The 71,614-nt window shown below is 49.1% G+C and overlaps 3 pseudogenes; 1 reads left to right on the top strand and 2 right to left on the bottom strand.

Annotated features, from left to right (window-relative positions):
• Window positions 1-117: 117 nt before the first annotated feature.
• Window positions 118-1,204, bottom strand: LOC118662503 (annotated as a pseudogene).
• Window positions 1,205-36,944: 35,740 nt separating this feature from the next.
• LOC118662504 lies at window positions 36,945-37,824 on the bottom strand (annotated as a pseudogene).
• Window positions 37,825-46,207: 8,383 nt separating this feature from the next.
• On the top strand, window positions 46,208-47,283 carry LOC118663123 (annotated as a pseudogene).
• Window positions 47,284-71,614: the final 24,331 nt, after the last annotated feature.

Genomic DNA, 71,614 nt, shown 5'->3' on the forward strand with positions numbered 1-71,614 from the left:
TTTCCATTTCCAGTAGGGTTTCATTGTGAGGTTTATTGTATCAAGCCAGTATAAAGTCTTACAATTTAGTCATTCTGAATTCCAAGTCATTTAAGGTGAAAATGGAAATGTGAATCTTCATAAATTAATTTCTTCTTCTCTTACATCTAAGTCTTTATCCTTTACATCATCACCTCCTGCTTGTTGATTTTTTCTAAGTTGACAGGTGGGTACTTGTCCTGTTCTAGGTACACACTTAGCTGACAGTGATCTCTGAAGGGGCCACTTTGAATTCGTTCTTGCAATATCTAAACTAGATGACTTATCTGGTGGATACAGAGATTTCAGAAAACCTCTAAGTCATCTTCTCCAATCAAGCTTTTGTATATTTTGGTAGGCAGCAGTGTAGGCCTCTAAAGGTTTGCCATGAAATAACATTTCAGTAGTGATACATTCTGAAAATAGAGCCTTTATAGTCTTTATTTTTTTCTTTTCAGAATTGTCAGTAGTTTCCTCCAGATGACAAGTTGTTCGGGTAGCACCCCAGGTAGCTCTCTGTAGTATGGTTTCTGCCTGTGAAATAACAGGCAGTCAGATGGGCTTCGCTGACATGTTCTTTCTGAATTAACTATTTGGCTTCTTGATTCCTGGCTGTTAATGTTGCTTTGAGTTCATCTTCCTTCATTTTTACAGTGGTTCCATAAACTTTCTTTTTTATTTTATTTTTTTAAAGTTTATTGATTTTAGACAGACAAAGAGGAGAGGAGGGAGGGAAGGGAGAGAGAAACATCGATTTGTCGTTCCATTTATTTATGCATTCATTGTGTGATTCTTGCATATGCCCTGACCAGAGATAGAACCCACAACCTCGTTGTATGGAGATGACACTCTAACCCACTGAGTGACCCAACCAGGGCCATAGCTTTCAATGGTTCAACTACTTTGGCTTCAGGTCTTTCACCTGCTGCTTGTCGGTAATCCTGAAGTTTGGCAAACTCATCAGCAAAGCTTTTCAGGCCCTGCTTTAAGTTTGGGGTCTCTGTAGGGGCATACACATTTTTTTTTCATTCACGAGGAGGTCTGCTTTGTCTTGCACTCTGGGAGTTTTCTGCACATAAATAGCAAATACTTGGCACAGCTCTCCAAAATGCTTCTCCACATTTGTGACAGCATGTTGCAGGTGTCTGGTTTGAGCATCTCAGCTTTCCAAGCTGCACCTCGACATTTTGCCTCCTATGCCACTGGGGCCCAACAACGGGGCTCTGATGGGCTGGGGCATGCAGTGGGGCAGGAGTCGCTGCTGGAGCCTGAGAGCTCGCCCCCAGTTCCTTTTATATGTACTGATTTAGAATCCAAACACGGTGATTCTTGGGGAGACCAGGTGATTCCTGGGGGGAGAACTAGGAAGAAGACAAAGTCCAGGCCTGCATGGCACTTACATTCCAGTGGGAGTTTTCAGCTTGGCACAGCCAGGATTCAAACTCGGGCTTGTCAGGCTTAGAAGGAGTTGCATCCATCCTGAACTCTGATGAACTGAGCTACTTCATAGCCACCAGGTGCCAACACCAGAGTTCCCAGAACAGCAGATGGGAAAACATGACAAATACACAGGAAACAGTAGAGGTTAATAAGACATTCCCTGCTTGTTACCCATGTGATCTAAGGCAGGTATTTAACCTGTGATCTTAGCTTTCTCAGGCTCTATAAATGGGACCCATTATAATGGGTCCACTACATGGCGTTCATGAAGATTAGCAATAGTAATAATGCTCTCCATTTATTGAACATGCATTATGTCTATGCATTATACTCAATACCACTTAGTCCTTCCAACCATCCTAGGGATAGATAACCATCACATTCCCATTTTACACATAGGCACACTGAGCCTTGCGGAGTTTAGTAACCATTCCAAGGTCATACAGCTTTTAAATGGCAGAACCAGGATTCTAAAGATCTCAAGAAAAAGTGATTCTATAGATAAGGAAAAAGACCATTATAAGGATAATTGACATGACAAAGTTTCAGATAATGTATGATACAGTGATGACATTTCAGATTTTTTAGACCATCAGTGCACCAGGCACTGTGCTGAGAGAGGTTGGTATGGCTGATGTGGTGTGGGAGTTACTGGCACCACGATTATCAGCATTTTACACCTGAGGAAGCTGCACCTCCCAGAGAAGATTGTCCTGCACAGAGACACACAGCCAGGAAGTGTGGGGCCAGGTCAGAGCCACACTGCACTCCAGGCCTTGCTTTTCCACACCCATCCTGCAGCCTGTGTATAAAACATTAACACAACGTGTATGGTAGCTTTCCTATTGAAGCTGTTACTAAATTCCTAAAAAAAGATTAGAAAAGCAGTTCACAGGATGATCCTTATCTAATAAAGTGGTAATATGCAAATTGACCATCATGCCCTCTCACAAATGGCTACCCCCATGTGGTCAAAGATGGCCGCCAAAGATGGCTAGAAGGGGAGGGCAGTTGGGGGCCACCAGGCCTGCAGGGGAGGGCAGTTAGGGATGACTGGGCCAGCAGGGGAGGATAGTTGGGGGTGACCAGGCCTGCAGGGGAGGGCAGTTAGGGATGACTGGGCCAGCAGGGGAGGGCAGTTAGGGGTGACCAGGCTGGCAGGGGAGGGCAGTTAGGAGCTACCAGGCCTGCAAGGGAGGGCAGTTGGGGCGATCGGGCCGGCAGGCAGAAGTGGTTAGGGGCAATCAGGCAGGCAGGCAGGCGGGTGGCTGGGAGCCAGCAGTCCCAGATTGTGAGAGGGATGTTCGACTACTGGCTTAGGCCTGATCCCACCACAGGGATCAGGCCTAAACTGGCAGTTGGACATCCCCTGAAGGGTTCCAGATTGGAGAGGGTGCAGGCTGGTCTGAGGGATCCCCCCTCCCCCTGAGTGCACGACCTCTAGTAATATATAAAAACACAGAGGAGCTCTTGCTTTATAATAATACCATCTAACACCTCTATAGTCCTCATGCCTCACGCAGACTCTAAGTCCTTTACACATGACATTTTACAGATAAGGAAATTGAGGTGCAGAGAGTTTAAGCAAGTAGCCCAAGGTCCAGAGAGCAGCCAAACTGGAATTCAGACTCAGATATTCTGGCTCCTAAGGTCATACCTTCAATCCTAGACTGATGTTCTGCACTTCCTGCCCTCAGATCTTCCCCCAGCCAGCTTCCCATACATTATAGGACAGTCGACATGAACAATGCCAGGGTTAGGGGCACAGATGGCCGAGCAGTCAAAAACCCGCATATAGCCTTGTTGAGTGTGGCTCAGTTGGCTGGAGCATTGTCCCATATACCAAAAGGTTGTGGGTTTGATTCTAGTCAGGTCTTATACCTAGGTTGGGGCACTTGGAGTGCTTATGGAAAGGCAGCCGATTGATGTTTCTCTTTCTTCCTTTCTCTCTCTAAAATCAATAAACATATCATTGGGTGAGGATTTAAAAAATCCGCATATAACTTTTGATTTTATACCTGCCAGTAGAGAAAACAGCATTTCAGTTGCAAATTTGCAGTTGGGACTGGGAAAATACTGTTTTTCGACCCTCCTGGGTTCACTGAATCTGTCGATGTGAAACTGGAGGATACAAAGGGCCCCGCGTGTGAGTGGGCCAGCGTGGTTCAGACCAGCGTGTTCAGGGGTCAGTGGTGCATTCTCTGGAAGGCCCAAACAAGAACAGTAAGTTCTGGCTCATCCTTTAAAAACTTGCATGTTGGAATCATAATTTATTCAACGGTGTTTGGTGGTTTGTTACTACCGAGGATTTTGTGATGCACTTTCCTGCAGAGACCTTCCCACCTCTGTGAATGGACATCCGAAGGGTAACTTGCGGTGCCGAGGTAGGATTTTTTACAGGAGATTTTTGGAACCTGAGATCCTGTAAGCGCGATGAGGATTTTATTTGGGGCTGGGCTTGACTGGGCTTGTCGGAGTCTCAGTATTTTGGGCCCAAATGGCCTGAGCTGCCTGGAAATGGCTGTGTCGGTGGCAGAGTGTCCAGGCTGAGCTGCGTCATGGGTTCAGAATGGACGAGTCCCCTTTGCACGCAGTCTGGAAGAGGGGACGGCCAGCAGTGTGTGCAATAGTCAGTTCCCACCATGTCACCCTGGGGCCCTCACCCTTAGTTCTCATTTATAGCACAGGGCACATACGAGCTATGGTCACGGGCAATTCCAAGAACACACGCTCAGCACAGCTCCTGCTTCGTGGCTGGCCCTACGAAGGTTGCAGCTGGTACTACTGTGATGATAGGCGTCCTTTAGCAGATCCAAGGGAAATTGGATTTACAAAGCCGAGGTCTCCCAAATACCCCTGTTAACTCTTCAGGCCATTCCAACTCCTTACCTAACATTTTGGATCTTAATGGCTCAGAAATAGAGCTAGTCAGAGGAACTTCCACCCCCTCTCCACCCTCCCAGGGACCCAGCACACTGAGCTGAACTTGCTTTAGTGTGCACTTCACCGGGCAGTGTTTTTGACCGTTTGCCCCAGTATATGTGCACAATTTAACAGTCCATGATATTTTCATTTATAATTGTATCATTTACTTGTAAGTTATAAATTATTCATAAATTACATACATGTATTAGGTCAAACCATATGCAGTTGCCATTTTTGTAGGTCACAACAGCCAAACACCTACAATTTCATGTGGCAGTTTTAAAACTTAAAATATTAGGAAGTCCAAATTTAGTTCTTACTTTTTAGATAACACACAAATAGAAGTGCTCATCTGTTTTGGTGACTTTGGGCAAAATAGTTGCTGTTGCAAAGCCTGCTTCCTGATCTGTGGAGATAATAATGATAGCAATGTAGTGAGATTAAATATATATGTGTATATGAATTATTGTAATAAGGGTGCAGTCAAAGGGAAGCCATTATTAGCTCAACACTTTAAATTACATGTATATACTTGTTTTACAAAAATGGAGCCATACTTGCCCTAGCCGGTTTGGCTCAATGGATAGAGCGTCAGCCTGCAGACCAAAGGGTCCGTGGTTCGATTCCAGCCAAGGGCATATCCCTTGGTTGCAGGCTCCTCCCCAGCCCAGGCCCTGGTCGGGGGCGTGCAAGAGGCAACTGATCGATGTGTTTCTCTCATATTGATATTTCTCTCCGTCTTTCCCTCTCTCTTCCACTCTCCCTAAAAACCAATGGAAAAAGATCCTCAGGTGAGGATTAACAAAAATTAAAAAAGAAAAGAAAAAAGGAGCTATACTTGCTCTGCTGCTTGCTAACCTACCAGCACAGGGGGCATTGCTGTATGTAATCCTCAGTGTCGTGCATAGTGGCTGCATCACCCTTGCTCATATGGATTCTTAACAAGTTTTCACTGAACTCCTATTGGCGGCCATTTTGGTTGTTGAGTTTTTCGCCTCTATGTAGTTTTAGCTCTGAGCAGACCCTGGACTGTGTTTTTTGAGTAAATCCCTGACCAATGCATCCTTTTCTTTGATCCCCACCTGCACTCTGGGAGGGGAACGTGTGTTTGAAATGGACAAAAGAAGTTCTGAGTGGGGATTTTGGGGTGTAGAGGTGGGGTGGGATTCTGCTGGCCCAGGGATAGCTGTAAAAACAGATAAAGAGTCTGATTATAACCAGCATGCTGATGGAAGCAGGGACAACCATGCACTTACAAAAACCTCCCTTGCAGATAGTTTTAAAGATGCCCTTTTGTGATTTTAATATGTCCTGACTCCACCCACCAAATGAAACTATTCAGGTTTGGAGGGGGCAAAGAGCCTGAGAATCAGCAGGATGCCCATGGTATGCCAAGCGGGAAACCTTGTGAAAATCATGGGCCTGGCTCAGGAGGTCTGGGCGGCATCCTGGAGCCAGGTGTTGCAGTGCAGTAGATAGGTGGGTCATGCTCTGGGGAGCAAGGTTCAAGAGTGTCAGTGTTTGAGCGTGGACCTATGAACCAGGAGGTTGCGGATTGATTCCCAGTCAGCGCACATGCCCTGGTTTCGGGCTGGATCCCAGTGGGGAGTGTATAGGAGGCAGCTCCAGGTGATTAGGGCCAGCTGTGCTCTTTCCCATTCGCTTACCCTTTTAACATCTTTGTGTCTTGATTTTCTCATCTCTGTAATGGGGATAAGATGTATCTGGAGGTTCTAGGGGCCAGTCTCCTTCCAGCATATTTCTGCATTGCTTGCCTTGGGGCCCTTTATTCGTTCTTCAAAGCCAGCACTGTAGAATTTTAAATCTCTCTCTCTGCCCCAACCCTCCTGCCTCGCTCCCTCTGATAAGGACCCTTGTGGTTACATTGAGTCCATCTGGATAATTCAGGAAAATCTACAGCTCAAGACCCTTAACTTAATCATAGCTGTGGAGTCCCTTTTGCTGTTTGGTGACATACAGATTTAGGGTCTTAGGACATGGACATCCTTGGGAGCCATCATTCTGTCTCCCTCAGTGAGTATAGCCAGAAAGAGCAGGGTTCCCAGTTCCCGGTGTGTCTTCACTGGTTGTTTGGCCTCTTTGTGTCTCACTTTCCTCATGTGTGTCACAGGGTGAGGTATCTGTTTCCTGGGGCTGTCGGAGGAGGGAAGGAGTTGATGATGACCAAGTGCCGACCACGTTCCCAGCACTGAGCTCCTGTGTCCTCGTCCCTGCCCCAAACCAGCTGGACCTTTCGGGGCAAGTCCCTTGCCCACCTGTGACCACCCCACCCTGGACTGTTCCCCTATTACTTCAATGAGGGGCTTGGCCCACGTGACTTTGAAGTTCTCTTTCAGTGTTGTTGACAATTAATCAATCTCTGGCCGTGTGTGTGTGTGTGTGTGTGTGTGTGTAGTGAGGGTGGGTGGGATGGAGACGGGAGAGACACTTTGTGAAATGTTTATATTTTATGCCTTTTGATGTAATTCCAGTCAAACCAGATCTTAAATCATGCAGCAGGAAGCTCCTTTAATTTTTAATTTGTTTTTCTTAGAAATGATTATTTCCACATTGAGCTCAGAGATACTCGAGTCTCATCCTGTCTTCCCTCCTTTATTGTTCCTAAAACTCCCCAGGCCACTGTTTACCGCTGCCAGTCAGGTGGGCTTTGTGCAGAGCAGACCCTTGGAGCCAGCAGTTGCCCTGAAAAGGCGTTGCACAGAGAAACTCGCTTCACCCTGCCCCTCGGGAGAACTGTCATGTCTGCAGGGGAACTCTGTGTAGCTTGTCCTGGATAGGCTGGGGTGGGGGTGTCGATGCAAAGAAACCCAACCTGCAGAATTCCTTGCTAAAACCCGCAGTGGTGTTTTACAAGACCAGTTGAGAGGGAGAGCTGGGGTGGGTGTGGGGAGGCGTAGAACTGGATTTCTTGGGAGGCAGGACTTCTCCGGGTTTAAATTTTGCTGCCAGTAAGTTAGTCCTGGTTTCGAAGAACAATAGAGTGAAGAAGAAAAAAAAATATCATTAGTAAATTTCACAAGAACTGAAGTAACAGATACTTTTTATCTTTAAGAGACTTAAGCCCCAAAGAAGTTAGAGGTGGCCACTGGCAGCTTCCCTGGCCCAGGCAGATGTAGGGATGGGTGGGGTTAATGCTTCACCTGAAAGTCAACTTCAAAGTCTTGTTCTTTACAAGCAAGTAAGGACACCAGAGAGTCCTGTGAGGGGCTGGCGATGCCTCTAGGCTGGGTCTGCAGGAATTCTAGAGGCCCCTTAGCTGGGCAGACTTCCTAAGGGTCACGATAGCCGGCTTGGGACAAAACATATAATTTGCTGTGCCTCAGTTTCTTCATCTGTAAAAAGAGGGTGGCTTTTAGCTCATAGTGTTGCAAAGGTGGGATGAGCTAGTGGGGGCAAAATTCGCCCAGTGAAGAGCAGCTGTGGGACTTCAAAATGGAAACAGCTTCATTGTTGTTTTCTGATTGTAACTGGAGGCTCTCAGCCTCAGCCCATTAATTCCTTGATCCAGAGACTCCTTGCTATGGGGTGTCCCCTGCGCTGTAGGGTGTTTAACATCATCCCTGGCCTCTGCCCATGAGGTGCCAGTAGCAGCACCCCCTCCTGCAAGTTGGGGCAACCAAAGCAGTCTCCAGGCATTGCCAAGTGTCCCCCATATAACTAAGTTATAACCAAAAGACATGCCTATTGTAAACAAACCCAAAACTAAACCCAAAACTTTATCAGACAATATAGGAGAACATGAAGAAGAAATAACTAGGGAGTCTGTTCCCATTGAAATGTACATAATTACAGAGGTTTTTCTTTTTTTAAATTTTTTAAAAAAAATATTTTTATCGATTTCAGAGATAAAGGGAGAGAGAGAGTTAGAAACATCAACTATGAGAGAAAATCACTGATCAGCTGCCTCCTGTATGCCCCCTACTGGGGATCGAGCTTGCAACTCAGGCATGTGCTCTGACCTGGAATCAAACTGTGACCTCCTGGTTGATAGGTTGATGTTCAACCACAGAGCCAGGCCGGCCAGGCTACAGAGGTTTTTCTAAGCAGACACACATAGTACACACACACATACACAAATATTAAATATGAATTTAGTTTTTAATACAAATGGTCATATATATACTATTTTATTGTTATATTAAGTAACGTTTTATTTTTCTAAAAATGTCTAATAATTTCAGAAGGAATGCACGCATATTGTGAACAGGTGGGGCAATGCAGAGATCTTAGAGAAGGAAATAACCTCCCTTTCTACTTGGAAGACTGCATGTGTATGTCACAGCATGTGCGTCTCCACACATGAAATAAAATTTTGAAAATAGCACCTTGACATAGTCAATGCAGAGTTCTAACATAACATGTATCCACATATAATGTCAGTGAACTTAAGCAAAAAGTTGAATATTCAAAAGTCTCATTCAAGTGAGTCACTGACATGCCCCTCTGGCAGCAGAGGAGTCAGGACGCTGGTGGCCCAGTGATGAAGCCGGTTGCAGGGAGACTCGTGCATCCCCAGTGGCCGGAGTGCTGGAGGCTCCTGACAGCTCATGAAGCAGGAGCCCCACACTTTCCCTTTGCACTGGGCCCTGCAAACTCTGTGGCTGGACCTGGTGCAGCTCCTCCTCCAGCCGACTCTCCAGCCTCCTTGAGGTCAGGATGCCCTCCCATAGGAGGACAGGGACCTCGCAGACCTCCAGGTCTCCACACATGTGTTCATAAACCAAATACCATTCCTTTATAGCAGGGTTTGCAAGTACCGGACATGGGCATACAGGAGCTGGGGAAGAAAAGTGGCTGCAGGGGCAGCTGGGCTCTGACTCATGGGGTCACCCCTTTGATCCAGCCAGGTCCTTTGGGCTTCTCACCAGCAGCAAAACTTCAGATTTTAGGATAAGTGTCAGACTTTTAAAAGGTGATGCCAATTCACATTTTGAAAAACACAAATCAAAAGAGACTTTCTACTAAAAACTAACCTGGACTCTTCAAAATTGTCCATGTCATAAAAGACTAAAAAGCAAAAACGATAGCAGAATAGTCACAGACCAAAGGGGACTAAAGAGATATGATAGCTAAGTGCAAGCCAGAGGATGACAAAGGACATTATTGGGACAGCTGGGGACATGAGGACGTAGACTGTATATTAGTAAGAGTATGTGTACCATTATGTTGGCATGTTAATCCTATGTAATAAAAGGGTAATATGCAAATGGACCTTAATGGCAGAATGACCAGAACGACCACTTGACCAGTCACTATGAGGTGCACTGACCACCTCTCGGTCCCATCCCCCAGCCGTCAGGCTCTGATCGCCCAATAGTGAACGGGGACCTGGGGGTGGGTGGCAGCAGGGGGCGGGGCCGGCTGTGGGCAGCTGGGGAAGATGGATGTGATCACAGGCCAGGCCTAGGGACCGTACCTGTGCACGAATTTGGTGCACTGGGCCTCTAGTAGTATAATAATATGCTACTGTCATGCTGATATGCATGTTTTATGTATATTATGCCAAACTAAGTATGAAAACTGAGTTGTGGTTATGTAAGAGAATGTCCTTAGGAGACATACACATATCTCAACTGTATGTCTATAGCAAGAGAGAAATGTGAGAGAATTGTATCAAGTGGTGAGTCTAAGTGATGGTATATGAATGCTCATTGTTCATTATATTTTTTATTTTATTTTATTTTTTAATATATTTTATTGATTTTTTACAGAGAGGAAGGGAGAGAGATAGAGAGTTAGAAACATCGATGAGAGAGAAACATCGATCAGCTGCCTCCTGCACATCTCCCACCGGGGATGTGCTCGCAACCCAGGTACATGCCCTTGACCGGAATCGAACCTGGGACCTTTCAGTCCGCAGGCCGACGCTCTATCCACTGAGCCAAACTGGTTTTGGCTGTATTTTTTATTTTTTGGCAGTTTTCAAAAAAAAAAAAAAATTGGGGAAAACATTATATGGCCTAACTCTTCCCATCTCCCCCTTAGCAAATCTGCAGGTCAGACTGGCTCATGAGCCCCTGGTTTATGACATTTGCATTAAACCATCTGACACACAGGGAATTTCCTGCCTGACTTTTACATCTGTGAAGCCTCCCTGATTTCCTGGGAGCAAACCTGGTAATTTGTTCTAGGCAGTTAATAATGGTAGACCAGGCCACTGGTGTAGAGGTAGGTGCCTATTTGTCTTCTCTTAATTAGGCTATGAATGGAGAAGGGAATGTTTCTTGCTCACTTTGGTAATCTTCTTCCCTCTCCCCCATGTTTCCATGCCTCTGGTTCTATTTTATTCATCAGTTTATTTTGTTCATTAGCTTCCTTGTTTGTTTATTTTGATTTTTAGGTTCAATTGTTGATAGATATGTATTTTTCGCAATTTTATTGTTAACTAGAGACCCAGTGCATGAATTTGTGCATGGGTTGGGTTCCTCAGCCTGGCTGGCGATCAAGGCCTATTGGGAAGCCGCCCAGCGGTGGGGGAGGGACCCCGGGGAGGTTGGCTATGGGAGCATACTGACCAACATTGAGCGTTTGCTTCCTGGTGGTCAGTGCGCGTCATAGCGACTGGTTGATCGGTTGTTCCAGTCGTTCTGGTCATTTGGTCGTAAGGGTTGCTTAGGCTTTTATATATATACTATTAGCCCAGTGCAAGAAATTTGTGCACTGGGGTAGGGGGGAAGGAAAGGGGCCCCTCAGTCTGGCCTTCACCCTCTCCAATCTGAGACCCCTCAGGGAATGTCCAACTACCTGTTTGTGCCCACACTTTTAACAGATAACAGCTCCATTGTTGTTTCTTTCTTATGCTTAAAACCATTGGAATTAGTAGGTATTCAAAGTGTGTATACATTTTGGGGGGACACCCTGTATATCTCTAGTCAGCGGTGAAAGAAACCAACAGTAGATTTGGAACCCCCAGACAGGGAACCTCGCTCACTCCCCACATGTCTCCCCACTTCACTTCCATCTTCGTGGGCAGCAGGAGAATCAACGTTTTCTCTCATTAATTCAGAAAAGCACGTCCTGTCACCCGCTGCCTGGCAGGAGTGTGCTAGGCCCCAAGCAAGCGAGGCTCAGTCAGGGCAGCCTTCGCTCATGGGTGCTGGCACCCAAAGTGCACATTCCTTCTCTACAGTCGCCCCGACTATCACACTGTTTCACTGAGAGGATGGAATTCCTCTCCGCCTCTGGGTTCTTGATCTTGAACACTGACCAAAGGCACCTTAGCGAGGGCCGCCTGCGCCCACCAGGTGTGTCTGTCTGCACCTGCTCCTGCCTCAATACCTGCATTAACCCCCCAGAGGTGATCTCGTAGCTGCACTGGCCTCCGTGGGAACAGGGCATTACCACTCCGCCCTCTCACTGTCATCTCACAGGCACCCACTCTCAGCACCCAGAACACCCAGACACTCTCCAAAGGACGTGAGCGCATCAGAGGGGATGTGTGCACATCCTGTGGGGGTGTTAGGCATGCCGGGTTGATGGAAGTGCAGTGGAGAGGCGGGAGGGGGGATGGCAGGGGGAACTTGTGCATGCCTTGGTTTGCAACTGTTGCAGGCGCGAGGGGGTGACAGTGTGCTGGGGGATGTTCGCATGCCAGGGGGGATGTGCACACCGGAGGCCTCTGGCTTTGCAGATCCGCAAACCCCCGTGGTGCGGCCAGGAGCACGTCAGTCTGGCCTGCCACGGTGGCTGTCCCTGTGATCCTGCACCTTCTGGGCCAGGAGGCGGATCTTGCATAGCCACTCCTGGGCGCTGATGGCCTGCAGGCGCTACTTCAGCTCAGCCTGCAGGCTCCGCTTGGCGCGCTCACAGCTGTCACCACCGCCATGTGGGGAGTACAGGCCACCCTCTGCCGGCCTGCCTCCCCTGTCCAGAGGCTCTCTGCACTGCTCACCTGCCCAGAGTGACTGGGGCTGGGCGGAAGCCAGGCATTCTGCCCTGCCCAACCCTGGCCGATCCGCCCCTGTGCGAGCTGATTTTATTCTTGGTGTCCTCTACTGTTGATTCCCTGTAAATCATTCTTTTTTAAAAAAAATATCTTTTATTGATTTTTTACAGAGAGGAAGGGAGAGGGTTAGAGAGTTAGAAACATAAATGAGAGATAAACATTGATCAGCTGCCTCCTGCACACCCCCCACTGGGGATGTGCCCACAACCAAGGTACATGCCCTTGACTGGAATCAAACCTGGGACCCTTCAGTCCTCAGGCCGACACTCTATCCACTAAGCCAACCCGGTTAGGGCTGTAAATCATTCCTCATTTCAGTTAGTGTATCCTTCATTTCTGACTGGTCCTTTCTCATGTCTTTGATGTTCTCACTAAGTTCCTTGAAATTATCACCAAGTTCTTTGACATTCTCACTAAGTTCCTTGAAGTTCTCATTAAGATCTTTGAGCATCCTTGTAGCCATTATTTTGAACTCTGTATCTAGTAGTTTGATTGATTCCATTTCATTTAGTTATTTTTCTGGAGATTTCTTCTGTCCTTTCATTTGTGACATGTTGTTTTGTCTCCACATTTTGGCTGCTTCCCTATGTTTGTTCCTGTGTGTTAGATAGAGCTGCTATATCTCCTGGAATTGGTAGAGTGGCCTTGTGCAATAGGTGTCTTGTAGGGTCCAGTGGCTCAGACTCCCCAGTCACCTGAGCTGGGCACTCCAAGTGTGCCTCTGTGTGGGTTGTGTGCACTATCCTGCTGTAGTTGAGCCTCGATTGCTGTTGGCATCACTGGGAGGAATTGATCCCCAGGCCAATTGGCTGTGAGGACCAGCTGCTACTACAGTGGAAGAGTTGCTGTGCAGGAGACACCCCTGTGGAGCAGGACTTGCTTCAGTGGGGTTTTGGTGCTCACTGAGTCCACCCCTTTAATGTGTGGCTTGTGGTGTGGTCTGAAGATGTCCCCTGGGTGCACTGGCTCTGGGGCCTTATAGAGGTGCAAAGTCAGCCACTGCCTGTGCCCTGCCTGGGGCCACCTGTCAGGAGCTACAGAGCAATCTGCAGATGGCTGCTACTTTCGTTGGGCTTAAAGGTGGCCAGAAGAGGCCAAGCTGTGAACCTTGGCAAGCTGTTACTAGTGAAGAGCCTAGGGCAGTGCCCGGCAAACTGCGGCTCGTGAGCCACATGTGGCTCTTTGGCCTCGAGTGTGGCTCTTCCACAAAATACTGACTTCTGCGCATGGGCCATGAAGTTTCAATCACACTGTATGTGCGCGCCCGCATGTGGTATTTTGTGGTATTTTGTGGAAGAGCCACACTCAAGGGGCCAAAGAGCCACACGTGGCTCGCGAGCTGCAGTTTGCCGACCACGGGCCTAGGGCCACTTATGGAGAGGTATGGGGCATGCTGAGTTCAGCTGCTATTTGTTTGAGAGATTTTAGGAAACTCTGAAGCTTGAGCCAGGACAGGCCATTAATATGGAAAAGCTACTGCAAACAGTTTGGGTGGAGCTGCAAATTGGGTGGGGCAGGGTCTCAGAGAGTCACAATGTGAGCCAGGTTGATGGAGACTCAGATAGCGCCTGTGTCAGCTGTGTGTGTGTGGGGGGGGGGCGGGGGGGGTGGGGGGGGGAGTGGGGGGTGGGGTGGGGGTGGGGGTGGGGTGGTGGTGTCTCAGCAGAGGAACAATGACCTCTGCCAGCACTTTTGTCTGGGAGAAAGCTGCTCCCAGTTCTTGCTCAGATTCCAGACCATTTAGTTCCTCCCTGTATGTCCCTGGTCTTTTAAAGCTGCTGCCCCAGCGCTGGGGCTCAGAGGGATTGAATCTGAGTAAGTCCTGCACCGGCCCTTTAAGAGGACCTTCCTGGGACTCCAGCAGCCCTTGTATCACTCAGCCACAATCCCTGCACTGAAGTTCTTGTCCTGGCACTGGAACCCTGGGCTGATGGTTCCGGTGTGGGGCTGGGACCCCTTGCTTCTCATGAGAGGCCTCCTCAGCCAAGATATCCCTCCTGATTAAAAACATGCCACTCCAGGGTGTTGGACCAGCCCGTTCCATGCCTCTGCCCCTCTTACTAGTCTCAATGTGGTTTCTTCTTTAATTCTCCTGTTGTAGGACTTCCATTCAGCCATATTTCACATGGTTCTGAATGATGGTATTCTGTATTTTCATTGTGATTTTGATGTGTTTTTGGGAGGGTGCAAGTACTGCATTTACTTATGCTGCCATTTTGGTTTCTCTGTCTGAGAAATGGAGTCTTTATTCCAAGAGACCATGAGCCCCCCTGAAGTTCAGGGGTTCTGTTCCTGCAGAAGATGAGAATGGGGACACTAAGGAGCAAATAGCGGTCTCTGCCACATCCCCAAGCCAGCAGAGGGCCTGGCAGATGCTGAATTAAGAGTCAGCGAACTGCACCCCACAGGCCAGATCTGGCCAGCTGCCTATTTGCTTACAGCCCATGAGCTAAGAATGGGGTTTAAATTTTTTAATGATTACATTTAAAATGGTAAATAAGAACCTACATAAAGAAGAGCCTCCGTGTTGCCTCTTAGCCAGTAAAACCTAAATTATTTACTGTTTGGCACTTTAAGAAAAACTTTGCTATCCTGTGCTAGATAGTTAATACATTCTTTTAAAGATTTACCTTATCCAGTGTTTGCCAGCCATTTGCCATGTGCCAAACCCTGGAGATGCAGCCACTCGTTGTCCTCATGGGGCTCAAGGCTGGCAGGGGACAGAGATAAGACGTGACTAGTGAAATGTAATTGATTATGATCATGCTCTGTGCTGTGAAGAAGTGTGGGGTGCTGTGGATGGACCTAGAATATTCTGGGCAGGCCCGCGACTGTTAGCTGAAACCTGAAGGAGTTAGCCTGGTGGGGTGTGTGTTGGGGAGGAGGAAAGCATTTTAGACACAGGGAAGAACAGGGGAAAGATCTCAGAACTATCCAGAATGACAGGAGAGGTGGGAGGAGCAGCATGAACCGAAGGAAATGCTTCTCCGCCAGGACCAGCAGGAAACCTATCAGCTGGAGTGATGCGCGTTGTCCCGGCTGTTTCTGTTTTCAGCAGCCTCTCAAATCCCATAAAAGAGCCATTGCTAAAATGTACCCGCTGTCTTCCTTTCTTTTCGTCATTCCCACTGCCTTCCTTTGAATCTCTTATAGAAAAAAAAAAAGCAGGGATTCCAGAAAGACTGGTCCAGCCACATGGAAAGCGGCCCAGGAAACTGCTTGGTGATGGCTGCAGATGCCGTGAGAAGAAAATTATCCTGTAATTGAAGGGGAAATTCTTTATTAGGGTCGTTGAAGAGGTCTACGAGCTGCTTTCATCTGTAGCTTGCTCCACGCTATAATTAATTTGGATTCAGGAGGCTTCCCAAGCCTCCATTGCACCATCTCTTAGGGATCAGGACCTCTGTTGTAGGCGGAGAAACTGAGGCTGGCGAAACCCTGAGATGTGGGGCTCGGGGACAGGACCTGCAACAGAGAGGTGGTTTCTGAATACTGCAGGCCTCAGGCTTTCAGGAAAGAGCGCTCAAAGCCAGTTGCTCCAAAAAAGGAAGAGTTTCTTTCTTTCTTTTTTTAAAAAAATATTTTTAAATTGATTTCAAAGAGGAAGGGAGAGGGAGAGAGAGAAACATCAATGACGAGAGAGAATCATTGATTGGCTGCCTCCTGCACGCCCCCTACTGGGGATCAAGCCCACAACCCAAGCATGTGCCCTTGACCTGAATCAAACCCGGGACCCTTCAGTCCACAGGCCGACGCTCTATCCACTGAGCCAAAACCGGCTAGGGTGGAAGGGTTTTTATCTTAAAAAAGAGAAAAGGTGTTTTTGTTATAAAACTGGTTAAATCATATTTTACATATAGCTAGAAAAATAATAACATATCAAATAACGTGCAAATTCATGTTTCTATATCACAGATGGCTAAGGAAAATCCTGCTATTGTCCATTGGGCTATTCTACTTTTCTTGATTCTTAACTAAAACCCAGCTCAAAAATGGTAGCTTATTGGGTCACGTAAATAAGAAAGTCCAAGAAGTGTATCTGCCTTCAGTCACGTCTAGTCTCTGGGCTTAAGTGATGTCACCAGGTTTCTCTCTCAGCCCTCCTGGCTCTGGCTCCTCACTCCTGAGTGCTCTTTTTCTCTCACTCTCTCAAGTTTTCTGTCTCTTTTCTGCTTTCTAGAATATGAGTTGGCCTCAGTGGCTCATAGAGCTGTTTTTTTCACAACCTCAAGGGAAAGATGGCTTCTTCCCAATAGATCCAGGGAAATCTCAAGAGAGAATATTTTTAAAAAAATTTGTTTTATTGGATTTTTTTACAGAGAGGAAGGGAGAGGGACAGAGAGTTAGGAACATTGATGAGAGAGAAACATCGATCAGCTGCCTCTTGCACACCCCCTACTGGGGATGTGCCCGCAACCAAGGTACATGCCCTTGATTGGAATCGAACCTGGGACCCTTCAGTCCGCAGGCCGATGCTCTATCCACTGAGCCAAACCGGTTAGGGCTCAAGAGAGAATATTGAGAGGCACAGAGATAGTAAAAAGGATATCAAAGAATTTCATTATTGCCCAGACACTGTCCCTCCCTTGGGTATTTTCAAGAATGGTTTGTGAAGTTTCCAGTTACTTTCAACTGTGTTTTTTGGTGACTGGACTATTTCTTTGAAACCATATAGAAAAACAGACCCACACCTATCACCCATTATCCTACCAAGTTAATACAATCACTGCTATCATTTTGGGAGTGTCTTTCTTTTCTGAGTCCCAAAGCATGTCTGTGCCAAGTGTAATTGTGACAGTGGTGTGATGGGCAGTAGTTTATATGGGCTTTGGAGCTATATAGACTTGGGTCTGAAGCCTAACTTTTTAAAAAAATATATTTTATTGTTTTTTTTTACAGAGAGGAAGGGAGAGGGATAGAGAGTTAGAAACATCGATGAGAGAGAAACATCGATCAGCTGCCTCCTGCACACCCCCTACTGGGGATGTGCCCACAACCAAGGTACATGCCCTTGACTGAAATCGAACCCGGGACCCTTCAGCCCGCAGGCCGACACTCTACCCACTGAGCCAAACTAGCTAGGGCAAAGAAGCCTAACTTTTTTATTCTTTCTAAGTCTGTGATCTTCAGAAAGAAGGGGAGAGAGGGAGAAAGAAGTCTCTCCAACCTTGGAATGAAATCCCTGAGCTCCATACTGATTGCACTGCCCCTGCCCAATGCCTGTGGCCAGGGGAATGCCATGTGCTGATTGGCTCTGGTCTGAGTTACCTGAACCAATCATGGTGGAAGATAGTAAGTTTCCTGACTGGCTTATGCGGTTGGAGGCTGCTGCCGTTAGGAAGCCACACTGAGGACCTGCCAGCCTATAGAATCCCCAGCAGGATGACAGGCTCCTGGCAGGCAGACTGTACCCACCTCCCCATGTGGGCCAGAGGGGTCCTTAGGAGTGAAGAATCTGAGGGGGTCTCGGGCACCTGTGACTTGACCTGTGTTCTCTGCCCCTGCAGCCTGCATCTCTAATCCAGTGTCACACCACATTCCAGCCCACACCTTTCTCCTGGGCTCTGGGGGACAACCTTAACTACTACAGTTTGGAGGTCAGATGGGTTTTTTATTTGCTCCTTGGCAAAACATGAATTCTTTCTTCTAAGAAAATACAAGTACTTATTTTTTTAAAAAGAAGAAGGAAAAAAGAAAGGGGGAAAACTCATAAAAATAAAAGCCCAGCCCTGACCGGTTTGGCTCAGTGGATAGAGCGTCGGCCTGTGGACTGAAGGGTCCCGGGTTCGATTCTGGTCAAGGGCATGTACCTTGGTTGCGGGCACATTCCCAGTAGGAGGTGTGCAGGAGGCAGCTGATCCATGTTTCTCTCTCATCGATGTTTCTAACTCTCTATCCCTTTCCCTTCCTCTCTGTAAAAAAAATCAATAAAATATATTTTTTAAAAAATAAAGCCCAATTCCCAACTCCAGTAGCAAATTGTACTTCTTATAAATTGTAGCTCTTAACTAGACCTGGAGCAGTTTACAGGCGGCAACCAGACACATTAGAATTCAGTTTCTCATGAAAGCAGAGCCAAAGGCAAGGCGGAGGCAGAGGAGGTCTTCGGGGGCAGGATCCCTCAGTCTTATGAGGCAGAGATTTGAGTCACTGTTGTCCATACTGCGGTTTATTGGGCACCTGCTATGTGCGGGGCGCTGGGCTCAGTGTGTTGTCTTTCACCTATCCACCTTCCAAAGGCTCCTCTTACAGGAGAGGAATCTGCAGCACAGGGGTAGGTGGATGCCTCCAGGCATGCTGTGTGCTGGCAGTGGAGCCGGCCCTCAGGCCTGTGTCTCTTTCTCCAAAGCTTCCTGACCACTGGCCCTTCACTGCCTCTCTTCAGATCTGGGGTTTGAGAACGTTTGCAGAGTTGAGGGTTCGGGTGTGAGTGGGGGCCTGAGGCAGACAGAGCCTCCTGGTTTCTGGTCTGCTGGGTTTTGCTTGGCCCACATAGGACTTTTTATTCTTTTTTATTTTCTACCCCCTGGATTCTTCCACAAGTGAGTTGACTTCAGCGAGCCTGGAGTCACCTATCTTCTTGGGTTTATTTTATTTTTCTTGGGGTTTTTAGATGAAAGGGAAGCAGAATACAATGGACTTTTCCAGGGGGCAAGTTCCCTGGACTTGGAGAGGAACGAGAGTCCCTTCTCAGGCTGACTTGGCGGGAAGAGGCAGACCTGAGAGGCAAGACCACTTTACCCAGGGATAAGTGCTAAAAAGACAAGAAAGCAGGGTAAGGGGCAGAGAGGATTACTTCTGGTGGGATCAGGGGGCCTCTCTGTGGAGCCCTGAATGATGGGAAGGAACCAGCTATGGAGACTCTGGGGAAAGGGCCGCAGGCAGAGAGCAAGGCGCTGAGATCTGGAAGATGGACAGGAGCTAGCCAGGGGAAGGGGCAGGCGGGTGGAGGCAAGGCGCTCCCGGAAGAAAGACCTGTGTGATCTGTCGTGCCAGAATGTCTCTAGGCCCCATGAAAGTTTTCCCCCCTGCCAGCTATGATGTCATCTGATTCTATGTCCCGCCTTGTGACCTAGGGAGCCCACTCGTGGCCAAGGAGCATGGTCATTGGGTCATTAGAGCATGGTCATTGGGTCATTAGGGACTGTGGGTGTCATCCTGGCCTTCATGGGGGTAAGGAAGGTGTGTCCCCCGCCCTCCCTCCCCATGGGGACTGAGGGCTTGTTTAGCAGCTGCCTTCACCCTCAGGCTTAACAACCTGTGAGGCAAACAGCCCTGGAAGGACTGGGCACCCAGCTTCTGGGCTCCCAGCTTCTGGGCTCAGTGCCGGAGGGAAGGAGAGCACGCTTTGCTGAGAAAGCATGAGTAGTCACTTATAAAGTGCTTTCTTTTTTCTTTCTTTTCCTCTTTCCAGTTGAGAGCAAAAGGCACCGCCTCATGCTGGAGGCAATGTCAGGTTGTTTTCCAAAAGTGAAAATTGATATTTGCTCTCTGAGCTGTGTTGATCTTCATTTTAGTGGCCCTCCAGGCAAGCAAATAAAAGATCCGTTTCCGGGATGGAAGAGCAGAGAGATGCAGTAATTGAGAGGCAACAACCCAAAATTTAGTATGGATGGTTTGTTTAAATATTCATCGGGTCTGTTTAAACATTCCAGATCACCAGAATGCTATCCTGGGAAAGCAGTAGAGCGCATACTTAAACAGCCAAGTGCGCGGGTCTTGAAGACCTGGGCTTCAGTCTTCCTCTTGCCTCTTACCAGCGCTGAGAATTTGGGCAAGTCCCTGTCATTTGAAAGCCTCAGTTTACTTGAATAAGAAATGGAAATAATAAACCTTTCTCAAAGGATTGTGCAGTAACAGATGGTCAGTGCATGCTTGAATATACATAAGGCGCTTAGGATAGTGCCTGGGACTCGACAGCAGTTCATGAACTTTAAATTATCCATATTAATAATAAAACTAGCGTCGTAGTAGTATTAATGATGGCAGATGCTAGAGCTAGACATTCTAAGTTCAATCACCTGGTTCTGCCACTTACTTACCAGCTCTGTGACCTCAGGCAAGTTTCTTGACTTCGCTGAGCCTCATTTTCTCAACTATAAAATGGAGATGATCATAAAGCATGGCTATTATGAAGATAAGATTAACAAGAACTTAGAGCTGAGCCAGGTGCAGGGTGAGCCCTACATGAGGGTTGGATTATTGTGGGCAGTATATAGTTATTTGGTGCTAACAAGTATTTTTCCTGAGTGCAGGGACTTGGCCCTATTCTCCTTTATATTCCCGGTGTTTGCAACAGTGCTGGGCACATAGGAGGTACTTAGTAAATTTCCTCCCGCTTTGTTGAATAAGTGACATGGAAGGTGGTGAATCATTCCTGTGTTTCTGTGCAGATGGAGGATCCTGTGTCCCTCTGTGGGCTGAGCACTTTGGTGAGTCTAGAATGGGAGCCCTTCTCCCTTGCCTCCAAGTAGGTGCCATTCGTGTCCAAATCTTGTGTCTCCAAAACACACAATACTCAGCAAATGGGATGCAGGGCTCCTTGGTTCCCTGTGGGCTCCCATCGCTAAACCCATCCTGTGTCCATCATGCATCTCCCAGCAGGGCTGCTGTTGGCCCAGGAGCCTGGGATCTCATTGGAGACCCAGTGTGTTCAGTTCCTTGGCATCTTTAGCGCTTTCAGACAGGTTTTGTGGAATACTTTCAAAGCGTGTAGACGACACCTATAGTGAATGCCATTTGGGTGGAATTTTGTGTTCATACACTTGAGGGAAGGGGAGAACAGGTGCATATTCTCCTCAAGTCAGGGCACGCAGGCTGTTGGGGGGCAGAGCTGGATTAGTGGCTGGGCCAGATGAGCAGCCACACAGGCTGCTGGCATCCCTAGGATACTAACTTAGGTTGGCACGATGAGACCTTTCCTCAAAGAATAATGGTCACCAGACTGCCTCCATAGGAGGGTGCGCCAGTGAACTGTGGGATGCTAAGCAAGGCATGTGAGTGTAGGCCAGAACGGAATTGCTTTAGAGAATAATCCTTAGGGTCCCCTCTGGCATTGCTTCTTGGCTTGAAAGCCAGTAGAACGTTTAGCCTGCTTCTCCAGGGGTCTTGTCTGGAGCAAGCTGTGATGTGCAGGGGGGACTTGTAGCCACAGCTTAAACCTGGCATGTTTTTCTAAGCTGATTAGAAGTCCTTTTCAGAAAAATTAAGGTAAGTAGTAGTATATCATGGAATAGAATAGCAAACTTCTTCATAGATTTTTAAGTTAAAGCATAGGAGTTAAAAAAAAAAAAAGAGTCAAACCTGTTTCAGCCAAATCATCCAGATCCTCAGGTAACTTGTTTGCCTTTTTCTCTGCTGTTAGGAGTGTTTTGGTGGACACATTTATGAAGTACTGGTATTAAAACCCTGAACGGGACCCAGGAAGCTCATCTCTCTTTCATTCCTCCTGTGAGGTGATCTCTGGGTGGAGGGAACTCCTGATCTTGAACTCCCTCAGAGAGTGGCTAGAGTTACTGTATTTTTCCGTCTGTAAGATGCTATTTTTTTCTAAAATCATTAGACTGAAAATCGAGGGGCATCTTATACATGAAAGTCAGCTGAGGAGGGAGCCAAGGTGGTGCATACCTTGTCATACCTTGTCTAACAGGCTTCCTCTAATCACAACTTTATTGTTACTGAAGTCAGCTGATGCCATAATTGGAGGTGGAGGTGGAGGTGGAGAGTGTGCAGATGCTACAGGGAGCATTCTGAACCCATAAAGAAGTAAAAAAATAAAAAGATAAATACCGGTAAGTGATTGTCTAACTCTGCAAAATTCAAACTGAATGTAATCAGCTCTGCAAAAGAGCGTGGACCTAGAGCTGCAGAGAGACAATTTGGACCTCCTCCCACTGAGTGTCTGATCAGACAGTGGAGAAAACAGGAAGAACAACTCCTTAAGATGCCAAAAAAGAAGGTCTTAAGAGGCAAAAACCAGCAAAATGTTTAAAATATTGATTTCTTAATTTTGGGTTGGAAAAGTGGGGGCGTCTTATACATGGGGGCATCTTATACACGGAAAAATACTGTAGGCGGTGCTTAACACCAGAGAGGCACTTAGGAGGCAGAGGTTTTTGGTTTCTGGGAGAAAGCCCCAATCGAAACTAGTTAAAGGTACAAAAGACAATGTTTGGCTCACAGAATTGGGGAGCACAAAGATGAATTCATGGGTTCAAGAACTCTCTTTTTGCCTGGCTCTTCTCTCTGTCTGCTGCTATTCTTCTGCAGACAGACTTCCTTTATGCACCTGTGCAAAGTGTGGGGAGGGTCATGGACATTGACAGAGGCAGACTTACACACAAAGCAGCCTTGCCCATGGCAAGCATAGAGGCACTAGGAGAGCTTGGATTTCTCAGGGTCTGCCTATAAATCCCAGGGCAGAGCTCTGCTTGGTCCAGCCTGGATCCTGTGATGTGCATTGGCCAATCAGAATGCCAGAGAGATGGAGTACTGTGGTTGGGCAGGCCTGGATTATGGTCTCACTCTAAAGATGATGATGAGGAAGTGTGTGATTGACAGCCCAGTCAGCATCACATGGGGGAGGGGCAGCTCTCCAAAGGTAAAAGAGTCACCAGAGTAAGGGAGGAACATCAGGCAGAAATAAACTACTATGTCCACCACCCAGGAGAAGGTATTCTCACTTGGAGAAATAGGTAGTGTCCAGTATCTTCTTGTGGTGTTAGCCCAGGTAGGGTGGGCCCTGATCTTCAAAACAGTGAAATTGAGGGGTTTCCACATTCTCAAGGGCCCTATCTCCCTTCTCAGGAGGATGCTAAAAATGAAAAGAGAAAACTTGTGTCCATTCCCAGAACATGAGTTAGTCCTAATTTCTTTACATGTTAAGAGGTTAGGGAGAATTTTCTAGAACAAATGGCTTGATCTTGTTGCCAGTTCCTAATTCTGCACATTCAGTGATCCAAAGGCTGGTTGTGCAGCTTGACCAACTAGTCCACTGAAGAACGGGTCAGGGACAAAACTTTTCAAGTATTTAATAGTTTTAAGCCAGAGGCCACAAAGTGATGGCATGCTTTCTTTGGCCAGCACAGAGTTTAGGAAAAAAGAAAAGTAAATGCTTGCCAACATTTAAGAATTGGAATATTTCACATGAAAGCATGAATCTCCGGCTTCTCCAGGAAAACCAGAAGGTCTGGCCATGCTGGCCCTGGACTCGGGCATGGCCACCGTTGGCTGGAGCTGAAGAACAGCGACCTCTTTAGAAAGAATGTAATGCTCTAGTTTGCCACAGTCTCCACCACTCCCCATTACTTCCCCCATCATTCATTCCCATGACCTGTATGGCTTCTGTAAATATTTACCTTTCTAATCCCTGTACCAAAACAAATTCCCTGAGCAAAATCTTTGAAGAACCAGGTCACTATCTAGCTCTGTGACCTGAGACAAGTTACTTCCTCTCTCTCCACCTGTTTTTTAAATCTGCAATTGGGGATGAAATACTTAATTCAACCAATCCTATTGAGTATCTACGTTTCTAGGTGCTGGGTTTACAGCAGTGAACAAGTAGACTTGTTGGAACAGACAGGGGTGGGTGTTAGTGAGGCAAGGATTGGGTGGGAGCACACATTGGGCAGGTGATTAAAGGACAGGTTGTATCTAAATCACTTAGTCCAGGGCTTGGCAAACTGTGTCCCATGAGACAAATCCACCCGCTACCCACTTTTCTCAATCAAGTGCTAAGGAGTACAGTCACACCCACTAATTTACATATTGTCTGTAGGCTGCAGACTGTCTATACAATGGCAGAATTGAGCAGTTCCAACAGAGACCACATGACTCACAAAGCCTAACATACTATTGGGCTCTTTACAGAGAAAGTTTGCCTGCTCCTGCTTTAGCCCAAAGCCTGGATAAATAGAAGGAACTCAGTAAATCGCAGCTTATTAATAGTAGTACAAATGGTTCCCTCCCTGACTCTCTGTTGCTGTCTTCCAAGGCTGGGAGCTTTGACTGGGAGCCCTAAACCCCCTGCCTTTCTATTTCCTTGCCTAACAGCCATGCTCCTTGTTTATGTAAAACTGCAGAACCAATATTGGCTACCTGTTCATACGGCTTTCATAGAAGGTTTACTGTGGCCCCATGAGGGGCAGGGTTGGGTTGGGGTTTGCCTACTGTTCCTCTCTGTGTGTTGGATCAGGTTAATCAGACCAAATCAAGTACAGGATTGGGCAGGCTGCAGCTTGAAAGCCCATGTAGAGAGGGCTGATCTGTGTTGACTTACATTTTTCAATGGGGTGTGTGGCGAGCTTGCTGAGGGTTTATGGTCTCATCAATGGTTCTGCCCTTATGCCAGCTCCCACAGCCTGACTCTGGGCCAGAGACCTAGCTCTCAACCATGCCAGGTGGTTTGTTTTCAGCTAGCATCGGGGAGCTCGTCAGCACAGACCGCCAGCCGGGGGCGGGGGTCACAGGGGGAAAGCAGGTGTTCCCTAAATACATGGAGCAATAGCAAAGGGCTTGGGTGGATAGCCGTGAAGGTCAGCAGAGTCCTTGGGCCAGGCCGGTTTCATGGGTGTGTGACCTGGACAGTCACTCAGGGACCCATGAGTGATTTAATGCTTTGTTGTCAGTTTCTGAAAGTTCTTAATAGTTTTTAAGAGGTATGGGACTTGCTTGGATTTATTTTGGAGGGCCTCAGCGGGCACTGGGATATTTTTATTTTTTTATTTTTATGAATGGAACCAAAGTTTATTGAGAGAAGCCAGTCCTAGAAAAGGAGCAGTTGAGGTTCAGGATCAGCCTGGTGTCAGTTAAAGTCAGGAGCAGTTCAGCATCCAAGCTAATTAAAGTCTATTCGTCCATGTGGGGAGACCCGCATGGCCGTGAGCCACAGGGGCGACGGGGGCTCTGCTCCCCTGCAACAGGAACGTCAAGTATCCATGGTGCACTGCCGGCACTGGGATATGAATAGATGAGCTAGAGAATTGGGAATGATCTGGTTTCATAGGGGGCTTTACAGCTCCTGGTTCCTGCACTCATGAGATTTCCAGGAGTGGACAGGGGGTTAATAGTGTGGCTGGGGATGAAGACAAAGAGGACATCTCTTTCTCCTCTGGCAGCTGACGGGCAAAAGCATGACAACAACACAGGCATCATTTATTGATGACCAAGTGCTTTATATTCATCATTTCATTCACCCCACCACAAGAATGCTATGAAGTGGGCACCCTTGTGTGGGATCAGCCAGGTAAGGAATTAGCCATATACCAATACAGATATCAATAGAAATAAGATCATTCTGGATTGGGGGTGCTAAATCATGTGATTTAGCACCCCCAATCCAGAATGATTTTCCCCAATCCAGAATGATCTTATTTCTATTGGTATCTGGCAAATTTGGCTGTCTGAGCTCAGAAATCTAGCACAGATTATTTCACCTCTCAGGTCTTAGTTTCCTAGTCTGAAAAATGGAAGTAATTAAAGCTACCTTGTAGTATTGTTGAAGGACTATACAGTGCCTAGCACACAGCATGTAATATGTGCTTGCTACATGATACCTGTGATGATGATGGTGCCGGTGGTGATGATGATGCTGGTGATGCTGGTGATGGTGGTGGTGGTGGTGGTGGTGATGGTGATGAAGGTGATGGTGGTAATGCTAGTGATGGTGATGGTGGTGATGCTGGTGATGGTGATGGTGGTAATGCTGGTGATGGTGATGATGATGGTGATGGTGATAATAGAGATGATGTTGGTGATGGTGATAATAGAGATGATGATGACGGTGATAACGGAGATAATGATGGTAATGATGATGATGAGGATAATACAACTATATTAGACTGTTTCTTCTAACTTTACTGGCTATCATCTGTCCCCAAAGGGCATATTTTGCACCACAGAAAAACATGGAGTAATGTTCTTTTGTTCTCAAGTGTTTTAGTGTCCTATGGCCTTCATACCAGGTCACCACTACCTGGGTGGCTTGAAGCAATAGAAACTTATTCTCTCATAGGCCTGGAGGTCAGAAGTCCAGAATTAAGGTGTGGGCAGTGTTGATTCCTTCTGGAGAATGTGAGGTAGAACCGCCTTGCCACTTCCCTGGCATTACCTGGCTTGAGGTCTCATCTCTCTAGTCTGCCTCCATCTTCACATGGCCTTCCCCTCCGTGTGTCCTCTGTCTCTTATAAGGACACTGTCGTTTGACTTAGCACCACTAATCCAGAATGATCTTATTTCTATTTTTATCTTAACTATATCTACAAAGACCCTAGTTCAGATAAGGTCACATTCTGAGGTCTCAGGTAGACATAAATGTAGGGGAGTGGGGAAACACACTAACCACTACACCGAGGTAGGTCATTGGGGGATCCAAGGCAGTGACATGGACATGCCATGCCCACCCCCATTCAGGGCCCCAGACCCAGGGCACTGCATTCCCAGTGCTCATCGAGCAGCTATCACAGCGGCTCTGTTCGTGCTGTGGGAATTCTGGTGGATTCGTCCTCTTTGAACTTTCAAAGGTGGTGACTCACCGGGAGTCATCCTGGCGTGTGCTGAGCCACGGGCTGATGGCGGACCCAGCCCGGGGCTCCCGACTGCCCCTGAAGAACGCAGCCCAGGGCCACCGCCCATCTCCACAGAGCACATGCGTCTCTGAGCCTGGGCAAGGGGAGGCTGGTCAGGCTGGGGGCGACTTTTGCCTTTTCTTTTCTCCCTTAAATGAAAAGCTGAAGAAGGTTGGAGTTCGCCATCATTGTGGGCAGGCTGCGACACGTGGAGGGAGCGGAGCCAGCATTTGGAGAATTAGACCTGCACGTTGAAGTCCCCGTGGACTGGGCAAGCCTGCTCCAATGTGGACACAGCTTCTTACATTTATTCTGCCTCACTGACAGGAAAGAGTGTGTGCGTCTGGGGGGGTGGGTGCTGCTTCCACTACCAGTGTGAGGTCAGATTGCCAGGTGACCCTGCCCTTTCTTAAGAGTGAAACAAACAGCTCTGTTGAAAAGGGGGTTCCCCCATTGCCCACCTGCTCACTTCTAGGCACCCCTCTCTCCTGCCACCCTCCCCCATGCCAGCTCCATAGGTCTTCCCGTCTTCTGGGGTGAGGACAGGAGAGCAGCTGGGAGCCACACACTGTTTTTAGAGAGAGGACGACACACAGAGGGGTGTGTGTGTGGTGGAAAGGGGCGCGGCACGGAGGTGACTGTAGATATGAATGTCCTTTAACTCACCTCAGGCATTGGATGTCTCCAGGAGGCCTCCCTGCTCTGGGGTGCTGACCCCAGGACCTGGGGAGGGTGGAGCTCTGGGAGCCTATGGAAGCTGGCAGTGGTTCAGGCAACAGCTGATGATTTCTTTGCAAAGGGAACTTCCCTTTATAAAAAAAAGGATTTTGCTGGTTTTATTAGTTAGAAAAGATGAATGTGGATGGGCAGCCGGGATGTTTGAGTCTTTCATTAGTGTGGAACATGAATGGAAAAGTATACTTTGAGTGCCTCTGATAATGATGCTGAGGAGAAAAAATAAGGAGGAAAGAAAGGAGGGAGGGAGGAAGGAAGAGAGAAAAGGGAGAGAAAGGAATAAAGAAGACCAAAGCATAAACAACGAAAGAAAGAGAGGAAAGAAGAAAAGAACAGAGTGTGACTCTAAGGAGGTGACATTTAAGCAGAAACCTGTTTGGGCCATAAAAGGCCTGGGGGTGGAGCGGGGGCAGGGGGTTTGAGCGGTCCAGGCAGGAGAGCACGTGCAAAGGGTCTGGAGGTGGCAGAGAACTTGACATGTTTCAGGAACAGAGGGGAGAAGATGACTGAGCCTTGTGCACTGCGGGTGAACGGCCGGATCTGGACCACAGGTCCAAACTCCTCCTGGGCCAGGCAGGACGGACGCGGCAGGGGAGGGGTCGTGGCAGCTGGGGCAGTCTGCCCCGGGAGGCTGGCCACCGCTGCTCGGCTTCAGCCAGGTGCTGCCACCTCGGCATGTTGCCAGGTTTGAGCTTTATTAGAGAGCGGGACTATAGATTGTTGTGTGAAATCTCACGTCTTTTGGATGCTGGCTTCAAACGTAAAGACTTAAAAATGACGTTGTGGACTGAACAGAGACCGTGCGCTGGGATTGACTCTGGGGCCACCACGCTGCACTTGCTCCAGGTCTCTGACCCTGTGGACCAGGGACGTGGTCATTTATGGGCTGTTCCAGAGCACAGCAGTTGTCATCTCTCAGTCCATCTCCAGAAGAGCTAGGCCAAGTCACAGGAACAATCCTTTGCCTTCTCCATCTGCAAAGCTGGCCAAGGGACTTAATCCAAGTAAGAGTGCAGCCAGAGGAAAAGGGCGCGTCTTCCTTAAAAAGCCCTGAATAAAGGAATCCTATTGAAGGCCTGAAAAGACCAGTGTTTCAGTGAGTGGCAGCTTGTCCAGGCAGGCCTGCGTGGTGACCTCTTACAGGAGGGAGGCTGCTGTTCGAAGGTTCGCTGCTCCTGCCCATGGAGGAATGTCCTCAAGCAGAATTGGGCCCGTTTGGTGGCAGTCTCCGCTCCGATGCTGCAGAAATTGGTCCTTAGCCTTCTTTTGGGGATTATGAGAAGGGCCCTCCTGTGTACATCTGGTTCCTCCTGCCTCCGGCATGGAGAGCTGAGGCCCCGCTGAGGGCAAGTGTCAGTGAACATGCTGACCCAGCTATACTATGAGCTGGTCGTGTCTAGCTGAGCTGCAGAAAGTCAACCAAATCAAGACTCTTGGTTGCAAGTGACAGAAAGTAAACTCATACTGGGTTAAACAAACAAAAGAAGGCGACAACATGGATGGACCGGAAGGTCCTTATGCTAAGTGAAATAAGTTAGAGAAAGACAAATTCTGTATGATCTCACTTAGATGTGGAATCTAAAAAAAGAAAACTCACAGCAAGAGAGATCAGATTGGTGGTTGCCAGGGCAGGGGGTGGGGGTGGGGGAAATGGCTGAAGCGGGTCAGAGGGTACAGACTTCAGTTATAAATAAGTTAGTCCGGGGATGCAATGTACGGCAAGACGATGGTAGTTAACACAGCTGTGTGGCATATTTGAAAGGCACTAACAGAGCAGATCCTGAAAGTTCTCATGGCAAGGAAGAGCAGTTTGTGGCTAAATGAGGTAATGGATGTTAGATACGCTTATTGTGGAAATAATTTCATAATATATATGCATGTCAAGTCCTTGTATTGTACAGCTTAAGCTTATACAGTGTTGTAGGCCAATTATATCACAATAAAACTGGAAGAAAATAATGAAAAAAAATAACCAACCAACAAAAGAAGGAACAGGTTGGCTTATGACACTGGAAAATCAGTCCATCGGTAGTTCAGGGGAATGGGAAGAATCTCTGTTCCTTGGACCTGGCTCCCAAACACCATCATACCCATATTCCAGCCAGGAAGATGAGGAATAAGGGATGGCAGTTGGTCCACCTCCCAGCTGAGTCAGCCCCTGAAAAAACCCCATGAGTGCCGTGTTCCCTAACTTCTGCTTATGTGTTAGTGACCACACATATTACAAAGGAGCACCAAAAAGTGATCTTTTAGCCAAGCTCATTTCAGGCCTCAGCGATTTAGGATTTCTGTTAGAGAGGAGGAAGGAGACGGCAATGGGAAGGCAACCAGCAGTCTGTGCCGCAGGCTTTGTTTGTTTGCTTTGCTTTTTCTGAAGTCATCATGCGTCTGTATTAAAGTAAGAGTCACAAAAGTCACATACCCACAGGCAGGTGTCCTTAAATGCATTAGGCAGGCTCAGAAGCAGGTAGGCAATAGGGAGTGGTGCGGACTGGGGCAAACTGGAGAGCTCATACTCATCTCCAGGGGACTGCCAGTCAGATCGGCTGATATTCACCATGTAAGAAAGAGGAGCCCAGTATTACCAGAGCCTCTGAGTTTTCACCAAAAGTATATATACACAGTTTTAGATGAATTCTTCTGATTGTTAAATGATGATAATGAATTCTAATTTATCCCCAAAATAATTCTATGATCCAAATAACACATAATTACAAGCTGGATCTCACTTGGGGCTGACATTTTTTTCTAAAGTTGGGCTTATTGAGGAATAATTTACATACAACAAAACCCACCTATTTTAGGTATACAATTCTATAAAATTTTGGATTTCACCAGTTTTTCCATGCATGTACTTTTTTTCTGTTCTAGGATCCAACCCAGGATACCAGATTGTACTTAGCACTGGATTTATTAGCTGCACATTTTTTTTTAAATATATTTTTTATTGATTAAGATATTACATATGTGTCCTTGTCCCCACGTTACCCTCTACCCCCCACCCCCCCCACCCCCGCTCATGCCCTCACCCCCCCGTTGTCCATGTCCATTGATTAGGCCTATATGCTTGCATATAAGTCCTTTGGTTGATCTTTCCCCCTTACCCCCACCCTCCCCTACCTTCCCTCCAAGTCCCGACAGTCCAATCAATGCCTCTCCGTCTCTGGATCAGTCCTTGTTCATCAGCTTATGTTGTTCATTATATTCCACAAATGAGTGAGATCATGTGGTATTTATCCGCTCTCCAGTTCCATCCATGCTGTGGCAAATGGTAAGAGTTCCTTTTTCTTCTTCCTCTTCTTAAAGAATACCTTTCAGCATTTCATATAATGCTGGTTTGGTGGTGATGAACTCCTTTAGCTTTTTCTTATCCGTGAAGCTCTTTATCTGACCTTCTATTCTGAATGATAGCTTTGCTGGATAAAGTAATCTTGGTTGCAGGTTCTTGCTATTCATCACTTTGAATATTTCTTGCCAGTCTCTTCTGGCCTGCATGGTTTCTGTTGAGAAATCAGCTGACAGTCGTATGGGTACTCCCTTGTAGGTAACTGACTGTCTTTCTCTTGCTGCTTTTAAGATTCTCTCTTTATCTTTTGCTCTTGGCATTTTAATTATGATGTGTCTTGGTGTGGTCCTCCTTGGATTCCTTTTGTTTGGGGTTCTCTGTGCTTCCTGGACTTGTAAGTCCATTTCTTTCACCAGGTAGGGGAAGTTTTCTGTCATTATTTCTTCAAAAAGGTTTTCAATATCTTGCCCTCTCTCTCCTTCTGGTACCCCTATAATTCTGATGTTGGTACGCTTGAAGTTGTCCCAGAGGTTCCTTACACTATCTTCATATTTTTGGAATCTCTTTTCTTTTTTCTTTTTCGGTTGGGTATTTTTTGTTTCTTTGTATTTCAAATCTTTGACTTGATTCTTGGGATCCTCTTTTCTACTGCTGGATCTCTGTAAATTATTCTTTATTTCAGTCAGTGTATGCTTAATTTCTAGTTGGTCCTTTTTCATGTCCTCCATGGTCTCACTATACTTATTGAGGGATTCATTAAATTTATCGGCGGTTTCCATAAAATTCTTGAAAAACCTTATAAACGTGGCCTTGAACTCTATATCCAATCGTTTGCTTTCCTCCATTTCTGCCATTTGTGACCTGTTTCTTTGTCTCCGCATTTTGGCAGCTTCCCTGTGTTGATAGAGTGGCCCTGTGCGCCAGGTGTCCTGTAGGGCCCAGTAGCTCAGCCTCCCCAGTTACCTGGGGTGGACACTCTTGGTGCACTCTTGGTGCCTTGGTTGTTGTAGAATCACTGGGAGGAATTGACCTCCAGGCCAATTGGCTGTGAGAATCAGCTGTGTCTAAAGTGGGAGAACTTCTGTGCTGAAGACACCCTTCTGGGGCAAGACTTGCTTCAGTGGGGCTTTGGTGCTCACTGAGTCTGCTCCCTGAGTGTGTCCCTTATGGATCTGAGGAGTTGCAGTCTGGATGGACCCCCTCTGACCACTGGGTACAGTGGCTCCTGGATCTAAGGAGGTGCTAATTCAGCCTCTGCCTGAGGCCACACAGCAGGAGCCACGAAGAGGCTCAGCTGTGAAGCAATGCAAGCCGCTGCGGGGCCTTGGGCCTTCTCTTGGAAGTTCAGGGTCTGCCTGGTTCGGCTGCAGTTAGGTACATTCACATGCAAAAGCCTCTGCCGCAGCCTGGGTGGGGCGGGGTCTCAGGGAGTCAGAGGGCGGAGAAAGCAGCCATGGCCGATTCTCCGCCCGGAGTCGGGCGTCTCAGTGTCCCGGTAACGGCTGCAAGCACCTCTGAGGGAAAGCCGCCCTCAAGTTCGCTCGCTGCCGGACTGACCAGCCTCTCCCCGTATGAGTCCTGGGTCCCCAGAGACTTCCCGGAACCGGAGTTCAGAGCAGTCAGGAGCTTGTGACTCAAAAAGTCAGCCGCGTCCTCAGGTGCTACCCCCTTTCCTCGCGCGCGCGCGCCGCCGTAACACTACACTTCACCTCCGCAGCGCCTCTGGCTCTCAGCGTGCTTTTCTTTCCTTCTAGTTGTAGAATTTACACTCAGCTAGCCTTCCTGTTGTTCTGGATGATGTTTGCTCAGTCCTTTGCGGTAATTTTCAATTGTTGTGTGAGGCGACAATTTCCCGGTGTTTACCTATGCCGCCATCTTAGTTGCTCTCCAGCTGCACATTTTTTAAAAAACATTTTTTTTCTTGATTTCAGAGGGGAAGGGATAGGGAGAGAGAGACAGAAATATCAATGATAAGAGAGAATAATTGATAGGCTGCTTCCTGCATGCTCCCTACTGGGGATCGAGCCAGCAATCCAGGCATGTGCCCTTGACCAGAATCAAATCTGGGAACCTTTAGTCCCCAGGCTGGTGCTCTATCCACCGAGCCAAACCAGCTAGGGCTAGAAGCACATTTTAATGGCTCTAGAATCAGGGTTCATCTTACAGTCTGTACTATCTTATGATGATAGCTGGCTGTATTTTTTTCTTAATGGCCATTAAATTATAGAATGTCTTAGATTTAATGAAATATGCTATTATTATTATTAGTTGATCTCCTTAAGTCTTCACTTCCTCATCTGTAAAATGGGAACAATGCTAGGACTCACCTCATATAGGTGTGGGGGATAGAATGAGAGACTCCTCAGACAGGGCCTTGCAAAGAGCTGGGTGCACACTGAGCGCTCATAGTCAGTGGTTAGTGCTAAACCCAAATGTGTGCTCTCTGCACAGCGTGCTCACGGGGGCTGGTGAGCACACCATCCCGTCCCTTATGTGGAGGGAAAGTTGCCTGGAGCCCTCATTTCTTAGCAGCTTTTGTTCTCCAAACAGGAGCCCACAGGAATAGCTACCAATTAAAACAGCAAAATTTCAGGTGACAACATTTGCAGAAGACACTGCAAATCTATACTAATAAAAGGATAATATGCTAATTAGACTGGGAGACCTTCCAGACGTCCTTCTGGACAAAGCCATGGTGGCAGGGCTGAGGCAGAAGCGGTTAGGGGAGATCAGGCCAGGAGGGAAGGGCAGTTGGGGGTGATCAGGCTGGTGGGGGGGCAGTTGGGAGCGAGCAGGCTGTCAGGGGGGAGTGTTGGGGGCAAGCAGGCTGGCGAGGGGGGCCAGTTGGGGGCAAGAAGGCCACAGACAGAGTGGTTAGGGGTGATCAGGCAGGTAGGCAGGTGAGCGGTTAGGAGCCAGTGGTCCTGGATTGCAAGAGGGATGTCCAACTGCTGGTTTAGACCTGTAGGATTGGGCCTAAACTGGCAGTTGGACATCCCCCGAGGGGTCCCAGATTGGAGAGGGTGCTGGCTGGGCTGAGGACATCCCCACTCCCCCATGCATGAATTTTGTGCACCGGGCCACTAGTCTATATATATAAAAGCCTAATATGCAAATAGACCAAACGGCAGAACAACCAAACAACTGAACAACCGAACAACCGGTCAATATGATGTGTGCGCTGACCACCAGGAGGCATGAGGAACATGGTGGGCATTGGCAGCAGGCAGCAGAGTGCAAAACATGGCGGGCGTTAGCCGCCATGGGATGGTGGAGCAGGTGGGTGGGGGCGCCAGACCAAGGTGGGGCGCCGGTCGCTATCATTGGGGCAAGCCTCTGGTGGTTACTAAAAATTCTTTGCTCCTGCACACCGCAGTCTGACCTGGCGCTTGCACCAGCTGCTGGCGCCGGAGCCACTGCTCGCACCTGCTGCTGGCACCCAGCGCTGGTCCTGCGCTCAGTGCCATCAGCAGATGTGAGCAGTGGCTGCCTGCCCATCACCCCTGAGGGCTTCTGTACCTCTCCCTGCTCCTGAGGGGCAATTGGGGCCGGCGCTAGCAGTGGGTGTGAGTGGGACTGGCACTGTCAGTGTGTAGGAGTGGCAGCGGCGGGAGTGGGGCTGCCAGCAGACAGGGGACCAGGCGGGGTGGGGTGGGGGAGCGTGGTGGGAAGGGCCGAGCAGGGGCGTGGAGGATGGGCCAAGATCCACCCCTGTGCCCACTGCAGCCTTGTGGCCCACAGTTCCTTTCAAGGTGCATGAATTCGTGCACTGGGCCCCTAGTGTTAATAAAAGCCCAGTTGCTGGTAGAGTGAGACAGGTACCTCTTCTGGAAGATCTGAAGCCATATTTCAAGTGTGCCAGCAAATTCGCTTTTCTTGGAACAAGGTCTTATTTTTGTTCAAGTTCAGCGTCTGGGGCCAGGCCCCCAGCTCTGTCACCTTTTCTCCTTTGCTTTCACTTTCTGAATCCCACCAGCCACATGTTTCGTGTGGACAATTGATGTTGTTATAGAGCAGGGGTGGGGAATGTCCGGCCTGCGGCTGTCTGAGGCTCAAGAAATCATTTGGCCTGGCCCTGCCAAGGCATTAGGGGTGAGTTAATTAAATGTTTGACCAAATATAGCAGACTAACTTTTAAAGATGGTAATTTTGTTTGGCTCATGAATGGTGTTATGAATATCAAGTGGCCCTTGGCAGAAAAAAAGGTTCCCTACCCCTATTATAGAGAATTGAGATAATATTTAAAAAATAATAAATAAAGTGGCCTGCAACCCCACTGCTCAGAGATTGTCACCATGGACGCCAAGTTCTTTTTATCATTCTTTCCCTGGTTGTTAAGAAATAATACTCACTGTAAAACAGTGGTTCTCAACCTTCCTAAGGCCGCGACCCTTTAATACAGTTCCTCATGTTGTGGTGACCCCCAATTTCATTGTTACAAATTGAACATAATTAAAGCATAGTGATTAATCACAAAAACAATATGTAATTATATATGTGTTTTCCGATGATCTAGGCGACCGCTGTAAAAGGGTCATTCGACCCCCAAAGGGGTCGTGACCCACAGGTTGAGAACCGCTGCTGTAAAAGAAAGCAGAAAATGTGGAAAAAGGACAGAAGCAAAACACTATCTCTTATCTCACTGCCCAGATTACCAATGTGGAGACGTGTTCTTACAGAGATTTTCAGGCTGATGTTTTCATCTATATTTAAAACGATTGCAAGCCTGTGTGGCTGAGAGCCGGCCCTGGGCGGATCAGCTGGATTTAGATTTTGCCACCACTGCTAACTAGTCATGGGCAACTGTGACTGTGCAGGCCTCGGTGTCTCTATGTGTAAAATCGGGATGTTACCACGCTCGGCACAGAGAGCTCTGAAGTGGCAGTCATGAGCAGTGCGTCCATTTCTAATGGCTGCCCGACAATTCCCATGCAAACCTAGTGACTTACTCAACACCTGGGTGCTGCCTCCCATTTATGTGCCACTGTTTTTGTGGGTCAGGATGTCAGGCACAGGTTAGCTGGGTCCTCTGTTCAGTCTCACAGGCTACAATCCAGGTGTTGGCTGGAGCTGGGGTCTCAACTGGGGTACTACTGGTGATGTTTTTGGAGCATTTTATAAGTGTTGGGAAATTGAAGCGCACAGGCCTGGTGCCAGGTGAATTGGGTTTAATAACTTAGACCTGCCTAGTTCTTTAAGACTTAGTTCTTCATTGCTTTAACCATTTGCCTATAGGTGGATACTTTGATCGGTTACAATATTTTATGCACAGCATCTTTACATACGGGCACACTGAAGGGGAGTGGGTGAGTAGTAGGAAACATTTCTTCTCAAAGTTTACAATTTTTATTGACTAGAATAAGTTCTGGCGATTGGAACAGACTTTTGAAAGCAGGATGGCGAGGCTAGCCGGTGGCTCCAGAGCCTAGGCTCTCGTTGCTGCTAGAAGACGAGGTCCTTCCTGCAGCACTTCCGAGACAGTCACGTATTGCCACCCTCTCAGATGAGTAACTTCCAGTCACAGCACACAGCAGAAGGGTAGCTTACACAGCGGTTCTCAACCTGTGGGTCGAGACCCCTGAAAATACATCCTGCATATCAGACGTTTACATTACGATTCATAACAGTAGCAAAATTATAGTTATGAAGTAGCCACGAAAATAATTTTATGGTTGGGGGTCACCACAACATGAGGAACTGTATTAGAGGGTCGCGGCATTAGGAAGGTTGAGAATCACTGCAAAAGGTCGTTGTCACTTTGTGTCGAGGAAATAAATGAAGTAGCTCAGAAAATAGCAAAATAAAAAGAAATAAGTGTTCCAGAACAAGCTGTTATATTCATTAGGTATCAATAAAATTGTCCAAAATAAACCAGAAGACCATGGCAAGTTATAGTTGTATAAGTGACGAAATCTGATATTTGCTGTTTAAATTCAGCAGCTGAGAGAATCTTTTTGTAAAGGAGATGAAAAAGAAATGTACACGCATTACTTCCAGGCTGCATTACTCTTTAGAGTTTGGGTATGATTATTACCTTTGCCTTCACGTCCGCATCATGATGATAACCAACACTCTCCTTTCCTGGGCCCGCTCTTCTCCATATAACAGGAAAAACAGTGAACTTTAGTGACAGTGGGCTGAATAGCTAAATGGCCTTCCTTTGAGACAGTTACTTATGTTCTGAAAGAGTGTCAGACCTCGAAGAAGAATCCCCTTTGCCACATGGCCATCCTAGAGGGAATGAGATGAGGAACCCACCTGGATACCAAGTAGTCCTCTGTCCTGGCTGCGTTTTCAGACACATTTAACAGCAGTTTCAAAACCTGAACCTTGGTGCCTCCGTTTCCTGTAAGCAACACTTGGAACTGGCCTGTAATGTAACTGTTCAGCGTGTGCTGGTGGCTGTTGGTAACTGTCATATTTGTTAACAGTCTCAGCCCACCAGCTGCACGGGGAGTTCAGGGGACCGGAGAAGACATCCTCACAGACTTGATTGACGTGTACCTTTATCTTCATTTATTTTCAACGTCCACACTCAGGTGACTCGGTGCCTTTAAAGCCTTCTCTTTATTGCTGTGGTTGGGATCGCCGATTTTGCTTCCAACAATGGGAATACCATCCAATTCACGAAGAATGACGAGCTTAGCTGAAGAGCCCACATTGCTACCCAGAGTGACCAAAGCTTTTTCAATAATTACAGGATGTTCGGTTGACTCAAGCAGATGAAGCAGCTCCTCAAGTGGCTCAGCATCTAGGACATCATCATATGAACCATCAGTTAAATCTTCTGTGGACCAGGCGGGATGCAGCCGTAGCCCCTGACCCCAGTCAGCCTGTAAATGCAATAGCAGGCGTGGCCCGAGGACCAGGCCCACTGCCACCCAGCCCATGTCCAGGTGTTGCCCGTGCCTCTGAGGCCGGGGCCCAGCGCAGGTGTTTGCTAAGCAAGTGGGTTCCACAGCCACCTGAGCTGGAGCTGAACCCTAAATTTTTGAATACTGAATTTTCTCAACTACAAGCGAAATAAAAAAGACTTGCCTGGCAGAATTGCTGTTAGGACTAAAAGGAATAATATAGCCAAAGTCACTGGCATGTGTTAAGTAAGTGTATTATGCACATGCAGAGACTGAGGCCCAGCGCCCTAGAGAGAGGTGCTCAGGGAGGGGTATCCAGTCCCCACACCTCCACATTCACCAGAGCCTTTGATTTCCACTTCCTCGGCAAGTCACACCTGTGCGCTTCCCCTTCTCCAGCGCAGCACCTGCATCCACCCAGGTTGGCTATGACAGGTGTGAGATCTTGTTTTTGTTACCTTTTCCCCCTACAGACTTCAGTTTTGTCTGAACAGAACAGCAGGGAAGGCAGAGAATGTGCTGGGCTTCTCCCTCCCTGTCCCTCTCCACGTGGGGCCTCAGGTCAAGCAAGGCCACTGGTGCTGTTATCTTTTCTGCTGGAGGCGGTAGATGCAGGCCCAGGTCTGGACTAGGACTCTAACTAGTTCTCTCCACCCTGATTTTCTGGTTCCAGGGACTGGAGCCTCTGGGTTTAAATGCAACTCACTGACTTCAATGCATTTGCCCTTTTGAGCAGGAGGCCAAAGATCCTGGGCTCTCAAGCCCAATTGCAGACATAACTTTGAAGGTGTGTCACTGTGCAGTCACCTGGCTGTGACCCTACTTGGCAGCCAGCTCAGGTTCTGGGGGCCATGGAGGGAGGATGGCGAATGCCAGCCTTGTCCACCACCAGTTTGCACATCTGCTAGTTAAAGGCTCAGCTTGTTTGGGGGAGACACTGGGGGCACAAGGACCTTCCAGTGGCTTCCTGTTGCTCTATTCTATATTTAACAGGAGTCCAGAGACTCATTTTCTTCCACCCTTGCCAAGACACTTAACCTCTCCAGGCCTCAGTTTCCTAATCGGCAGAGCAGACCAATCTGATGGTCGTACCTTCCTAACAGGGTTGTCCTGAGGATGAGCGAAGGCTTTTAAGCAAGGTGGGTGTGCACACTCAGTAAGTGTCAGCTCTTAGCAGTCGGATGGTAGGGCCCTGCCTAGGCTGGTTCCAACCACTTTGCTGACTTCATTTCTTCGCCTCCCCCAACTGCTGCAGCCACGTCGGCCCCCGTTGCCCTTCCCGATGCACAGCAGGCGTGTGCCCTCTTGGGCTCCTTCCGAGAGATGCTCCCCAGGTCTTTGTAAGGCAGGCCGACCTTCCATCCACGGTCGGAGGCTACCTCTTCAGGAGGCTCCCGACCACCCCTTGGCCTGCCGCTTTCTCTCTCATGGCCCTGTTTTATTTTTATTTCTCTCATGACACCCTTGAAATTATTTGATGTATTTCTCTCTCTGCTTGTGCATTTTCTGATCCACCCCAGCAAGTAAACCTCTATTTTTAAGAAACTTACTGTTTAGGAAACCCTGAGTGCTTAAAATAGCACTGGACACAGTGAGCGGTCAATAAATGACTGCAGAGTGAATGAATAAGCTGCATGGAAGTTGGCTTAAGTCAGACAGTAAGGCTGATGCTGGTTGAGCTATTACTTGCCTGGTGCTCTGAGCAGAGCTGTACATACTTTTCTCCTTTTAATTCTACAACAGCCCTCTACGGTAGGTAACCTTGTTGACTTGGTCCCACAGATGAGGTGACAGCTCAGAGAGCTTAAATAACTTCTCGAAGGCCACACAGCTAATGAGCAGTAGTGGCTCAGAAAGGCTCTCGTCCGGGGGGTCCTGGTGCTTCCTTGGCCGTCATAGGAATGAGGGCCTGGAACTTTGAAGGAAGCAGAGTGTGTAGATGTGAGAATGACGGGGCTGATGTGTCTTATTTAACCAGTTAACTGCCACACGTCCAAAACGGAAACCATCCCCACATGCCACGATATTTTAAATTTAATTGCATCTATAGACGCTTATGGCGTACAAAGGGTTAAAGCACGCCTTTAGTCATTACTGATCATATTACCATCCTAAATTGAGTGTGAGCCTTAAGCCTTGCCCCCTATCCCCTGATGCAGAGGTACAGGGTAGGAAGAATGGACATTTAAAATTTTTATTTATTTTTAAAAAATATTTTATTGATTTCAGAGAGGAAGGGAGAGAGAGATAGAAACATCAATAATGAGAATCATTGATCAGCTGCCTCCTGCCCACCCCCCAGTGGGGATCGAGCCAAAACCCAGGCATGTGCCCTGACCAGGAACTGAACCATGACCTTCTGTTCATATGTCATTGCTCAACTACTGAACCACACCAGTGGGACAAAACTTATTGATTGATTGATTTTTTTTTTTTTTTACAAAGAAAGAGGGAGAGGGAGAAACATCAATTTGTTCCACTTATTTATGCATTCACTGGTGGGATTGAATCCACAAGCTTGGTGTGTCGGGATAATGTTCTGACCAACTGAGCTACCGGCCGGGGCTGGTAGGTTGGATATTTATGTCCCATTTCACAGGCAGGAAAACTGGGGCTCTCGGCTCAACCATCGATCTGTGTGTGGGATGTCCCCTTGAGGAAGGTCTTGGCTGAGACCCTCCTCCTTGGAGATGTTTGCCTGGACTAGCCTCGGTGAGCTGTTCCTTCTAATGTCACACTGCCCGCATGTCTCCCACCCTAGCACTTGCCCCGGCATGTCGCGTTGCTCATCGCATTGCTTCTCTCTCCTGTTAGATCGGTGCTGTCCCAAGCAGAGGCCACCAGGCCAGGGGCAGTTTTCCTCCCTCCCTCAGGGGACATTTGGCAATGTCTGGAGACATTTGTGGTTGTCACAGTGGAGGATGGGGATGCTGGGTACGTGCCAGCTGAGCAGGGGTCTGACTGTGTCTGTCTGAGTTTGCTAATCATTGCACATGCAACACTGAGCAAAGGCTTGACACAGACGGGGTGCTGCAGGCAGGGTCCACACGCCCAGGAGCTGGCCTGGTAGGACCCTGAGCACCCAGTGGTGAGCCCACAGTTCTCCCCGCAAGTCCAGTATATAAGGCAGCTGCTAGGGAGAGCTCCTTCCTTCTGGGAGATGCCCAGTTGTCCCCTGACTCCCTGACCAGGCCCCCGGGTCTGGGTCTTCCTGCCGGGCCTCCTCCCCTTCTCCCCTGGTTGAGCGTGATCATGGATGAGTCATGTACTCCCTCGTTTGGAGCGTCTCCACTTGCAGCCTGCCCCTCGTGGTCCTTAGCAGCAGTGAGGTGCAGGCAGATTTAAAATCTAGTTGTCTGAGCCAGGACTCTCCCGGACATAAAGGCAGACCAAGGCAAGCAGTCACAGGCTTTCTGTGACTTTAATTATCCTGAGCCCATGGCTTGCTTGACCCCAGAGGAAAGCAAGACGAGCTCCAGAATGCTATTTGGAAACCTCCGTCCTGTCCTGACAATGGATTTCTGAGAATAGGACGAATTCTTCATCATTACACAACAGAGATGATTGAGCAAGTGTCTGCCACGGCCAGCCCCAGCTGCATTCGACCACAGTCCATCCCTGAAGATTCAAAACAGCCCTCGAAAGGTTTATGGACTGGCCGGGCATGGCTTTGAGGGCAGGATCTGTTCTAGGTGGCACTGAGAGGATGTCCAGAGGGACATATTTTAATCATGAACCTGGCCTCTGATTCCCGAGGCAGCTATGCAGTTGTCAACAATGAGCAGCCTGGTTGAGAACTTGGAATGTACAGATACCAATGACAAGCTTGTTTTAGTGTAAAAGTTCCTGAATTCCCCCTTTCCCCCCTTAAAAATATATGGTTGTGCCCTAGCTGGTTTGGCTCAGTGGATAGAATGTCGGCCTTCAGACTGAAGGGTCCCGGGTTCGATTCTGGTCCAGGGCACATGCCTGGGTTGAGGGCTCGATCCCCAGTAGGGAGTGTGCAGGAAGCAGCCAATTAATGATTCTCTCTCATCATTGATGTTTCTAGCTCTCTCTCCCTCTCCCTTCCTCTCTGAAATAAAAAAAATATATAAAAAAATATGGTTGTGAGAGTAATAGGTTGATTGTACTCAAATTGCAAAATGTAGGAAAACACAAAGAACAAAACCAAACCCAGAATCCCATCAGGCAGTGATTACACTGCCCACATTCTCTCCTTCAGCTTGTGTAGTGCTTATAATTTAGTGTGTGTAGTATTTTACACTATTGCTATCAAACAGTCTTTGCCATTTTAAATATTTTTTTTCTTTCTATCTAGAACATTTTGTTATCTCATTCAGTATTCGACATCACTGTAACTGATTGCACAGCCCTTCACTAGGAAAGCAGACCAGCTTCTTGAAACAATTCTCCATTGTTGAATATGTAGGCCGATTCCAACTTTCTGCTATTGTAAATAACTCTACAGTGGATATCCTTGTACATAAGTCTTTGCACAAATCTCTGATTATTTCCTTAGGGCGAATTCCTGGAAGTAAAATGACTGGTGTGATGGGTCACACATACTAAGACGGTTGGTAAGGACTGTCGTAGTAGTCTTGAAAGTCTATGACAAATAACGCTTCCCACGGAATGTGAGTGTCTTCTCTCCCATGCTCTCCCCACCCTCGCCAGTCCTGACACCGACCAATCGAAACAGAGAAAAACAAGCAAACAAATAAGTCATTTTCCTGGAGAAAAGCAGTCTGGCCGTTTGGTGCATGTTTTTTCCGGATTGCTTTCTGTGCACGTGTATTCACGTGCGCGTGTGTTTTTGTAGCACTAGAATGCTGTGTACATACATATTGCTTTGTATCCAGATTTTTAAATTGACTGTATGCTGGCATCTTTGGTGAAGCATCATTCTTCTCCGTGACTCCCTCCTGTCCTGTCGTATGTCTGCACGGGAGTAGACCTCACGGACTCCTTAACGCCGAGCATAGGGCTGCTGCCAACTTCTCCAATATAAATGGATGGGAATACATTTCCTTTCTTATACATAGTTCCTAAATAATTCCTTCGAAATGAGAGCGCTGGAACAAAAACCACACATTTCTGAGGAGTTTAATATGTGTCACAAGATTGGGAAAAGCCGAGTCCTTTATGTCCCCCAGTAGTCTGTGGGTTGCGGTCTCTCCCCATCTCGCTGATGCTGTGTTTCCGTTCTTTCTAATGTTGCTTCCCTGAAAGGCATGCAAAGTGATCTCACTGCAGTTTTCACTTCGGTTGATTTGATTACTGATGAATTGAACCATTTGTCCCCAGTGAGCTGCCCATTGGCATCTCCACTGCTGTGATTTGTCGCTCACTTTTCTGCATTGCTCTGGTGAGCTGTGTATGTTTTAAGAGTCTTAATATGTTGTCATCAATGTTGGAAATTTCTTCCCTAGTTGTCTTGTGTCTTTTAATTGAATCAGCTGTGGGTGTCGATGTCCATGAATCTTTCATGTTCATGTTCAACCATTTTGTCTTTTCCTTTGTGGTATCTGCCCTCACACTAGAAAGGCCTTCGGGGGAATGATCTGGGGGCTCATTACCGCCGTGGACAGTTGGACAGATGTCCAGAGAACTCGGTGGCATTGCATGTGTAGGGTGGACAAAGTGCCCTTTCAGCTTTGGAGGGGCCGTGACAGCCAGTGGGCAATGCACTCCAGGTGGCCAAGAGCCCTCTGTCTTTTCCTGATTTTTTTATTCTTAACTAGTTACACAGCAGCGAGAGCACTGGGCAGGGAGTCGGGACTGCCGACTTCAGCCCCGCTGTGCACTCACAGTGGAGCCTCAGTTTCCTCATTTATAAAGTGAAGGAATGACGAGGATCTTCCCCCTTCACCCCTACCTGCTCATGACCTATGACCTTAAGTAGGGCCCTAAATGTGCACTCACAGTGGAGCCTCAGTTTCCTCATTTATAAAGTGAAGGAATGACGAGGATCTTCCCCCTTCACCCCTACCTGCTCATGACCTATGACCTTAAGTAGGGCCCTAAAAATCACTCCCTATTGAATCCTCTCTAGGCATGTAAGACCAGACACTCCAAAGAAAAACAAAAAGACTCATCCATATAAACATTAAAAATTCCAGGACGTCACAAACACCACAAGTACAATTAAAAGACAAAGAATAAGCTAGGAAAAATACTTTAAACAATTAACTCGTTAAACCTCCCCATCCAGTCAAGGGACAGATAATCCCTGCACATCCTCCCTCAGAGGGCTGGGGGTGGGGAAAGGAGCCCCAAGGGTACTGAGCAAGGGCCCAGGGAGGTGCTCGGTCCAGGCTTTTTATCCTCTGAATGAGAGAGTGAGTGAGTGAATGAATGAACGGAGGCTAAGTCTGCGTCCTAGGTGGTGGGGGCCTTCCTTTAAACTAGGAGGCAGCAGTACCTGACCCGGGAAAAGAAGTGGTTTCCGTTGTTTACTGTGGAGTGTTCACTGCAGAGCCTCCCCCTTCCTCTGAGCTCATCTGGGAAATGGGCTGAGAAATGTTGACTCTCCTGCCCGCTCCCTCTGAAGGGGGTCAGTCGGGATGAATCAGAGCATAGGTATTCTGGCTTAGCCATTGTTTTGACAATAGGAATGATTAAACAGACAGTTTATTTATTTTATTCTCATCTTTGCATCCGCATCTCCAGAAGAGCTTTGTTCCTAGGTGCAGGCAAGAAAGGAACTTTGTGCAGAGTCAGAAACTGGCCATGAGAAGGAAACAAGGGTTTCTTTGTGGTGGAAGAAAATGCAGGCATCTTTGAGTTTTTATTTTCTCACAGGATTTCATGTCACTTTAAACTGGTTCTTCTCTGCTCTGAGTGGCCTGAAATGGCTGTTGAACTCGAGTTGCAGCATGAAAGATTGGGTTAGACATCAAGAGGGACTTCTTGGTTAATGAACTTGTGTAGGCAGAGGAAGGGAGAGAGAGAGGACAGTCCTACAAACTCCTTCCGTGTGAGTAGTTTGCTGGAGACACTAGCGCCTTCAGGAGAAACCCTCGTGCCACCTTCTCAGAGGTCTGGGAAGCTGCGATGGAAGCAAAGCACAGCCTAGCAGAAGGATCCTGAGAGAAAATGTTATACTTCCCTCAAATTTCACAGGTGGAGAAACAGGCAGGACCACGCAACAAATATTTACCAAGGACTTCCCATGTGCCAGGTCTGTTCTGAGCACTGGGCGGACAGCAGTGAGACAGATGGCTAGCAAACAAGGTCATGAACATAGAATGAAATGTCAGGGGGCACTGGGCTGGGTCGGGACAGGAAATGCTGGGGGAGGAGAGAGTGGGAGGTGCCTTTGAGGTAGGGTCATGCATGATGCAGTGACTCACCAGGGTCACATGAGATACACTCAGAGTCTGGTTCCTGACCCCTAGTTGAGGGTTCCTCCAGGGTGTTTTGGTTGCAAGTAACCGAAAATCCAATTCAAAAAGGCTTATGCCAAAGGGAGGCTTATTGGCTGAAAATTCTGACGTTAGCTCCTATTTCAGGATTGTTTGAATCCAGGTTCTCAAGCCCTGCCCCCTCTCCACGTGCCTGCCTCTTCCATGGGGGTTTAAATTCTCAGGCTCCCAGCAAGACGACCACCCAGATCTCCAGGCCCACGCCCTCTGAGAGTCCAGCTCAACAGAACAGAGCTGCTCCTTCCCCAGAAACTTGAACAAAAGCCCTGGGCCTGACTCCCTGGCCAAGTTTGGGGCATGGCCCCATTTCTGAACTAATCGCAATGGCGTGGGGGTTGTCCAGCACCTATGGCCAGGTCGGGGAGGCCCGCCCTGGAGCGCTGGGCTGGGAGAAGGGAGGGGACACTCCCAGGTGAATTCTGAGCATTGTTGGCAGAAGAAGGAATATGGATTCAGGCTGGCCCAAACGCAGCCATGACAATAACCTCTCCCCACACCTCCGTGCTGTATCCCCCTCAGCCCCTCCCCCAGGTTTTCCTGGACACCTTCTGTGAGCTTCCATCTCTGTTTCCCACAGAGTGAAGCCTTCAAGATTGAAGAGGTTTGCTTCTAATCCTCAAGGATCTTATAATCTTCTCAAGGAAACAAATTCTATGCCCTTATTTTCATTCTGTCTTTTTGTGGTTTGCTAATGACATGAATTTTCTGTCCACAAAAGGAAGGATGTCCGTGGGCTGGAGGAGTCCAGGCGGGCTCCCAGTGCCTGTCAGAGGGTGGGCTGTATCAGGAAGGTTGACGGAGCAAATGGAACCGGGTACGCAGGATGCCTGCCATGTGATTATGGCTTTTTGGGATACATGTTTAGAATGTGTATAGTTCTTGTACCACAGGTTTACAAGATTATAAGGTAGGATAGGCAAGTGTGTAATTTAGTAGTCAGGTATTTATTCCAAATTTGTCTTAGAAACACATATATTCTTAACTTATCAGACTCGGGTAATACTGCTGGGGATGAAGCTAAAATGAAAAAATAAAAAGAAGGGGCTCTCTACTTCTGAAGAAGCTGCTCTTCCTGCGCAGAGCCAGCCACAACCCTGAGACCGATGGAGAAGGTCGGAGTGAACGGAATGGCCCGCATTGGGCGCCTGGTCACCAGGGCTGCTTTTAACTCCGGCAAAGAGGATATTGTCGCCATCAATGACTCCTTCATTGACCTCAACTACATCGTCTACATGTTCCAGTATGACTCTACTCATGGCAAGTTCAAAGGCACAGTCAAGGCAGAGAACGGGAATCTTGTCCTCAATGGAAAGCCCATCTCCGTCTTCCAGGAGTAAGATCCTGACAGCGTCAAATGGGGAGATGCTGGTGCTGAGTATGTTGTGGAGTCACTGGTGTCTTCACTACCATGGAGAAGGCTGGGGCTCACTTGAAGGGTAAATCCAAAAGGGTCATCATTTCTGCCCCTTCTTCGGATGCTCCCATGTGATGGGTGTGAACCATGATAACACCCTCAAGATTGTCAGCAGTGCCTGCTGCTCCACCAATTGCTTAGCCTTCCTGGCCAAGGTCATCCATGGGACTCATGACCATAGTCCATGCCATCACTGCCACCAAGACCGTGGATGGCCCCTCTGGGAAGCTGTGGCGTGATGGCCGAAGGGCTGCCCAGAACATCATCCCTGCTTCTACTGGTGTTGCCCAGGCTGTGGGCAAGGCCATCCCTGAGCTGAATGGGAAGTTCACTGGCATGGCCTTCTGTGTCCCTACTCCCGATGTGTTGGTTGTAGATCTGACCTGCTGCTTGGAGAATGCTGCCAAATATGATGGCATCAAGAAGGGGGTGAAGCAGGCATCAGAGGGCCCCCTCAAGGGCATCCTGGGCTATACTGAGGACCAGGTTGTCTCCTGAGACTTTAACAGTGACACCCACTTCTCCACCTTTGATGCTGGGGCTGGCATTGCCCTCAATGACCACTTTGTCAAGCTCATTTCCTGGTCTGACAATAAATTTGGCTACAGCAACAGCGTGGTGGACCTTATGGTACACATGGCCTCCAAGGAGTAAGAACCCCCTGAACCACCAGCCCCAGCAAGAAGAAGAGAGGCCCTCAGCTTCTGGGGAAGTCCTTGCTCCAACTCGATCCCTCAACACACTGAGAATCTCCTGACCTCCACAGTTTCCATCCCACACCCCCTGAAGAAGCGGAGGGGCTTTGGGAACCCTATCTTGTCATGCACCATCACAGTTCACTGTACCCAGCCAAAAAATAAATAAATAAAAAGAAGGTAGAGGAGATAATTTAAAGAAAGATCATAAATAAAATCCCCACCGATCTTCCACTTCCCCCAACCCCCCGTCCCCACTACCACAGGTAGTTTGCAGAAATGGCAAAAATATAGGCATGGGAATGAGTAAAGTTTGGGAAATGCTGGTCTGGAGCTTGGATTCTGGGATTAGACAGACTGGATTCCAGCATCTGACCCACCATGCATCTGCAATGAAACTGGGCAAGTTGACTCACCTTTCTAGGCCTCAGTTTTCTTACCTGTAAAATGGGGCTGAGACTGAGGCCAACTTCGTAGGGGATTTTGAGGAATCCTAGAGATCAATAATGTATGTGAAACACTAGGGTACCCTCTGATGTACTAGGAAGTGGATAGTTATTCAGTAGCTGCTAGTGATCTGTACTGATATTCAGGGGAAGAGAATAAAGATGGTCCAGGCACAGTGAGAGCCACGGCCCAGAGTGGGGCTGGCGTGGCCGGTGGGGGCACAGCAGGGATGATATTGGGACCAGGAGTGGAGGATGTGCAATTTGCAAGGAAACTGCAGAGGTGAACAAGGCTCCTTTTGCTCCCCACCAAATCGCTCCCCACTGACCCCCTCACCCCCCCCAACTGCTGTCCTCCCTCCCCCTCACTGAGAGCTAGAGTGTCTGTGCAGACAGATGCCAGAGAACTGGGGTTGTGCTCCATGGAGTTCATCTGTGTTGTTTATCTTTTAAACATCATTAACCACAAATTAGCTGATTCTTTTGTGGCTATAAATTAATAGATTCCATTAGTAAGCAGTCAATTACAGGATGATTACTTTTCCCCTCGAACCTCAAGCTTTTGTATAACTATTTGAGTGTTTGATTCTGTCCTCTTCCCACTCCCAGTGTCCTTTCTGGATTCTCGGTTCACTGGTCCAGATCTTCCAAATGGACTGGGAGGCTGAGGGTAGGGGGTGTGGGCTCCCTCTGTAATGAGGTTGTAAGCAGCCTGTTGTTTGTTTTGCAGAAACAAACTGATGGACCAGAAGTGTTTTTTTTTTCCCCAAGAGAATTTCTGTTTCAAACACAAAACAAAACAGCCAGTGTCCATCTCCTTTCAGTCCTGTATATGCCATCAACATATTCTATTTGTGTTTTCTTCCATATCTTTCCTGCTTCTGGGACCTCATCCTGGTAAACTCCTGAAAATCATTTTTTTCAAGCTCCGTCTACTCCTCCCTCCCTCCCACTATTCATTCATCCCAACACCCATCTATCCATCCGTCCCATCTGGACTCTATCTAGATACATCTTCTGTCCTTGGCTGGAGTAGTCCAGAGGGACACTGGTCCCACTGTATCCACTGGCCAAGTTTTAAAGCATCCAGGTAGTAAGATGGGGTTAGTCCTGGGAACCCATAGCCATAAATCTACTACTGGGATAGCAAACGTGGAACCCTTAGGGGTCGGGCAGGTAACGTAAATAACTAAAAGCAAAAGCAAGTCCCAGGCCTTCAGTGAGCTGTGGGGTTCGAGCCATTCTTAAGGCCTTCTAATTCAAATGAAAAACAAAATGCAGCATCTTCAAACTAATGGTTCTTAACGAGGGGCAGGTGTGCCCGATACTTGACAATGTCTGAGGGATCACTTCTGTCCCCACCACCATTGGCGTCCAGGCCAAATGGCCCTATAGTTCTCTCCTCCACAACTACAGTAACATTCTCCTTGGTCCTCTAGTTCCTCCCTTGATGCCTTTCAATCAATTCGCATAACCTGCTGGAGAGAGAGTTTCTAGAAAGCAAATCTGGTCTCCTATTGCTTCTTTGTCTAAAATCCTTTTGGACGGCTACAGTTGTCCCTGGCAGTGTCCCAACCACTCGCCATGTTCTCTAAGGTCCATCTGCTCATCCAGGCTCATGTCCATCCACCCTCCTTCTCCTTCCCCACATCCTGACCTCCGGATTCCTCCAGTGGACTTTCCCACCCCAGGGCCTTTTCACTTGCTGTTTCTTCGTCCTGAACACTCTTCTTGCCACTCTGCTTGGTTAACACTTACCTTTAAGGCCTGTTTCAATTAGTAATGCTTTTGACTGCAAGTTATAATGGTCTCAACAAAAACAGACATATTTTAATCACAGCAAGAAGTCTGGAGGCAGCTGGTCTCCAGGTATTGATTCTGTGACTCAGGGCTGGTATATGGGATGAATTGGGGTTTCCTTGGGGTCACAGAATGGCTGCCTCAGCTCTAGACATCTCATCCCCATTTAAAGCAGGAAGAAGTAGGGCAGTGGAGCCAACAGACTTCAGCTTGCATCTCATTAGTCACAATTGTCCCACAGTAACCCCAGCTGCAGTGGGGCTGAGAAGGTATTTCACTCTTGCAGCCTTGATAGAGGGAGTAAGTAAAGGAGAAAGAGGTTGGGAATGCTGTCTATAACGTGTTGGCTTAAATGTCACTTCCTTCTAGAAGCCTCTCCTGATTCCCTAGACCAGGCCAGACACTCCCATTATATGCTTTCCTAGCACCCTGTACCTCTCCTTCTTAACCCTTACCACAACTGATTTGTTAATTTACTTGTATAATTGATTGACAGGCATCTGATTCTTTCTTTTTGCTGGGAGTTCAGCAAGCTTAGTGAGTTCTCTCCTTTTTCTCCAGCTCCTAAGCGGGTGCCTGGTACACAGTAGGGCCTCAATAGCTATTCAGTGACTTACTGCTGTCAAATTATTCTTCCCAGAGAACAGAGGGGCCTGACCCTGTCGGCCCGGACCGTTCCTGCCCCTGGGAGGAGGATAGGCTGCTTTAGTCACCTGCTTTCCCAGCAGTGGCCAGCCCTGCTTGGCAGTCTCCTACCAGCCTGTTCCTGGAACAGGTCCACTGATTTCAATTGCACCCCTGTCGGCTGCATGTTGATAAGGAGAGGAAGCTTGTATGCAGATCAGTTCTGAGATACCGCACTGGGAACCAGCCACCTGGCGGGGTGCCCCTAGGCTCTGGGAGGATGGGGGTTCCTGCCACAGAGGCCTGGGCCCTGCCCCCTCATCCCCCTCTCCTACTCAGCAGGGACTTCCGAGTTTCCTTATTTTGCCCATGTATCGATCCAGTTACTTTACCTTGGGCCTTAAATTTTCACGTAAGACTAAAAGTGACATCATGCATTCACTCTGTGCAACTTTGTGGAGTATGTTAATGAGCGTGACTGCAGACGCCGGGTAGACAGGAAATGGTTTGAGAGACAGACACAGGCATCAGCCAGAGTAATCAATAAATATAAAACTATATCACAATAGAGGGACATCACCTAGGGAGGTTAGACGAGGCTTCCTGGAGACTGTGCTCACTCAGAGAGGAAGAGAAACAGGAGTCAAGTGCAGGATCCTGAGAGGGGAGATGTTCCAGGTTATCTGGGTGGGCTCAGTGTAGTCATGGGGTCCTTAGAGAGACATCGAGGGACATGAGGTGAGGAAGCAGAAAGTGTGAGAGAGAGTTGAAGATGCTACACTGCTGACTTTGAACATGGAAGCTGGGGCCACGAGCCAAAGAATTTAGAAGCTTCTAGAAGCTTGAAAAGGCAATGAAATGGATTCTCGTTTAGAGTCTCCTGAAGGAACACAGCCATGGGGACACCCTGATTTTAGCTCAGTGAGATCTGTTTAGGATTTCTGACCTCCAGAACAATAATACATGTGTGTGGTTTTAAACCACCCCGTTTGTGGTCATTTGTTATAGCAGCAACAGGAAACTAATACAGCACACAGTGGAATGCTGACCAGGTCAGGCACCACTTGTGTCTCAGTACCGAGTTCATGCTTCCAGTCGTTTCTGAGATTGCCCCTGACCGTGCTCTCTCCAAGGCCCGAAGCCCTTTGCCAATCCTTCTGTTGCTGCAAGTCACTTTCTGCTCTGATTGTCTACTAATGTCTCTTCCACGGGTCACCCGGACTTGCTTCTCATCTCCCTAGTCTCATCCATTTAATAACCAATTATTAATGCCTCCCCTCTTATTTCAAAAGGGACTTAGGGACCAGACACCCATCCATCCATCCATCTAACATTTCCTGAGCACTTATGCTAAGGACTAGGCACAGTCCTAGGTGGTGGGAACAGAAGTCCCCACTGGGGCTGCCTGGAGGACAGGACTGTGGTGTCATGCTGGATTCCTTGTGGGGCTCCATTTGGGTACTCAGAGTGGACGTTGGTTGTTTTGGAGCCACAGTGTCCGTTTCCCATTTCCAGCCTCATTTCGAGGAGATGGTACTTCCAGGTACCTGCCTTCTACCATAGGCGCTAGGAGACTTCCTAACTCACAGCCTTCCTCTGTGGACTCTGCACACAACTTGTTCATTCTCGCAGTCCAGTTCCTCGTGGCCCTAGCCTGGTCACCCCCTCACTGCCTGTGGGTCCTTCAGCTCCCTCTGCAGAAGCGAGGGGGAGAGCCTCCGCGGCTTCAGTGCTCCTTGTTGGGGACGAGGGGCACAGACAGTGAAGTGGCCCCCAGGCTTTGGTGGGAGGCACACCTGCAGGCGGGATCCTCACTCCCCACCCACTTGCTGGCTCCCCTCACCATCGCCATCTGACCGCTCTTGTCTGGTCCTTTGTCTATAACATGGATACTACAATAATGAAGGGTGAATGGGACAGCATAGCTGTGGTAATTAGGACACCCCCTGGAACCTGGTAGGACTCAAGGTTGTTTAAGAATCTGGTGCTGTGGCATTTTGAGAGAGGTCTTCTTGTCCTGGTTTTGGGTCAACAAAGGCTGGGGGGACGGATCCCTTTCACTGCTGAGCCCCCCGCGCCCGGCACAGGGGTGTCTGTCACTCAGGCCCTCCAGAAAACAGCAGACAGAACTGATGCAGGAGACACACCGGGGGATGCCTGTGAGGCGCAAAGGGAAGTGAGAGAGGGGCAGGGGCGGGCTTCAGACCACATGCAGTGTCGCCTGGAAAGGGAGTGAAGGGAGGGCAGAGGGGAGGGGAGGGAGAGCCTTGGACCAGGGGCAGCTCTGTGAAAATCCCGCCAGCTGTGGGCGTCTCTGAGCAGAGACTGCCTGTTAAGTGAGGCTGTGCCGGGCAGAAGTGGCCTGGCTCTGCCCCTGGCAGGGCAGCTCGGGCACAGCTCAGCCTCAGCACATCTGAGAGGCTGGCGTCTGCAGGCAGCCGGGCACCTCCAGTCCTCGAGGCAGCATCTCTCGAAAGGAGACCTGTGTCCTGCACCAATTTGGCTCCCCCAGAATTTGCTAAATATTTATGAATAATGAATGATTAAAGACATGAGGAATGATTAAACGCATGAGTCGTGCAAACTAAGGTTGCACATTAGGTCTGGGTCTAGCCATTGCTGCTGATTGAAATTATCAATGAATGTCCAGTGCTGTGGGTTAGCCTGCTCACCATTTATTGGAGACCTACTATGCGCCCCCTCCCATGCTGGGCCCAGGGCTCCCAAGATGAGCAAACACCCTGCCATCCAGAACTTTCTCTGATGGGCCGAAGGGCTGGTCACAGCTGACCAACGACTATAGGAAAGGCTGCTCTTGTTCAGATTTCAAAGCTACTTCCGAGAGGATGACTCAGTTGGCCTGGCACATTGGGGTGCTGGCCATGGGCAAGATATTGAGCTTACACCCCCAGGGGCCCCTCAGACCAGGGGCAGGCCTGCAGTTTCCCAGGCAAGTGGTATGATGGTTAGTCAGCATCAACAAATCCAATCAGAAAGAAAAGGAAAAAGACAAATTCTTTCAGCCACATCCAATAAGGAAAACAAATGTTGGCTTTCCCCATGGATTTTCTGGTCAGTTGTGGAATTTTCATAATGCCACATGCTTTGGGCTGACCCTCTGTGGAGGAAAACGGAAATGGGACATTTGACCACCAGGATTCAATGGAGAGAAAGCCGATGGGTGGATGGTGTCCCGATGTGGCATCTCATCCCGAGGCCTCCCTCAGGGCTTTGAATCGATTCTGTGGCACTTAAAAGCTTTCTTCGCGGAGGCTGGAGGGGACATTGCGGGTCCCTGGAGAGAACAGGAGCTGCAGGGACCTCCATGACGTTGGGGTTTTGTTTCTCCTGGGCCGTCTTCCTGGTACTTAATAAAAGAAAAGAAAAGAAAAGAAAAACCAAAAAAGCCTGGTCATTTTATCTCTTTGGTTACAAACATCTTTCATTCCTCCAGAAAGAAATGAAAACACACATTGCCCTGTAATGATGTTTACTGAGAAAAAAAATCCCCGCGTAAAGTCAACAGACACAATCTGGATAAAATAGATCATTCAGCAACTTCCTGGCGAACTACACCTTAATCCCCGCCACCAGCCGTGCGCTCTGGGCTCCTGGGCATGTATTTGTTTTACTTTCTTGAAAGTGTGTGAGTGGGAGAGGCCCATCCACAGTCGTGCCGGGTGAATGGCAGGGAGACATTCCCCGAATAGCTCCTCAGCGCGTCCGTCAGTAGAAGTTTTTCTCTTCTGCTCATGGCAACGAATCAAATATCTAACTGTGATTTTTAGACCTCAAGGCACACGAAGAGATTTGTTTGACAAAGGAGGGAGTGAATTAGAAAGCTCTGCTCCAGTGATGGGGAAGAATTTTCCGCAACATGAGGCTAACTCACCTGCACCACACTTTGCCTGTAAATGCCATGTCCCCATCAAGCTTCCCAAAGGAAGAGAGCCCATTGGCCAGGCCTGGTCCCCACCAGAGGGTTTGGGGTCTATGGTCCCCCCTTGGCAACAGGCTCTGTGTCCTGACAGCACCTGGATCCCCGTGGAGGGTCGTCCCCTTGGCAGCTTTTGAGTGGAGTGCTGACAACTCCGATTTGCCAGGGAGCTGGGGAATCAGAGGGATTCCTCCTCCTGCTCAGTGTGGTGGGGGAAGGGACTGTCAGGGCAACAGAGGAAACGCTAAGGGGAGCAGACAGCGGGGGCTGGGCCGCTGCGCAGAGCAGAGGAAGGAGTGGGACAGGCCTGATGAGCGCACGTCAAGGGGATTCAGGCCAGACCCTAGAGCAGTGATGGCGAACCTATGACACGTGTGTCAGAGGTGACATGTGAACTCATTTTTTGGTTGATTTTTCTTTGTTAAATGGCATTTAAATATATAAAATAAATATCAATAATATAAGTCTTTGTTTTACTATGGTTTCAAATATCAAAAAAATTCTATATGTGACACGGCACCAGAGGTAAGTTAGGGTTTTTCAAAATGCTGACACGCCGAGCTCAAAAGGTTCACCATCACTGGTCTAGAGGGCGGTGTGCCACGCCTCCTCCTGGGAGCCCGACACCTGCCTCCCCAAGTCAGTGGTCTCGCAAGAGGCACGGCCCCAGGTGCGGCCTTTAAACTGAAGCTGGGAATGGAGGTGCTATCTGGATGGACACTTCTTATTTAGAAATGTGAACATTAGTGAAAACACATCAGCACTCCAAACCCACCATCTGAGGTGCCAATTAAATTTTTCTAATAGAAGTAACAATCCCTGATGGTGAAGATTTTGCTGTAAGCCAGGCATGTAGCCAAGTGGTAAGTGGGTTTGCTGGCTTGTATGTAGGCACACACACACACACACATTCACCCTTCCATGTTTCTTTTAAGACTTGACAGAGCCCGGTGGAAAGTTGCCGGCGCCCCTTTCACAGGAGAGGAAGCCAAAGCCAGACAAGGAGCTTCAGGGTAGAACTCATGCTCGTCCCTTCTGCTGACTTTTGTCACCGGCGATAATCAGCTGCTCTCTCCCTGCACATTCCCTCCCTGTAGGTGCGCGTGGGCACCTGCTGATTAATAGCGCTGGCAGCCCTTGGTCCACGTGTTTTTTCAGTCCTTTTTCTTGGACCCGTTCTATAATTTTGCTTATTTAAACCTGGCGCATCAAAGTCATAATGGTTTGTCTACACTGGAGCGGAGCTCACACTCCTGCTTCCAGAAAAGCCTGCTTTTCCACATTTAGGAAATAATGCTGGCGGTAGAAGACAGGTGGTTTGATCAATCATAGTTTAGAAAACAACATTCACTTCTGCGGGGTCAGTTCTAAGGCAGCCACCTTCTCACTGACGGTGAGACCACAGGCAGGTGGCTGCAGCGGGCAGGGGAGCGCCTGCCCTCCAGGGCTTCATCGGACCTTCAAATTCCTGGTGGTCAGACTCCGCACTCCGCACAGGACAGAGGCCGTTCTCATCTCTTCCTTTGGGTTGATATTGGCCCATTCGCATCCAAGACCTGTCTTAGTCCTGGAAAATAGGACCGTGCAGCACAGGTGCGCGCGCTCTCTCTCTCTCTCTCTCTCTCTCTCTCTCTCTCTCTCTCTCTCTCACACACACACACACACCCCTACAGGCTCGCAGGAGTTCTCACACACATTCACCCTGTACTCACACTCACAGTGCCCTCAGGCACACACGCGCACACACACTGCCGCTTTCACTCAGGGTCCCTCACACATACACACACCCACACACACACTTTCAAAGTGGTGACCACATGTGGGTGATTGGAGTTCATGGTTAAAACTGAGGAAGACCTCCCCCATGGGACTGGCACGAGGGACAGGTTGAGTTTTAGCGACAGTCAGTCTTGGCCTCCTGAATCCAGTTGAATTCACTGAGAAGCCGCCACCAGGTTCCAGGCTCCATGCAGGGTCTGGTGGGGGGAACGAAGTAGGAGAGAAGCAACTGGTGAGGCGAGAGGAGTGTGGGCTGATGGAAAGGTCAAGACCCATCTCTCCCAACTCTTCAGGGAGGTAGTGTCCTCTCCTGGCCTCAGTTTCCCCACTTGTTTCCACTCCTCTCTTTACCAGCGAGACGGCTGCCTTTAAATCCAAGGGAGGCCTTGCCTCCTTTGCACACGAGAAGGGAGTGGTGGGAGGCAGGCGGCCACGCAGATGTTCAGGGCCTGTGCCCCTGCTGAGCCATGTGCTTAAGCCCTCTTCCCTAGGGTGATGTGGGACAGGCAGCCTGCATTCGAATCCTGCGCCTGCCACTGGCAAGTTGGCTGACCTCGGGCAAATCGCCTAACCCAGTGGTCGGCAAACTCATTAGTCAACAGAGCCAAACATCAGCAGTACAACGATTGAAATTTCTTTTGAGAGCCAAATTTTTTAAACTTAAGCTATATAGGTAGGTACATTGTTATTAACTTAATTAGGGTATTCCTAAGCTGGCTTTCGCTAAAAACGTCCTCAATCTGATTGAGGTACGTTCACTGAGGTCGACCCCTTCCAACTCTCCCATCCACACTCGTCTTGTTGTGCCCAGATTTCAAAGTTCCCAAGACCTCCAGGGAGTCAGTCAGTCCGATGCAAAAGCAAAGAGTCATTTATTTCAAACCTAGGTTTGGCTCCCCTGCCACACTCACCGATGCAACAGTAAGCTCCAGTGGCTGAGAGAGAGCGAGGCCTGATGGGACAGGGGGTTTTAAAGGGGGGTGGAGTGAGGGCAGGAGAGGGGACTGTGGGCCCCTCCGATTGGCCAGGCGCGAGTCGGTACAGGATGTGGTCATAGTGATGGCGTGCACTTCCCTTGATTATTATTGGTTAGTCCAGAGAAATCCTGGGTGTGGCTAGCAGCGCTTCTTCCCTGAAGAAGCACATGGCACCATCCCAAAATGGAGGACCCAAGGCAAGATGGAGGGCGCAGTCCTTGTCCGGCTCCTGCTGCTGCCGCTCGAACTCGCCACAAGGCAGGATGGCCCCCCTGCACAGCACCCGCAGCTGGCCTGCGGGCAGACTGGGACTCCAGCGCGTCTGGGTGGCACAGGCCCAGCACACGGGGTGCGGCCAGTGGAGCGGCCCAGCTCTGGAGGAGCGGCATCCGCTCGGAGCAGGCCCGGCCATGGGGCCGGTGCACTGCAGCATGGCGGCCTCCCCGAGCTAGGGCACGCGCCCCACTCCGCTGCCACCGCTGCTGCACTGAGCCCAGTCCGGGGGGCAGCGGGCGGGTGGCAGCCTGCGCCGGGCTCCCGCTGTGGGCCGGGGAGCCAATGCCCCCCCACCCCATGGGGCCCGGCGGTCGGCCCACGCAGGCCCCGGTCCCCCCGACCGGGCCCCAAGGGCCGCATGGACCCCCGGCCCCAGCGCAGGCAAGCGGGGAGCCGACCATGGGGAAGGGAGGAAAGAGCCAGGCGGTGAGGCCTTCCGCTCCCATGACCTCCCCCGTGGTCGGTCGCCGCCCGGCCACACCCCTCGGCCCGCCGCCGGCCACCATGCAGCCGGTCCGGACACTCGGACCCGCTCCGGGGAGGCCAGGCCCTACGGCGGGCGCGGAGGGATTTCAGAGCCCAGCGGCCAGACTCCTCCTCCCGCACCGCCCAGAGAGGCGGGCGGCGAGCCTTTCATTGTATACTTGTTTCCTCTATCTCCTTTCCGAAAACCGACTTCTGCGCATGGGCCACGAAGTTTCAATCGCACTGTACATGCGTGCCTGCATGTGGTATTTTGTGGAAGAGCCACACTCAAGGGGCCAAAGAGCCGCATGTGGCTCACGAGCCACGGTTTGCCGACCACTGGCCTAACCTCTCTGTGCTTGCCTTATTTGCAGCTATGGACAGTGCTGGCATCTACCAGTTAGTTGTGAGGTTTGATGAGTGAATTCATGGTAAGCTCTGAGAACAGCACCTGGCAGATGGCGAGTGCTCAGCATCCTGCCTCCCCCCCCCCCCCCCCCATCAGACATTCCCTGGCTGACTGACACACATCTCGGAGGGGCTGTGCTGACACCCTGGCTAATGTGGCTTGTCCTGTTTGTTGTTTCCCTCCCTCCCTCCCTCCCTTCTTTCCTTCCTTCCTTCCTTCCTTCCTTCCTTCCTTCCTTCCTTCCTCCTTTCCTTCCTTTCTTTTAAAAAATATATTTTTATTGATTTTAGAGAGGAAGGGAGAGGGAGATAGAGATAGAAACATCAATGATGAGAGAGAATCATTGATCAGCTGCCTCCTGCACACCCCCTACTGGGGATCAAGCCTACAACCCGGGCATGTGCCCTGACCAGGAATCGAACCGTGACCTCCTGGTTCATAGGTTGATGCTTGACACTGGCCAGGCTGCTTGTTTTTCATAGCACCCTGTCCTAACTTGTAATTATATATATGTGGACATTAATCCCTTTAATCTGTTATTCCCTGACAGACCATAAGACCCCTGAGACCAGGGACCATGTCTGTTCCCCATTGCATCTCCCAGGAGCCTAGCTGTGTGCCTGACACATAGTAGGCACTTAATACTTTGGTGTCAAAGAGCTTTGAGGTGACCCCAATAGAAAGAGAGGCACGTTGTTCAATGTAGAGCAGAAGGGGCAACTAGCTTTGTGGGATGTGCAGCAGGAGGAAAGTCCAATCTGGGTTCACAGCACCTCCATCTCCCCCCCAGGAGTTCCCTTCTCCTCTCCTTACCCCAGCAATCACAATTGCTTGGTTCCCCCCCACCCCCACCTCCCCTCCCGTGACATGCCGACTCTGGGATGCAGCAGTGACGGCGAGGCCCACTTCTTGCCCTTGTGGCATCCGGCTGGTATCCAGTGGAGACTGAAGTTAAACAAGAGAACGTCCAGAATGAGTGTCATCTGCTGTGATTAGAGGGTGTGGTGAGTCCCCCCTACCGTGGGCCAGAGATGGTTTCTGTAGACAGCCTCCTGTCAGCCAGGTGACTAACAACTGGAAGGGCATGTTGGGCCCAGGGAACAGCATATGTGAACATCCTGAGGCTGGAAAAAAGGCACTGAGGGAGCCGCAGGGAGGGTGGGAAGTGGGTGTCAATAGAAAGAGAGCGGCTTGGGCGGGGGCCAAGGAGGAGGAAGGGGCTTTGAACTGGGAGAGGCCTCAGACTGGACATTCTCACAGTAACCATCACTCAGGACAAGAGGTGGGAGGGTCCCTGTTTGGGCACACTGGGCTCACACTTGGAGGCAGCCATTTAGCTGAAGGGCGGGACGTGGTCACATGTCCTGTTGACAGGCTTCAGGCGGAGAATGGAGTATACCCCAACCTGAGATGTGTGTGTTGCCTTTCCCCTGTGAGGATTAGTGCTCTGTGTGAGGGAACTCTGACCCACATGGCTTTGGAGTTCAAGGCCCTGGACTGTTTCTTGTCATCTTGCTCATTAGAGGATCAGAAGCCATAAGGACAGCGGCAGGGGTGGCTGCTGGTGTGTGACTTCCCAGCGTCCCTGGGGCTCTCCTTTCTGCAGCGGAGAGGCCACATGGGACGCTGGCACTTCCTCATCCTGGAAAGTAGGCCTCGGTGCCCTCAGTCACTCATCTCAGGGACTCACCCTGACCAAGCAGCCGAGGTCCCTTCTGTGGGGGGAGCAACAGGAGCTGAGAATGGGCGTAGATTGCGTGTGAGTGTCAGCTCACTGACATGCCCGGGCTCAGACTATTCCCTGCACCCAGAGGAAGGGGCAGAGTGGAAAGAGGAGACTCCTAGGCAAATAGGAAACCAGGGTGCAATGGGGAATACAAATGGGCTCTGGTCGCTGTGGTAGAAAGCACAGTGTCTCCCATAGATGCCCACTCCTGCTCCCAGAATCTGTGGACATGAGGTCACAAATGTCCAGGCACCTTCCCCCAAATCACTCACTGCCTAGCCCGCCCAGCCTCCGAGTACTCACCCGCGGAGGAGACAATGGTAGCCAGGCTCCCTGACCAGCGGGCGTAAGCGGAGCCTTCTCGGGAGGCTCTGCCCTTCCCTTCCTGCGCCTCGTGGAGGAGGGTGAACGTCTTCCTGCTCAGCTGGATGGAGGGGAGCGGTCCAGGGGAAGGTTCGGGGGCCCAGGTGGTTTTGTCTAAGACAGTGAGAGCCCAAGGCGGGGAGGCGCGGGCTGTGCGAAGGGTGAGGACGGTTATTCCTGGCTGGGCTTTCAGCATTCTTACCAGGTGAGTGCTTACCTTTCCTAATCCTCACCCGCTGGCCTGCCGTGGGAGTGGGGCCTCGGATTCCTCCCGTGACCCCTTGTGCACCAGTAATGCTGGGCCTGGTGCCTGCACACAGTAGCTGCTAAATTAAAGGGGTTGCCTCAGAGGAGGCACACGGTCCCTGCTCCACAACTTCTGAGGCCTGCACCAGGCGCTAGCCTGCCTTCCAGGTCCTCCCCTCCTGCCCCCGCTCCCCCCTCCCCACCAGGTTCTCCTTGGAACCGTCAACACTCCAGACCTGTGCCCATCACCCTGGCTCAGGGAGTGTATGTGGGGAGGTGGGCGGCCTGGTAAGAGCAGCTGGTTTCCCTGTCATTCCGCATAAGTTGCTCCGATGCTTATCTGCCCCTTTCACAAACCTCCCCTCCCGTGGGAGAGCTTGTTTGGCGACAAAGGCTTTCTTTCCTTATTTAGGGGCTGGTGGGTTTGTACCATTATTTCTGGGTGCTGGTTAGGGGCAGGGCTGGGGCAGGAAAAGCCCTCACCCGCAGGTCTCCAGCCTCCGGTCCCCCACATTGAGGGGAAGAAGTCAAAGGTGGAGGTTGGGAAGTCCATCTGGTTAAGGAGCAGGGGCGAGTCTCCACTTGCCACCAGCCTCTGCCTTTTGAAGTGTGATCACCTGTCAGATCTGGCTCCACCTACCACATCCCTTTCCTCCCCGCATATAGCCATACCCTCCCCCCACCCAAGTTCCAAATATGCCGTGTCTTTAAGGCACAGAATTCACACATTGGAGAAGAAGGCATGTTGCACCATTTATGTTCATTTGGGCTTGTCCTTGAGTCAAGTCCAATGTCATTCCCATTGGGAAAAGGTCCTCTCTTGCTGTTCATTTAATAAATAATGACTTATTGCCGACATAGTGTGGGCCACTGGGCCAAGCTTGGGCTTAAGAAGAATGAGGTGAGTAAATCAGACGCCAGCTGCGAGGGCAGAGAGGAGGCAGTGCCACACAAAGGTTAGGAGCAGGCTGCGTCTCACCGCCTCCAGAAGCTACTGGTAGGAGCTTTACCTGGGGCCTCATTTAATCTGCATCCTCGTTTGGGGACCGAGGCTGGGAGCGGTGGGGTGACTTGCCTGAAGCCATGCACCTGGGAGTAGTAGGGTCTGGATTTGAACCCAGGCCGTCCATCTCCAGAGGCCACACTTGTAACCAGACCCTGTACACCCGGGTTATAAGGTCTTACTCGCTGTGAGAAGGGCTGGGAGAGAGCAGCAGGCGATGCTCTGGTGATTCTCGAGAGGGACACCCAGCCCACATTCTGTCCATCCTCCCGCCTTCCCCAAGCCTGGTGCTCGGCTTCAGGACGGAGGCGGCAGGAGCACCGGGGGAGGGAATAGACAGCATGTCGGAACAGCAGGATGAGGACGGGGACCGGAGTAATAATTTTTGAAAAGCTTTTCAGCAAAGGAAACTCATTTTTAAGAGGAATAAAAAGCAATTAGGTCTGGTGGCAACGGTTCACAAAGGAAGCGCAGTTGTCAGAAGGAGGCTGGGACGTTTCAAAGCCGTGCAGGAGCTAAACAGAAAGCTGGACTTTGTTTTGTCTTTCCGGAGAACATGCTCGTTTGGGAATGAAAAGGCTCCGAGGGTGGCAGAGGACCTGGGAGCGTGAAATTGCATCACTGGAAATGGTTTGGGGCTTTTGTTCTTGAGGCTGGGGCCTCTGAGGGATGGGCTTAGCAGCAAGCCCAGCCAGGCCACAGAGGGGCCTGGAGGAGGGGCAGGGGCAGTCTGGGCTCCTGCCCCCAGGAGGGGCTGTTGGAAGTGCCCTCCAAGTTTCCTAGCTCCTCCAATGCAAACTGCGAGGCCTCAGGGGGCCTAGTCAGATGTTACCCTAGGCCAGTGGTCAGCAAACGCATTAGTCAACAGAGCCGAATATCAACAGTACAACGATTGAACTTCCTTTTGAGAGCCAAATTTTTTAAACTTAAACTATATAGGTAGGTACATTGTTATTAATTTAATTAGGGTACTCCTAAGGCTTAGGAAGAGCCACACTCAAGGGGCCAAAGAGCCACATGTGGCTCTTGAGCCGCAGTTTGCTGACCACGGCCCTAGGGGAAGGGAGAGCTAACTCCCTGTCAGTGCATCAAATGAACATACAAAACAAAACAAAACAAAGCAACATTGTCTGGGCCCAAACTTCAGTAGCAGCAGAATAGGCAGAAGTGGGTAAGAGGCTGGAGGGTTGTGACGCCCTGCAGCGCACGTGGAGGCCTGCAGTGCTGCAGAACGACCTCACGGCCTTCTAAAGGGCCCCCTTGCCTGGCTTCTGAAAGGGGAATCTGACCTCACCACTTCCCTGCTTCAGAACCTATGGCTCACCATTGCCCTGGAGACTGAGTCGGGCTCCTTAACTGTACGCTCTATGTGACTTGGCCTCTGTTTATCTCTTCTTTGACCTCATCTCTTCCTGCTTCCCCTGCATCTCTGCTTTAGCAGCACTGAGTCACCTCTGGTTCCTCCGAGGAAACCAACCAAACCAACCCTCTCTCGTCTTTCGGCTTTGCAGACGCCGTTCCCTCTGCCTGCCACACTCTTTTTGTTCCCTCTCTGCCCAGCAACACTGTGTATTCTTGTGTTTCAGCAAAGACATCCTAGCAAAGGGCCTCTCCTCTGTGCCACCTGCCCCCGCCCCCTAATCTCCCGGGCTTTTCTCAGTACAGACATATCACTATATTGTATGAATGCCTTTATCTGTCCCCCTCAGGGGGTTTCTTAACCCCACTATTGATATGTGGGGTTGGATAATTCTCTGTTGTGGGGCTGTCCTATGCATTATAAGATATTTAGTGGTGTCCCTTTCCTCTACCCACCAGATGCCAGAAGCCACCCCCATTTCTAATAGTGACAAATGAGAACTACATCACCTGATGATCGAATGGCTGCTGGAGCTCCAGCCATCACATCCACATTCCAGGTAGCATAAAGCTACCTTCCCCTCCAGTGTGTCCTCTCTTCCCCACAGTCCTGCCCCAGGGCCTTTGCACTGGCTATTCTAGTGCCTGGAAAACTTTCCCCCCAAACATCTGCATGGCTTGCTCTTTCAGGTCTCCGTTTTATCACCTCCACAGAGAAGCCCTTGCTGACCACCTCCACCCACCCCCACTGTCCTTTTTACTCATCCTGTCTGCCCCTCCCCAAACACCAACAACAATGGCAGGGTGGGGAGACTTTTCCTTGTGTTTCCACTGCGAGATCCTTAATTCAGAAATTGAGCTTGATGCAGAGCAGGCTCTCACCTCTATCTGTGAAAGGAACCCCATGTTTTTCAAGGGCATCTTTGCCAGTACCATTAAGCTATCTTATAAGAGAGCTGCCATGCGGGAAGGCCTGCCGTCCTGGCAATGGCAGACACCCACGCCAGACTAGACTCTATTCCTTGTCCGGCTTTATTGTCTGCATCTAGCTTTTCTTGCTTTCAGATCCGGGAGTGTCTTGGGATAAGAAGCTTCCCCCACTTGCCACAATGCTCACTGGAATTATTCTGATTGATCCTGTGGTGATTAATTAACTGATGGCCAATGTCTTACTGCTAAACTGAGTGCTTGGCTGCCAGGGTGCTCTGCACTGGGGTTTGTCAAGCACAGCACTGTGATGGTTGGGGCTGGGTACGTCTTCTTGTGGGTGGTTCTGAGTACCACTGGGTGTGAGCAGCATCCCTAGCCTCCATCTCCTAGATCGGGTCCTCAAACTACGGCCCGTGGGCCACATGCAAATACAAATATTGTATTTGTTCCCGTTTTGTTTTTTTACTTCAAAATAAGATATGTGCAGTGTGCATAGGAATTTGTTCATAGTTTTTTTTTTAAACTATAGTCTGGCCCTCCAACGGTCTGAGGGACAGTGAACTGGCCCCCTGTTTAAAAAGTTTGAGAACCCCTGTCCTAGATGCTAATATCACCCTCTTGGCTGTGACATCCCACAACATCTGCAGATATTGCCAGATGTCCCCTGGGATACGGCATTATCCCCAGTTGAGAAGCACTGCTCTGTATAATTCACAGCCCTCTCTGTCAGAGTAGGGATATGAGTATGGCTGGAGCTGGCTGAGGGCCCCCAACCTGCCCCAACTTTCAGTAAATTATTCACCGTCAGATGGCAGCCACAAGGGGGTTGTCTTTAGAATTTACCTTGAAGGCAATTTGGAGCCCAGAGCAAAGAAACAACCCAGGTTCCAGTGGAAGCTCTAACACTGAGTTTTCCAAATGTCCCAGTGCCATTAAATTGTTCATGAGGAAGAAAAACATTACCGTCCACCCCCCTAATGCAACAAAAACAAATCTGTGAAGTCACATGTGGGCTTTTAAGATCTCATAAAAATAACAAATTAATACCGATTTTAAATGAACCCATGTCCCAGCTCCTATCTAGGAACCTTTGCAGAGTCACCTTTAGAACTTAGAATTATTACCCATTTTAAGGATGAGAACACTGAGCCTCAGAGCGGCTTGCTTGAAATGATATGGGTTTGGGACTTTCTCAGTCATGCATGCCATGAACTTAATAAAAGCTTGCTTTACCGAAGGGATAGCTATGTTGGCTCAGGGTTGGAGCTCAAAGAAAGGGAAGAACAGGTGAGAAAGGAACGAACTGGAGTTGAGATGATGCTATGCCTCTGCCTCCATCTTCCTTCCCAGCTGCCTCTACAGATGCCTCTGCTGCCTGTTGGGAAGACTCCCCAGCAGCCAGGTCCCCGTGTCACAGTACTGGAAACAGAGCTCCCCTCTTTCAGGCTCCAGTGTCCATTTCCCAGGGAAGGACTCTGATTGGCTCTGCTTGGATCACATGCACATCTCTGAACCAATACTGAACCCATGAAATAAGCCACTCTGAAAGGTCTCACCTTAGTCATGTGTCATGGGGGTGGGGTCTGTTACCAAAATATGGAGAATGGGGGAATGGGTGTTGGTGGCCAAAAAATAACAGCTACTTAGCTCAGAGCCAAGATGCGGGTCCAGGTTTTAACGAGTCCTGCAAGATGCCCACCATATGGATTGGATGTTTTGAAATAAATACCTGAAAAACACACACACCCAAACTACTTAATCTTTATAATCCTCCAAGAAAGAGATCATTATTGCACATTGCAGATGAGGAAAGACAGGCCTAGAGAACTTTAAAAAGTGCCTTGGTTTGTATTAGCCGAGCCCAAATTTTGTATTAGTTCTAGCTCCAAAGTTCTAACTCCCAATCTCCATGTTTTAGGGCCGCCCATGTACCTCAGAATTGTCCCAGAGAAACATCCCCCTGGTCCCTGCTCCTCTCCACCCCCACCTCCCCACTGTTGACCCTGATTACTTGGAGAGGGCCAAGGGGCCAGGGGTGAGAGAGGCCCATTAGGAGACACAGAAGGGGGGCAGAGGGAGGGCTGTATGGAGGAGGTGTGACCTCGCTGCCTCTGCAGGATGGGGCTGGGCTGGCCTATGCAGAAGTTGGGTCCAGGCAAGGACACAGTGCTGAGGTCCAGAAGCAAGAGGGCCTTTCATCTAAAACGAACTGAGACACACCCTGTGTTTGGAGCATGCGAAGGAGGAGTGATGACGTAGCAAGGGTCAAGTATCACAGGACCCACAGACATGCCCAGGAGCTGGAATTCACCCAGAGCAGCGGGGAGGCACCCGCAGTGTTTGAGCTGAGTGGGAGAGCCTTGAGTCAGGCCTTTGTGTTGGAATGAAGACCTGGCTGCAGTGTGGGGAATGGATTGGAGAAGGGCATATGCCTATTGAGCACCTTGTATGTGCCAGGCACCATTCAAGGCACCGGGGATACACAGGTGAACAAAACAAAGTCCCTGTCCTCACAGAGCTTACACTCTGGTAGGGACACAGACCACAGTCAGTATAATACACCTGATTCAGGAAGGGCTGTAAAGGAAGCGAGCACAGGGAAGAGGGTGGTGGGTGATGTTGTAGCCCGAGGCGTAATCCAGGAGAGCGATGATGGAGGCCTGGCCCGGGCGGCAGAGAATTGAGTTTTGTTTGCCCACGGCGGCATGGGCTGGCCGGCTCTGCGCTCGGGCCTCGGTGCCCGCACTGCCTTTGCTTTGGAGCAGCTGTCGAGCCGATGTAAACATTTAAAAGTGGATGTAGCTTGGCTCTCGTTCAGCATGTAAATAGTTGTCAAATCTTCAATTTTGAGAGGACCGGTTCCCTGTGATTTGTATAAATTTTGGAACAGAGCAGAGGCCGCACACATGGAGAACCAGGTCTCCCTCCATGAAGGCCAGGCCTGGGTTTCAAAGATAGAAACCTTTCAATGGGAACTGATTTTAGAGGCGAGGCGCTGAAACCGTGGAGGGTGAGGAAGAAAATCAGCTGGTCCACACGCAGCGTCTTCCCGGAGGAAGTGGAGACGCGTGGCACCGAGAGCTGCTGCGGTGGCAGCCTTCAGCGAAACATGCCGTTTGATGTGGGTTCTTACGTTCCGCCGTTGTCTCCCAGGTGTATGTGGCATTAAGCTGCTTTTCTCAGGGGACTGGCTCCAAGAAATCACTAGACTTTGGGGTACCAGCTAAGTAGTCAGATTCCAGGAGAGCCAACGGACTCAGCATGGAGTGTGTCTGTTTCCCTCATGACACTGGCCAGGATGAATAAGACGGTGAAGATCGTGGTTGGGGCAGATGCGGAGACCTGGCACTGTTCATGGGCGGAGAAAATGGAAGACTTTTCCCATGGCCATTGGGCAGGATCCAGCAAAACTGAGAAATCGACTGCCAGGAATCACATCATAGAGGCATCTGGAGTACTGAGCAAAGGTGGTAGTTACCGGGATGCGCACTGTGCACAGCTTCATATATGTATATATGACAGATGTATTATATACGTCTATATTACAGATGTGTACATTAACTATCAGTTGGTTTAGAAAAATGATTATACTTCCCAACAAAGGGACACTTTACAGCTGTTTAAAAGTAGACCTGAGCCAGGTGACCAAGATCAACATCAGCAGTGATGTCACCTGTACTCTGATATGACGTCATGAGTAGGGCACTTCATCTCTATGATCTTCATCCCCCAGAGCCATCAACCCAGTCCAATCATGAGAAAAACATCAAATTGTCACAGTGGGACATCAATAAAATCTCTGAGCCGAGCAGTCCTCCCCCAACGGCCAGGACCATCGAAAACAGGAGGAGCCTCAGGAGACATGACTAGTGCCATGTGGGGTCCCGGATGGGGTCCTGGACCAGGAAAAGGGCCCTACGGGAAAATGAGGGAAATCTGAAAAGGCGAGACTTTAGTTAATAATACGTATCCATGTTGGCTCATTAATTATAGCCAATGGACCACACTAACGTAAGTTCTAAAGGAGAAACTGGGTGTGAGGAATATGGGAACTCTGTACTTCTTCGCAATTTTTCCGTAAATCTAAAACTGTTCCAAAAAATAAAGTCTGTTAAAAATGCGGTAGACATTTATGGATGGGTGTGAAAGTGGTTTAAGATGTGTGATTGAACGAAGCAGTGATCCCACGTCTGTAAAACGACATTGCCACTGTTTATGTGAGGATGGACGGAATCCGGAAAGGTGCCCCCCTTCCCCATAAGAGGCTATCGTGAGGATTTGGGGTTAACATATGAAATGGGAGGAAATCTTTTATACTTCTGTAATGTTTTGAAATTTTTACTATGCACATGCAAGACTTTTACAATACAAATTTCAATAAAGATATCTCTCTCTCTGTCACACACACACACACACACACACACACACACACACAGTGAAAAAGAACTCCCTGATGGGCAGGAGAAGGCAACAGAAGTTCAAGTAGCCTGCTCTGATTTTATTTCCCATAAATAGCCCCCAATTAACTTCTCTTGATGCATAATTCAGAGCCAAAGGCATGGAAGAATTAGAACCCCATCCAGGTTTGTGGGCACATCAAAATGGCATCATCTCTAGCCCTGGGCAGTTTTTCTCAGTGGTTAGAGTGTCAGCCCACAGACCAAAGGGTTCTAGGTTCCATTCCCAGTCAAGGGCACAGATCTGGTTGCAGGTTCCCTGGCTCCGGTAGGGGCACCTGTGGGAGGGAGCCAACCATGTGTCTCGCTCACGATGTTTCTCTCTCTCCCCCTCCTCCCTCCCTTCTGCTCTCTCTAGAAGTCAATGGAGAAAATATCCTCCGTTGAGGATTTTTTTAAAAAGGCATTATTTTTAGAGAGCCTGATCTTGGCGAGGGTCTTTGGACTCTGTCACTGCGCAGCTGTCTGGGTGGCTGGTCTTGCAGTCACTGCCACTTACTGGGCACTCCCTTCAGGCCGGCCCCGGGAAGGACTCCCCACGGGCCCTCATTAGTCTTCAGAATAATCCTTGGAGGTGGGTGGTGTCATCACCACCTTTTAAAATGTGAGGTCACTGGTCCCCCGCCATAGGGAAGGTGGCCTAATCCAGAGCCACGTGACTGGGCCCAGCTAGGCCACGTGCCCTGACTTCTCAAAGGCCGGGAAAGGAAACTGCTCACGGGAATGTGAGTCCCCCTCTGCGTCCTCTCACACCAGGTCCCTGTTCAACAAGATGGTTCCAATAAGCTCGAGCCTCCACTGCCATTGTTTATCTTTCTGGCGGAGTATTTTGGTCCCATAACCAGGTGCACGTGGAATTTTGGTAACAATCAAAAACTCCAAGGGTGTGTGAAAAAGCACATATGTTGGCTGAAGTTGGGCAGTATGGAAAGTATATGTTCGTCATCAGTGTTTACATTTCACTTATTTATTTTTCTGAAATTTCATCAGAATAAAAATCAGCCATGTTGCCTGGAAGCCCTTTCTAATGCGGGGGAGGTGCCCTGGACATCACTTCCTGTTAGGGGGACAGGAAGCAGCAAAGTAGAAATGCGGGGCGGGGCGGGGCAGACAGGCCATTGTGGGGGGACGGGGACCTTTCTTTTATCTAACCAGATGCCCGTGGACAGGGAAGCCTGTGTCTAACGGCTGGCTCACTTGAGCAGACTTAGCTTCTTTCAGAGTTGAATGAGTTCTTCTGATAACCACACTGTGAGCCTTGCTTAAATTTTGACCTTTAACTTCTGCAGCGTGGTACCTACTTAAATTTTTTTTTATAGCTAGAGAGAGAGAGGGAGAGAGAGAAACATCCATGTGGGAGTGAAGCATTGATCGGCTGCCTCCTACATGCCCCCTGCCAGCCAGGGACCGAGTCCAAAACCTGGGCATGTGCCCTGACCTAGAATTGAACCAGCAACTTTTCAGTGCACAGGATGATGGTCAACCAACTGAGCACACCAGCCAGGTCCCTACTTCACCTTTACACACCTCTGTCCTCCTGAAAGGCCATCAGACCTGCTATGTGCACATAGACCGTGAGTGGGGCCACACTTTTCTTAAGGTCCCCCTGCCATGTCAGCAGAGCACTGCCATCTTCAGATGGGGGAGTCTTCCTTCGGACTTGCTATGTGGGAAAAGGTTTCACACCTTGATTTTCTCCTGGGTGGCTCCCGGGCGGAGTGTAGGTACGCTCTCGCAGGAGGTCTGCCCCATGTCGTGCGTGGAAGGCTTGGCATGTATTCAGTGCTGTCCCCTTCCAGCCGGTGGAGAGTGTCACAGGGTTCCCATGCCAGGAACTGGGACCTGACTTCCTTGGTTGCCCTCGCTGACAAAGCCCTAAATTCATATTAAACACATTTCTGGGAGGTGTTTTCTTTTCCATTTTTTTTTTCTCTTCCCATTTTTGCTGTTGAACTTCATCTGGTGCAAAGGTTTCCTCTAGAGAAGTCATTTAGAGAATCGTGGCATTTCCTTTCCTAATTAAACCCAACTGGGACTCCGTCCAGTGCGCGCACCGCAGTGGGGCCCTCCTCCGGGCAGCGGGCTCTCCCGGCTGCATCCGTAAACACCAGCCGCAGCGCCCGGTGCTCTGGTTTGAATTAGACCTGGGCTGAAGGATCGACCCAGCTGTGCTTTCTTGTAGGCTCTGTCAGTTTTCCAAAGCTTGTTAACATGCTAATATAAAAGGGACTAGGACGAACTTCAAGGAATTTACAACTGGTCTTAAACTTCAAAGACGAAAGCTACATCCATGCAACACACACACACAAAACCAATATATCCCTCCACCCTCCTCAAACACAACCCAACACAAAACAAAAAACCTAAAACTAATAAAAGTTCAGTTAGCAACCCAGGGATGGCTCCATCGGTTTGAAACGCTGTGACTGTGATCCCTGATGTCGCAGGCCAAGTTACAACACGCAGCATTTGTGCATTGTGAAACGCGGGACAGAGTTGGTAGGTCTGATTGGAGGTGTGATAAATATTTCTCCAGCCCTCAAGAGAGTGATGCCATCCCAGCCCAAGAGGTTGGCTGCCTTGCTCTTCCCTAAAGCAGAGCTGGCAGGTGGGTTGGGTGGGAAGGGAGGACCCAACCACGCTCACCTGCCACCTCCCCTGTCCGCACGGCCCTGAGACAAGGCCCAGCACATCCATCTTGACGACCGGGCTTGCGGTGAAGACAGGAGGGAGAGGCCGGGCACGTTCCCCAGCAAATGGTGATTCATCTCAGAGCCGTCTCTTGGAGATTTTGACAACAAATAGAAAAGCACAACTTTTTTATTTCCTTTTCATGTTCTCCCTTCTCCAGTGAGGATCAGCAGATCATATTTATCTCCGCCTGCCTGGGGGTGGGTGCCAAAACCCAGTTCAAAGATTCTCGTTAACTTCCTCTGAGCATTTCCAAATTGCAACCCAAATAGTGAAACCGAAGGTCCCATTCATGCGGAGGCTAATGGCTGCGGCTCTCACTCCCTCTTCCCTGCCTTGGTAATCGCTGATAGTGGGCAGCATGATCACACACGTGCCCTTGGGAGTCCTTAGGGTGTCCGCGAGTTGCTGTTTTGCCCGCTGCCTTTACATCTTCAACACTAGAGATAAAGAGCGGCCTCTCCCTTAGGGCAGGGCTCTCAACCCCAGCACTGGTCACGCTGGGGCAGGAGACTTCTTTGCTGTGCATTTTAGGAGGTTGAGCAGCATTCCTGGCCACTGCCCCCCTAGATGCCAATAGCAACCCCCTCCACCTCCCAAATCATGGCAGTGGAAAATGTTTCCAGATATTGCCGAATATCCCTGGGGAGAGAGTTGCCAGGTTCAATATAGGACGCCTGTTTCAATTTGAATTCACGTATAAAAATTTAGATAAACAGTGAATACAGTACTTTTTTTCTATAGTATGTCTTATGCACTATTTGGAACATGCTTAAAAATTATTTTTTGTTTATCCAAAATT

This window comes from Myotis myotis, unplaced genomic scaffold (genome assembly GCF_014108235.1).
Source record: "Myotis myotis isolate mMyoMyo1 unplaced genomic scaffold, mMyoMyo1.p scaffold_m19_p_9, whole genome shotgun sequence".
In the NCBI taxonomy this organism is placed as follows: domain Eukaryota; kingdom Metazoa; phylum Chordata; class Mammalia; order Chiroptera; family Vespertilionidae; genus Myotis; species Myotis myotis.